Source organism: Euprymna scolopes, chromosome 46 (genome assembly GCF_053919585.1).
Source record: "Euprymna scolopes isolate OS-2025 chromosome 46, ASM5391958v1, whole genome shotgun sequence".
Taxonomy (NCBI): Eukaryota; Metazoa; Mollusca; class Cephalopoda; order Sepiida; family Sepiolidae; genus Euprymna; species Euprymna scolopes.
The window spans coordinates 12,281,861-12,353,949 of record NC_136527.1 but is presented as its reverse complement, the minus strand read 5'-3'; the positions used below and the strand labels follow the sequence as shown (position 1 = coordinate 12,353,949).

At 36.3% G+C, this 72,089-nt stretch overlaps 1 long non-coding RNA gene and 1 other non-coding gene across 2 annotated transcripts; one reads left to right on the top strand and one right to left on the bottom strand.

Moving 5' to 3' along the window:
- Nucleotides 1-35,086: 35,086 nt before the first annotated feature.
- Nucleotides 35,087-52,088, bottom strand: LOC145270613 (uncharacterized). The gene is made up of 2 exons (XR_013865469.1): nt 51,955-52,088; nt 35,087-35,744 (listed from the first exon to the last, which is right to left on the bottom strand). It is a non-coding gene; the product is annotated as an uncharacterized LOC145270613 (long non-coding RNA).
- A 169-nt stretch (nt 52,089-52,257) lies between these two features.
- Nucleotides 52,258-52,330, top strand: Trnav-aac (transfer RNA valine (anticodon AAC)). The gene has a single exon. It is a non-coding gene; the product is annotated as a tRNA-Val (tRNA).
- The last annotated feature ends 19,759 nt before the right edge of the window (nt 52,331-72,089 follow it).

Below are 72,089 nucleotides of genomic sequence, written 5' to 3'. Positions count from 1 at the left end.
TATTAGTTGATGTGTCCATTGTGAAACCGGAAGTCGTGAGTGTTTAAATTAAGGGTAGACAATCCAAAGGGGACGATGACGTGCGAAAATGTTGACCCCTCCTTATAATAAAAACGGCCCAGTTGATGGTGAAGGAATTAATGTTTTGTAACCCTAACCCTAACCCATTTCATCAAGATCCATTGTGTGTGTCGAAAGTTTTTAGCAGATACACACACACACACACACACACACACACACACACACACACACACACACACACAAGCACACATAAACACACACACAAGCACACATAAACACATACAAACACACCCACACAAACACACACTCACACACACACAAACACAAACATACACACACATAAACACAGCACACACACAAACACACACTCACACACACAAACACACACACAAACATACACACACAAACACACACACAAACACACAAACATACACACACATACACATACACACAAACACACACACAAACACACACAAACACACATAAACACACACACACAAACACACACTCAAACACACAAATACACACACACAAACACACACACAGATTTTGCCTTCTATATTACAGACTAGCCTGGGTGACCGGTGTTGCCCGGGTGTTTGGAGTTGTGCGTTGAGCAAAAAAAAAAAAAATGGTAGCAGCCAGGCAGGTTCGAACACGTATTACGAAGGAGTAAAAAAATGTGAAAAAAAATGACACAAACCGGAAGTGGTGTAGGTTTAAATTGAGGCTAGACAATCGAAAAGAATGGATGACTTTTGAAAATATCAGTGAAAAAAAGCGACCCCTATTGAGGGTAAAGAAATTTATCTCGACTTGCCGCTAATCCGGAACTCTGAAACGTTGAAATTAAGTAAAGTCATTCCAAGCGATATGATGACTTGCAAAAATTGCGATGCAAAAAATGGCGACCCTCCTTGAAGAAAAGTGCCCAGTTGAGGATGAAGGCATTAATGTTTTTAGCCAATTTTTCGATATTTGTCGTCCAAAGGGTCGAGCTTCAAAACCATACTAATCTTGTGAAAATCCGCCGCCTGTGTTGAAAGTTGTAGTCAGACATACAAACATACATACATTTACGTGTTGGTCATCTGATATCAAGTTGCAAGGCTCTTTTGAGAGACGGCTACTACACAGCAAGACATGATGGACCATTATTGCCCGGTTGTTAAAGAAAACGTTGGCCGGGTGTTTGGAGGTGTAAAAGAGAAAAAAAGTTTTAATAGAAATGTAGGCTCGAACCCGAAGCCTTGACGCGAAGGGAGAGAAATTGATAAGTGTGTTAAGTTAAGGTTTATAAAGTGAAATATACAGGTGCGAGGAAGTGGCGTCATGTTTGACCTAGTTTTGCGGCGCTGCAAGCCAGTTATTGTTTCCCCCGCCCCATCATTTGCTTTTTGAAGACGCGGCGAGCTGGTAAAAGTCGGGAAAATTAAATACACATGCGGCCCCCGTTCTTAAGTCGTAGATATTATGATTTAGACGTGATATAAAAAGTTTTAAGAAGGAGTAAGCCGACCGAGAAGTCCGACGATAAAAGCCTTTTGCAGACATGCACAAAAAGCGAACATACATACATACATACACACACATTTTGTCTTTTATATATATAGACTAGCGAGGAAACTCCGGTGGTGTGGGGTTTCAAAAAAAAATATTTTGGTAGGTAAGTATGAGATCCAACCCAAACCGTTGAGGCAAAGTTGTAAATTAAAGTGTGAAAAAAAAAAACGTGCGACGTTAACCATTGCCCCACCGCAAGATGCTAAGGGAAACACGTTTGAATTTATTTAATTACTTGGATTTGGCAGGTGCACGTTTTAATGAGTTAATGAGGTCAAGTTTGACTGCGGGATTTTTATTTTTCCCAAGATGTTATAGGAAAAAGACTAACCCACATGAGGCGAGCGACAAATGTTGAATATTTATCTTCCCAAAATCGAGCAAATTAAATAGACAGGCGAGCTTCGTTGTTAACTCTGAGATATTACGATTTATATGTGATATAAAAAGTTTTAAAAAGTTGTGAAGCGAGCGATCGCTTCTCTGAAAAAAGCTTTTTGTAGACATACAGAAAAAGCGAACACACATACATACATTTTCGCTTTTATATAGATGACTTGAATTTAAGTTTAAAATTCAAAAGTCAATTGTGCTTCAAACGTGCCCCTATCATATCAAACTATCTGATGTTGATTTTATATGTTGGGCCTTTTAGCTTGTGTGGTAAAAAAACTTCTCGAATTCACTTGTGATGTTAGGCTGTGTAAGGTGTTAACTTAGGTCTAAATTGCCTGTTTCTTCTTTCATTGGATTATTTCGATTATTGACATTCCAAGACAAAACCTATATAAGAACACTGCCAGGCACATAAAGTACCTTCATGTGAAATTTCATAGAAATCGACTCATCTGTTTTCGAGTCGATAGGGAACGAACTCAGAGAGAGAGAGAGAGAGAGAGAGAGAGAGAGAGAGAGAGAGAGAGAGAGAGAGAGATCACACGACTCTTCAAATTGTAGGGCCCTGTCAGTGGGGCATTAGAATACGCCGACTGCCCCCCTGCAAAGGGTAAAAGTTACTCAATAGGGGTCCTGGATATGACCTTAAACTATATCCAGTGGTGAGGCCCCAGCTTGTGGGCTTTGGGGAGTGTGGAGCCACCCTTTAATTACCATTGCTCCCAGGTCCACTCTGACCCGGAGTGGTAGTACCTGTTAGGGTCCCAACTATGGGTTAAATAGAAACCGACGTGAAAACAACAAATATACTCTATTAAAAAGATTTTTCTTCAAAATCTTTGGATTTGGCATTAAATAACCTGAAAAGGGTTGATATGCCGTAAAACAAAAACAACCAACCAACCAAATTGTAGAGCCATGGTTTCCCATTGCTTTCCGTGTTAATTCAGGGGTGCATCTTCCCTTATAGGTTAAACACACCTCGAGATACCAGCCTGGAAATTTCTACCGCGGTACATACAGCGCCTAGCCTTCTCAAATGGTCACCCATTTGGTATTGACCAGGTTCATCGTTGCTTAAACTGAAACTTTTACTTAATCTGAAGCTCTCAGAAATGCCATAAAACTGACTCCACCCTTCCCTCGAAAGCGCACGCATGCACACACACACACACACACACACACGCACACACATGCACACAACGGCACACACATACACGCATACACACGCACGCACACACACATGCACGCACATACATGTACTAGTACTGTGGTGTAGTCCCTTTAGTTTTAATGGTACATGCTCTGACGAACTACAAGCCCTTGTACCCCCCCTCCGACGTAAATACCTCCGACAAACCCGACAAGAAGCAAAATCCCACCCCTTCACAGTTGAGATCCACAGATGTAAGAAAGCCTTCTACTCTAATAGTTTCTTCCCAAGAACTGCTAGACTTTGGAATTCCCTTCCCGGTTCCTGCTTCCCCAACTGTACTGACATAAAGAAATTCAAATGTAATGTGAACATACATCTTGCTGCTAAACTCCCTACATAGTATCTCTGCAATTCATGTCCAAGATAGTAGCCCCCTACTTCAAAGTGGCACTGTGCTTTGTTTGAAGTGAAAATGCAATAAAAATGACATTAATTATAACTGTTGCAAGTCAGCTGAGGAACCGAAAGAAAAAAAAAGCTATGACGTCATTTTTGACGTCACTAGTGAATAATAAACAGAAGACAGTGAAATGAATGGCTCTCGTCTTGGAGAGACCTCATGTTTTGACGATCTTAAATGGAACACTTACATTAAATCCGTTGCCAAGGCCGCTGGAAAAATGGTGGGATCCTTCTATCGATCCAGTAGATATCTCACTGCTGATGCAATTCTCTATCTATATAAGAGCCAGATACGTCCAAGGATGGAGTACTGTTGCCACATCTGGGCAGGAGCTGCTAGAAAAGACTTGTCCTGCCTTGATAGTTCAAAATAGATTTTGTAGCCTTGTAGGGGATGTCCTTTTTTCTTCCCTGCAACCTCTTTCTCACAGAAGAGTGTTGCGACTTTGTCTCTGCTTTATCGTTATTTTCATGGAAAGTGCTCGGATGAGATCCATTCTATGATCCCCCCCCTCGCCAAACTTTCACAAGAAACACCCGTCTAGCAGAAAACCACTATCACTAATTTCCCCCACTCTTTATCTGTGCCTAAACCTAAACGTACATTCCACGAGCAAAGCTTATTTCTTAGAACTGCACGCCTGTGGAATTGTCTTCCGTTTTCCTGCTTTCCGGCTGACTACAATATGGTTGTCTACAAGTCTAACGTAAACAAGTTTTTGATGAGCCGTTCCATACAAGTTAACAAATTTACCGAATTTCCATTACTAACGATTACTATATTGTCCAATTTCTACTGTACACTCTTTAACCCTTATCCTCGAGTAGCCTTATGGCCTTGATAAGTGGTGATGCCTATGTAAAAAACAAAAAACAAAAACAAAACAAATCCATCCGTTTAAACAACATCTGCCAGTTTGTGTCGCACATTAGGGCAACGTCGGGTCCACCTGCTAGTTTCGCATATTGACTTTTATTTTAATTTTATTTAATTTTTCTTTTTTAACCCGGTTTCACTGTAAACAATTTCCCGTCGAGTGGATGTCATCGAGTATAGTATCTAAATTAACCGAATGTTGTCCGAAATTGGATATTTTCCCCCACAGTTCGGTCACAACATAATTGCTTTTTCCAACATACGTCCTTGTCACAATAGGAGAGATGTTGTCTCACCGTCGGCCAGTCTGTCACGATATCGTTTTAAAAACGGGCAGACAGAATAGAATCATTTTTTGTATTATTTGGACTATGATTCTCATCTTGGTTGTTTTTTTATTTTTTATTTATTTTTTTTACAACGTTTCGGCCGATGTAACCTCCAGCCATCTTCAGGTGCTAGATGTTATTGGTAAATAGTGAAAAAATGTTTTGTTTATTTGCTTTCCCAGTAGAATCATTTTAATTAGGAGATGACTTTGAGTGAGTCCACATCATCAACGTTCTGATCCCCATCTGGCATCAATTGGGATGGATGGCTCTCGTCTGGGAGAGGCCCCGTGTTTTGACAAGCTTCTGGGTTTGACCTTTACTCCTGATCTGAAATGGAACACGTACATCAAGTCTGTTGCCAGGGTCGCTAGAAAGATGGTGGGATCCTTCTACCACTCCAGAAGATATCTCACTACTGATGCAATTCTCTATCTATATAAAAGCCAAGTACATCCAAGGATGGAATACTGTTGCCATATCTGGGCAGGAGCTGCTAAAAACAGCCTATCCTGCCTTGACAGACTACAAAATAGACTTCGTGGCTTAGTGGGGGATGCCCTTTTCTCTACCTTGCAACCTCTCTCCCACAGAAGAGACGTTGCGAGCCTGTCCTTGTTTTATCGTTATTTCCATGGCAGGTGCTCGTCTGAACTCCAATCTCTGGTTCCCCCTCGCCAATCTTTCACGAAAAACACCCGTCTAGCCGAATCCACTGTGAAAAATTTCCCCCACTCTTTATCTGTGCCTAAATCAAAACGTGAATTCGATGAACAAAGCTTCTTTCTTAGAACTGCACGCCTGTGGAACTCTGTTCCGTTTGCCTGCTTCCCACCTGACTACAACCTGGATGTCTTCAAGTCCAACGTTAACAAATTCCTAATGAACCGCCTCCTTAAGTGAACACTTCATCAAATCTCCACACTAACGTAATGTACTTGCAATAACTCTTATCCCTGAGTGGCTTCTGGGCCTTGATAAGTGGTGACCAATGTGTAAAAAAAACAAAAAAAACAACATATATTTTTATTTTGTACAGAAGTATTATCAGCTTATTTGTTTGTCACGTGGAAGTACAAAATATCATTTTTTTTTTTAAATTCAAAATATATGGTGCGATTTTGATGCAAAGCCAAAAGGCAGCTGAAATAGCAAGAAATTCAATTAATGTAGTATGTGGCCAGTCCAGCTATGATTGTGACACGCTTCTTTTTGCCCCTCGTTGCCGTAGACAGCTTCAAACCCTGCGGCTCGGTTTTCTTTTTGGCTTTTATCACACCTTTGCCACCATCTAAACCTTACAATAGAACTTGACGGCTAAACCTTAACTAGTACATACTTTTAGATAAGGTATCATGCTAATCAGTCGTTGAAAAGGTTTCTTGTAATTATTAAATGAAATAAGCTTAGTCTTGGCGGCATTGAACGCTATCACTTATCACCACTTATCAAGGCCCAGAAGCCACTCGAGCTACGGCCCCATTCCACCACAGATTAGAGGTCTTCCTCTAGAGTTTTAGTCATTTCCTTAGATAGGTATTCATTAATTTTTCCTTCGTGTCTGTTATAGAGCGAAGTGTCATCAGCAAATATACCCATTTTTTTTTTTTTTTTTTTTTACATGGGAGTCACCACTTATCAAGTCCCAGAAGCCACTCGAGGATAAGGGTTAAAGAGTGTACAGGAGTCAGGGGGACAACATCGTAGTAATCGTTAGTGGTGGAAATTTGGTAAATAGGATCACATAAGGGGAACGGCTCATCAAGAACTTGTTTACGTTGGACTTGAAGACGACCATATTGTAGTCAGCTGGAAAGCAGGCAAACGGAAGAGAGTTCCACAGGTGTGCAGTTCTAAGAAAGAAGCTTTGTTCATGGAATCTTCGTTTAGGTTTAGGCACAGATAAAGAGTAGGGGGAATTATTGATAGTGGTTTCAGCAAGACAGGTGTTTCTCGTGAAAGTTTGGTGAGGGGGGACCATAGATTGGAACTCAGACGAGCACTTGCGATGAGCAATTTACCAATTTTATTAAGGAGGTCGTTTTTTAATATCAGGAAGAATAAAGGTTCAAGGATTGACCCCTGTGTCACACCGGCATTTCGTTTTGATGTACGATGATGCTTGTTGCTGAAGAAGGCCATGCCGCTATCGCATATGGAGCGGCGCCAAGTGTCTCTGTCCGCTGCCAAAGTCTCCAAAAGATTAAAAGACATTGCAGAATGAGCTTGATGCAGTCTGTGTAGCGTTTCTTCGGGCAGCTGGTATTTCTTCGGCCGTGAGTGAGCTGATCAAAGAAAACTCTTCGAGGTAGTCTGTTCAAGGGCAACTTGATGACGTGACCCAACAATCTAGAGAGGCAACTCCAGCTCTACTGCGAATCTTTGAATGGGACACCTTGTGCCCTCTAATAGAGGCCGAGGATTTGCTGTAGTTATCTGATGTGAAATGACTCTATGTGATGGCGATATGGAACCCATATCTCAGAATATCTTGAGCACGTAGTACAATGGGGAAAGGAGTGGCTGGTTACTTTTAATGCATCTAAAACCAAGCTTCTCTCTTTACATCATCAACATTCTGATCCACATCTGGCATCAATTGAAATGAATGGCTCTCGTCTTCAGGAGGCCTCAAGTTTTAACAAACTTCTGGGCTTGACCATTACTCCTGATCTTAAATGGAACACGTACATCAAATCTGTTGCCAAGGCCGCTGGAAAAATGGTGGGATCCTTCTATCGATCCAGTAGATATCTCACTGCTGATGCAATTCTCTATCTATATAAGATCCAGGTACGTCCAAGGATGGAATACTGTTGCCACATCTGGGCAGGAGCTGCTAGAAAGGACTTGTCCTGCCTTGATAGAGTTCAAAATAGACTTCGTAGCCTCGTAGGAGATGTCCTTTTCTCTTTCCTGCAACCTCTATCTCACAGAAGAGATGTTGCAAGTTTGTCTCTGCTTTATCGTTATTTTCATGGAAAGTGTTTAACTGAGCTCCAATCTATGGTTCCCCCTTGCCAAACTTTCACAAGAAACACTCGTCTAGCTGAAAACACTATCAATAATTTCCCCCACTCTTTATCTGTGCCTAAACCTAAACGTACATTCCATGAACAAAGCTTCTTTCTTAGAACTGCACGCTTGTGGAATTGTCTTCCGTTTTCCTGCTTTCCGGCTAACTACAATATGGTTGTCTTCAAGTCTAAAATAAATAGGTTTTTGATGAGCCGTTCGATATAAGTTATCAAATTTAGCGAATTTTCATTACTAATGATTACTATATTGGCCAATTTCTACTGTACACTCTTTAACCCCTATCCTTGAGTGGCCTCTTGGCCTTGATAATGTGGTGATGCCTGTGTAAAAAAAAACATACAGGAGGGTGGGTATGACAACTGCATTGTACACAGTGACCCTTGTATGGGTCTTGAGATTGTGATTGGCGAATACTCAGTCATTCGCAGTGTCGTCAGAGACAATTTTATCAAGGAGGTTATTTATGAATATCAGGAATAATAAAGATCCGAGGATTGACTCTTGTGTGACACCTGCATTTATATCATGCTGTTTTGATGTACGACCATCGAGAACAATCTGGATTTTCTCTTATATAAGAAGGATTAGATGCATCCAGCAATACCATCTAATTTCGCTGAGAGCACCATCGTGCCAAACCTTACCAAAGGCCATAGATATGTCTAAAAATTGAGGACGTTTCTTGTAATTTTTACGTAATGTATCAAAAGCCCTGTTGTCATAACTTGGATGGGTTGAGAGCATGAGTTGTACAGCGGCGCATCTCCAATCACGTTCGTTTAACATTGTGTCACTTCCAGACGTGATAGAAGTCTCCTATTGCTCTTGGGATTTGTACACAACTGGCCAATTAGTAGATGCAAAAAAAAAAAAAAAAAAAAAAAGCAAAGAAAAGAAAAAGAAAAGAATACTGGTTTTCCTCAAACGGAAACGGAAGTGCACACAAAAAAAAAAAGAAAAAAGAAAACCAGTTTTCATATAACGGAAATGGAATCATGTCGTCTTTTCTAGGGGGACAATTTTATCGTTCCACCCTGTACATATGTATGCTTGCCTGTGAGCGAATATGAATATGTATGCGTGTTTGGAACTTCATGTATTCCTGCTGAAGTGCAACATCAGGTATCTCACTAGCTTTGGGTTTGATAGCTTTTCAAATGAAATATATATTGCTTGTGAATGTTAAGTTTGGAGTTTGAGGGAAGTATTTTTAGGGGATGTATCATTAGCCAATGCAATCAGTGGTTGAGGTTTCTGGTAATTATCTTTAATATAAATCTCACCTGTGTGTTTCAATGTATGTATGTATGTATCTCAGCTTGTTGGGGGAAAGCGTGCCCAGGGTGGCCAAAAGATGAGGTATAAGGACAACATCAAAGTAAATTTAAAGTGGTTTCACATGGACCTTGAGACATGGGAGGACGTGGCTGGGAGCAGGTTGGCATGGAGGAGCGCTATCCACGAAGGTGCTGCGCTTTATAGCAGGGACCTAAATCAAGCTGCTGAGGATAAACGCAAGCACAGAAAGGACAGATTATCAACCAGACACACCCAACCCCACCCACCATCACTACCTTTATCTGCCCAAATTGCACAAGAAAAATTGGGTCTAGGATTGGGCTCTATGCTCACCTAAGGACTCACAGAAGCCACAACGGAGGACAGTCTTACTCGGACACAAGTGACTGCCGATGATGATGATGTATGTATGTATGTATGTTTTGCAAAAACTTTCGACAGAGATGACGGATTTTTATGAGATCAGTATCATTTTGAAGCTCGATAAGCTAACCAGGCGAGCGAAACTCGAGCCTTGGACTTCCGGTTGGAAACTCCAGTTGGAACTCCGGTTGGAAACTTGAGTCTTAGACTTCTGTTTTGTTGGCTTCCTTGACTCTTGTGGTCTGCGATGTTGGTTCAGCTGGGGAAACACTTTCTGAACATTCTATTACTGATTGCTCGCTAGGTTAGCTTGTCGGAGTGAGATATCGGCATGGGTTAAAGCTCGTTTGATACCTCGTCCCTTGTTTGATATAAGGTAGGTTCATTTCCACTGTTGGATCTGTGTACGTTAATAGACATTCTTGTGTGTGTGGCATGTTTGCTCAGTTGGTAGAGTGCTCGCCTAGCATACAAGAGGCTCAGGTTTCAAATTCTGAGTCCAGATGTATCTAACTGATGAGCCTAAATGAGGGCGAAACTCGAGTCTTGGACTTCCGGTTTATTAGCTTTCTTGGTTCTTGTGGTCTGTGACGTTGGTTCGGCTGTGGAAATAATTATATATTCTCTCACATTTTCTAAAGATTATATATATATATATATATATATATATATATATATATATATATATATATATATATATATATATATATATATATATATAACTACTTCATTTACTCACATAAATTAAATATACGAAAGTATAGATTTATGCGTAAACTTTAAGTATTTACTTCAAAAGTGCTCAATACGTAGGTAGAGCTAGTTAGTAATTTATAAAATATATATGGCGATTAAGCTACACTGAATATTCTGCATTTCATCCACTATAGGATTCGTCAGGCTTATGCACGAATTCTGTGGTTGCTTCTTGTTTTTATATATGTTGAGGATTTTTAGTTAGCCAATCAGCTTTCTAGTATCCACCGCGCCCCTTCCTATCAGCCAATGGGCATGCATTTTATTGAACAAAGGATCTGTTTTAGAACTAGGTTAGTGGTTTAAGGTAGACGTTTTCCTTTTTTTTTATATATATATATATAAATATACCTATGTGTACACACATACATGCACATATATACATATATATATACATATATGTGTGATCGCAAATATTGTTGCTTGATAAATTACACTTTTTGTTAGACATTTATTTTGGACTGGGCAAAGTGTGTGGTGTCTATATGCTTGTGAGGGTATATAGAATGAATAATCCCACAAATGCCCTAGAATTTGCCGAGGCATACACTGATATATCCTCAGAAGAAATCAACATCATTAAAAAATGTAGAAAATCAGTTCTAATAAATAACAATAACCAATGGATAAAAACTAAAATGAAAAATTTGTTCGATTTGGCGATGGGTGCCAGAGACTCTGCAGAGGCATCAGATCTTGTGGGATTATTCATTCTATATACCCTCACAAGCATATTCGATACTACGGATATCGGCCTATATAGAGATGACAGACTAGCTATAATAAAAAACTCCAACAAAGTCAAGGGAGAAAACTTTAAGAAAATCATACACAAAGAAATGAAAAAATTAGGCCTAAAAGCGGACGTATCAGCTAACATAAAAATAACAAACTTCCTGGACGTCACGTTAAACTTAGATAAAAACACATATGAACCATACTTAAAAGATAACGCTACTCCAATTTACGTAAACCCTAAGTCCAACCACCCACCATCAATTATAAAACACATTCCTAACTCGATCGTAAGTAGACTCAGTAATAACTCAAGCGATGAAAATGCATTTAACAGGTCAACCAATATCTACGAAACAGCCCTAAAAAATAGTGGATACAAAAATATCGATATCAAATATAAGCAACAAAACACCAACAACTATAATAAAATTAAAAATAGAAGAAAAAGAACTATAATTTGGTATACGGCCCCATACAATCAAATGTTAAAAACAAAACTTGGCAAGCAATTTCTAGATCTTATTCAAAAACACTTTCCCACAACCAACCCCTTACACAAAATCTTCAATAAAAATACCTTGAAGTTATCTTACAGTTGTTGCGAAATTAAAGCACATAATAACAAAATACTAAATGAAAACAATGTAAACAACAACAAAATAAACAATAAAAAAAGAAAACACTATGACAAAAATAAAACCAACACTAGCAGAAATAATAATAATAATAATAATAATAATAATAATAATAATAATAATAATAATAATAATAATAATAACAAACCAACCCCGGACAAGAACAACCATACCATAAATAAAAATACTAATAACGAACAAGATAAATGCAATTGTAGACACCGCACACTTTGCCCAGTCCAAAATAAATGTCTAACAAAAAGCGTAGTTTATCAAGCAACAATATTTGCGAAAGAAAACCCGAATAACAAGAAATATTACATAGGCATGACTTCCTTAGATTTCAAAACCCGATACTATGACCACAAAAGTACATTCAAAAATAAAAAAAACACCGTATAAAACAACACTAGCGAATAAATACTGGGAACTCAAAGAAAGCGGACATTCGCTGGTAGTCGAATGGAAAATTATGAGACAAGCTACCACGTGCAGACATTTAGACGACCCATGTAAATTATGCCTCCATGAAAAATTTGCTATCCTGTACTTTAAAGAACCCCAAAATCTATTAAACTGTAGACGAGAAATAGCAAACAACTGTGTTCACAAAATAAAACTTACTCTAGGATAGCGATACAAAATAGCTTTAAAACTAACAATAACAATAGAAAACAAACAAATAAATAAATTAAATAAACATGAATATACATAAACGATCACACATATATGTATATATATATGTATATATGTGCATGTATGTGTGTACAAATAGGTATATTTATATATATAAAAAAAAAAGGAAAACGTCTACCTTAAACCACTAACCTAGTTCTAAAACAGATCCTTTGTTCAATAAAATGCATGCCCATTGGCTGATAGGAAGGAGCGCGGTGGATACTAGAAAGGTGATTGGCTAACTAAAAATCCTCAACATATATAAAAACAAGAAGCAACCACAGAATTCGCGCATAAGCCTGACGAATCCTAGTGGATGAAACGCAGAATATTCAGTGTAGCTTAATCGCCATATATATTTTATAAATTACTATATATATATATATATATATATATATATATATATATATATATATATATATATATATATATATATATATATATAAAATAAAATTATTTTAACTTTCTTGAAGTTTTACATTTGGATTTTACCATCACTGGATTTTTTATTTTCCACCAGACTATCCATTCATGTGTAATCACCTTTTTCTTCACTATATTCCCTCTGCTTCACTTTTTTTGTTTTCAAGTAAGATCTTTGACTTACTTGTTGTGTCATCAAATACTTCTGCATGCAAAATCCGATCCCGCATTTTGCTAATTCCTACCCTCTGATGAGAAGGAAAGTATTTCTTCGAAACTCCGCAGATTAAGGACTATCCATTTATCTAGTGTTTCCTTTTCAGATTAAATATGTTTTTAACTCATTTCAAAGTTTTTTTTAACATATTTTATTAACAGTTTGCTCATATATATATATATATATATATATATATATATATATATATATATATATATATATATAAAATAAAAATTACAATAAGTTTACCAAGGTAATCAAAATGGTAAACTTAAAATATATTATGGATATTAAATATATATATTTTTAAACCTTAATTTACTTGATTCCTCCAGCCTTGGCAGACGTGTATTAAATATTCTCTCCAGTGCTTTTTCTTTTAATGATTTGGAATTCATTCCATTTGCGATTTTTTCCAAGGAACTCTGCCTTTTGGATCATTTTGGACCATTTGGAATTTACCCATTGGATTGGAAATTTTAAATTCGACCGTTTTGGATTTTACCATTCTTGGATTTTTTACCCTTCACCGGACTATCCATTCATGTGAAATCTTTTTATCGTTTTTTCTTTTGCCTCCTATTCTCCTTACCTCACCCTTTTTTTTAACCAAGTAAGATCTGTGACTTACTTGTGGTGTCATTAAATACTTTTACATGCAAAATCCGATCCCGCATTTTGCTAATTCCTGCCCTTTGATGAGATGGAGAGTATTTCTTCGAAACTCTGCGGATTAAGGACTATCCATTTATCTTATCCTTCCTGTTTTATAATTAAATATGTTTTTAACTCTTTTCCAATATATATATGGCGATATTTGCAACTAGAAGTAAAAATAGGTTTAAAGCTCCTAAAATTCATACTAGAATTCATACTGGTTAGAATATTTGGAAAAATCAATTGTAAAAAATGGTATTCTCCTGAAGGTTGAAGGTTCAATCCTCAGTGTGGACGACCGAAAAATACAATTGCGAATTACTTAGGACTTCTATCCAGTCATGGCTGATGGAACGAGAGCATGCTACCCCGTGAAGTAAAATTCCGTCTAAATATCTGAGTTCGACAGAAACATTTCTGACTTCGACAAGATATACCTGAAGAAGGTCGGAGGTTACATCGACCGATACTTTGTGAAAATCACGCTCAAGATGAGAACAGTAGTCCGAAAAACCAAATAATCCGAAAAGCCAATTCACATCTCAAAAAATAAGAAACGTCAATTAGAGAGTTGTTAAATTTCTTTTCGCTCTTGTTCCCTGTTTTTTTTTTTTTTACTGATTGTATTTCGGCTTTTATGTAAATCAAATAAGAATGGTTTCTTTATTAGATTTGAACTCTTTTGTTTCCGTTCGATTTTAATTTCTGTTTTTACAACGTAAATGATTCTCTCTGCTTTTAGGGTTAAGGAATAGGGAAAGACGATACGTGTTCAGCTGCGTCTCTTTTGAAAACAATTTATTTACGGCATTATAAAATTTGAAACGCATTTCTTTATCGTGCACCTGCGCATTTACAATTAAAACCGATTGCTTCTAAACGGGAAGCGACCGTCGACAGTTGTTTAGAACCAATTTCTCCGTCCGGTAATAAACTTGTCAATTAGCTACAACTAGCAGGGAGACCCGACGTTGTCAAAGAATGAAGTAGGATTAACACACACTGTTAAATGCGTAACAGGCGAAGCTGAGAAAACATCAGATGTATTTCACACACGCAAATTCAGGATCTAGGCAAAGCCAGATGTAAAATCTGACTGAAAAACGATTAATCAATTAAACAAAGGAAACAATCGGATAGAATTGTTATGTTATGCTGGGGCAACATCGGATAACCTTGCTGATATTATTCTTAAAAAGTAAAATGATAGATAATGAATATTATTATTGTTTTGTTAATTGTTATGTAGAAAAAAGGTATGCAGAAATAATGTTATTGAAACAAGGGAACGTTTAGTAAAATATTTAGAAACAATCAAGGAACGAGGTGCGGCCTTGGGAGTTGAGTGCTAAAATACTACACAATAAATTTGTTCAGAAAACGTAACTGAAGGTCACGTGCTAGGTCTTTGTATGACCGAGTGACGTAAGCACAAAGAAATAGTTACATATATACAATCAGAGTTAGGAGTTAGCAGGAAACAGACTTAGCGAGAGGGTTAGCCGGATGAAGAGAGTTGAAGTGTTTAAGATAGGGCCTTTAATGGCTCTGTATGGGGCATAATCGTATTGACACACCGGTTCTTGTCAGATCACTGAAGTTAAGCAACGTTGAACCTGGTCAGCATTAAATGGGTGACCATTTGGGACTTCAAGGTGCTGTATGTGCTCTCCGCTTATCTCAGCATTGTTTCAAGTTGTCCTGGACTTCTCCTTGCCATTGGACTCAAACAGTGCCGATTCAAAAGAAGTGTGGTTGGGGATTGCACAGCTGCCCCTACTTTGTCTGAATACCCTTTATGTAAAATGTTTAGACTCAAAATTGGCTGAATAGTTTGCTAGAGACCGCAAAGGCAAAATATTTTGAACTTTGACACCAATTATGACTCCTTAACATTTATTGCTTTGGGCTCAAATCCAATTAAAAAGTTTTATCCATGTCCAAGTAACCTACATCTAAAATTTCAAGTGTTTAGACCCAAAATTGGCGGAGGAGTTTGGTAGAGTTCTCAAAGGTCAAATCGTTGAACTTTGACCCCTTGACAGCCAAATTTCTGGCCGAAAACTGATTAAAAAGATTTTCCCAAATCTCAATAACCCTTATGCCATATCCTCTTATGTCGAATCTCGAGTCTGTAGACTGAAAACTGACGGATTTATTTGGTAGGGAAATGCACACACACACACACACACACACACACACACACACACACACACACAGACAATTATACTTTTATAGATATACTAGCCTGGGAACCCGGCGTTGCCCGGATGTTTGGAGGTGCATGTTGAGCAAAAAAAAAGTGGTGGCTGGAAGAAAGCTCGAACCCATACTGTGAAGGAGGAAAAGAACGGGGGAAAAATGTGACGTCTTTGCTGTTACGACCACCGCCAAACCGGAAGTGACGTAGGTTTAAATTAAGGCTAGACAATAGAAAAGAGGGGATGACTTTCGAAAATATCGGCGAAAAAAGCGACCCCCCTGTTGAAAAGTGCCCAGTTTAAGGTGAACATATTAATGTTTTCAGCCAATTTTTCGATATTTGTCGTCCGAAGGGTCGCGCTTCAAAACGATACTGATCTTGTGAAAATCTGTCGCCTCTGTCGAAAGTTTTAAGCAGGCATGCAAACATACATGCGTACATTTATATATTGGTAGCTCAAATTTCTACCCAAACGATTAAAACGCTTGCCCTTTCTCTGAATACCCTTTATGTAAAATTTCAAATGTTTAGATCAGAAATTGTCTGAGTAATTTGGTAGAGACCACAGCAGTCAGTTTTTTTTAACTTTGACCCCTATTATGACCCCTTAAAACTTATTGTTTTGGGCTCAAACCAAGTTAGTAAGTTAGATACATGTCCAAGGAACCTACATCTAAAATTTCAAGTGTTTATACCCAAAATTGTCGCAGGAGTTTGGTAGAGTTTTCAAAGGTCAAATCGTTGAACTTTGACCTCTTAACAGCCAAATTTCTGGCGGAAAACCGATTACACGCATTTTTCCAAATCTCAGTACCCTGTATATGAAATTTTGAGTCTGTAGAATGAAAATTGACAGAGATATTGTGTAGGGAAATGTACACAGACACACAGACAGACACTTTCACTTTTATAGATATATAGAGAGATATTTATATATCATTTTTAATTATTACTTATTACGACAAGATATACCTGACGAAAAAAATACCTGGGGGAAAAAAATATTACACATCACATACGTACTCTCTTGTCCAAAAAATCAAAAAAATCCAGTCTAAAAAAACAGATTTTCTCTCTCTCTCTCTCTCTCTCTCTCTCTCTCTCTATATATATATATATATATATATATATATATATATATATATATATATATATATTATAAGGTAAAATTAAAAGCCAAGAACAATGCGAGATTTTTTTTTTATATAGAGTAAAATTAAATGCAAACAAAAGAAATAAAGTTCTTTTTTTTTGTTGTTTGTTTTTTCTTTTTCACACAAATTTTAACTCTAAACAACAGTAATTTTTTTTTCTGTTGTATTCAATGGTGATATAAATCTCAATATATTTCAGACTTATTAGACCATTTTCAAGAGAAGACAGCGGAAGAGTGTTCAAAATTGGAAAAGTAGCCGCAGAGTTTGCCACGTGATACCGCGAAATATAGAACAAAAAATGACGTTAGGAGAACGTTAAAATAAATCAGTTGATGTTTGAAATACTTGTTGCGTTTGTGAATCAAGGGAGATGACTATTCAAGCAAGTTTTTTTTTTGTTTTTTTTTAATTATTGTTTTTCTTATGTTTTAAACTTATATTATAAAAGCGGAGCTCAATTTCAGTCTATTGTTTAGTGTGGGAGTATTTTTTGAAATAATTAAAGATTCGAGGATACGAAGTTGACCTACGTTTCTTGAAGAAGCAAGAATGTTGATGTGAAAATCTGGTTCTGAATTAATGCAAGTGCGAATATGTTTATAGAACGACGAAGCAGTAGTGTTTAAGTGCTCTTTAATGCGGTGATGAAGCAATCTGGTAGTGCTTCCGATGTAAGATGCACTGCATTTAGCGCATTGTAGGTCGTAAACAACGTGGTTCTTAAAGCATAAACCTGTGTGTGATATTGGGCAATTAGAGAGTGAACAAGGGGAAGGTGTATGCGATGGATGTTTTCGGTTGAGCTGTTGTCTTAAAGTAGATCCAGTGTGGATGAGTTGAATGTTGAGCCCCTCGCTGCAGATGGCTTTTCGGATTGAAGATGAGATTTTGTCACTGAGGAAGGGTAGTTTTAGAAAACAGTTGTTAGAGAAGGGTCGGGTGTTGCGTTTTTTCTTTTTAAGTGAGGATAGGATCGTATTAGGATAGCCGTTTAGTGAGAGGGTCTGTAGGAAATTGTTAGTGTGTGTATGTTTGTCGGAGATGTTAGTGCATTTGTCTTGTATGCGTGAGATTTCGGCATGTGCGTAGTTTAGTTTGTCCTTGAGAGGTAGCGCAGATTTGAAATGTACGAAGAGGCGTTTGCTGGCGGGTTTTCTGTAGAATTCAGTGCATATGGCACCATTTTTTTTATTTGTATTTTAAAATCAAGTAGAGAAAGAGATTCCGAAGAGTCTGGGTGTTCTATAGTAAATTTTAAGTTTGGGTCTGCGTTATTGAATTTGTGGAAAATGTTAATAGCTTCTTCGCGGGAGTATGTGATAATTAAAATGTCATCGATATATCTAGTAAAAAGGAGATAAGAATAGCAGGTACTAAGGGTGTGTCTTTCGAGTTTGTCCATATAAGCAATGGCAAGAATACCGGATAGACTGGAGCCCATGGGTAGTCCAGATACTTGTTTGAACGTGTTTTGTAGGAAAGTAAAGTAAGTGTTGTCTACTATAATACGGAGGAGTTGTAAGAGATCTCCTGGAGTAATTCCGAAGCATTGTGTGTTTTTAGATGCTATAATGTCTGCCATGAGATTAATGGCTGGATGTGCAGGAATGGAGGTGTATAAAGAAACGACGTCTAGGCTAAATGGGTATCTGTATAGTTTGAGTAGATGGTGTGGTAGATCGTTGAGTCTGTTAATTACTTGGTTGGAACTACTAACATGGGCTGGGAAGGTAGAGAGTAGAGGTTTAAGTAGGCGGGATATTAACCAAGAGATTTTATAAAGGGGACCGTTAACGCTTGAAACAATGGGTCTGATCTGTGTGTGTGTGCTATTTTTGTGGGTTTTAATAAGGTGATAAAAGGTAGGTAATTTGCTGTATTTAGTAATAAAATTTAGTCTGTGTTGTTTTGGGAGATTTCTTTTAAAACAAATTTGAGACCATGTCTTGTTAATGTTGTTCTCAATACGAGCAGCAGTGATATTATGTGCTGGGGTGTAAAGGTCGGTATTGGAAAGATGCTCTATAGCAAGGTTGTTATAAGATATATATATATAACTACTTTTGGAACTTAAATAGATTCTTTATTTTTGTTGACTTATTAACATTTCTATTATTATTATTATTATTATTATTATTATTATTATTATTATTATTATTATTATGTTTATCGTTTTTTATTTTTTATTATTATTATTATTTATTATTATTATTTTTATTATTATCATTTATTATTTTTATTATTATTGCTATTATTATTATTTTTATTATTTATTATTATTATTATTATTATTATCATTATTCAATATTATTATTTTATTATTATTATTTTTATTATTTATTATTATCATTTTATTATTATTTATTATTATTTTTATTATTATCATTTATTATTTTTATTATTATTGTTATTATTGTTATTATTATTATTTTTATTTATTATTATTATCATTATTTATTATTATTATTTTTATTATTATTATTTTTATTATTTTTTATTTATTATTATTTTTATTATTATTGTTCTTCTTATTATTATTTGTATTATTGTTTATTATTATTATTATTATTATTATTATCTTTTATTATCATTATTATTATAATTATTATTTTTATTATTTTTTATTTTTTCCTCTTCTTCTTCTTCTTCTTCTTATTATTATTATTATTTATTATTATTATTATTATTATTATTATTATTATTATTATTATTATTTTATTATTGTTGTTAATATTATTATTGTTATTATTTTTTATTATTTATTGTTAGTGTTATTATTATTATTTTATTATTTATTATTATTATTATTTTTATCATTATCAGTATTTATTATCATTATTTTTATTATTATTATTTTATTTTTATTTATTTATTTATTTATCATTATTATTATTATTTATGATTATTTTTATTATTATCATTTATTATTGTTTTTATTATTGTTATTATTATTATTATTTTTTATTATTATTTATTATTATTATTATTATTATTATTATTTTTATTATTTTTTATTCATTATTATTATTTATTATTACTATTTTTATTATTATCATTTATTATTTTTATTATTATTGTTATTATTATCATTATTATTTTATTATTTATTATTATTATTTTTATTATTATCATTATTAATATTTTTATTATTATCTTTATTACTATCATTATTTTTATTATTATTATTTCTATTATTATTATTATTCTAATTATTATTATTATTATTATTAATATATATTATTTATTATTGTTATTATTTATTATTATTATTATCATTATAGAAGTGGAAGTACCAAATCTGATGGATATATCCGAAAAGTGAAGGAAGAGTGGGAATCCAGAGGAGGAGGAGGAGGAGGAGGAGGAGGAGCAGGAGGAGCAGGAGGAGCTAGAAGTGTCGCGAGTTTGGTATCCCAGTTAAAACAAATTAAAAATAACAACCTACTTTCAGTGATTGCAAGAGAAGAGATTGAATAGATGGTTACGAATGTAATGAATAACGAAAGTAAAATTGATGAAACTAGCTCTGATTAAAGAACTGAGAGAGTGGAAGTGCAGAAGGGAAATGTAAACGATGATGGGAGGCGGGCAACTGAGGAGGTATGGAATTCTATGGTTATGGGAAGTGATGAGAAAGAGTTTGAAGTATCTAAGGCAGATGAGATCATTGACTCTGAGACAATGGAGCCAGTGAAAGGAGCAGATGTATGCAGAAGTGGTGATGAAGTTCGAACTTTGACTTCTGCAGATATTCCAAACATGAAGAGTAGTGATAGGTGGAAAGTGAAAAGCGAGGTAAAAATAGTTCAAGGAGTAATTCACAACATCATATTACGATTACGGAACTTAACAGGCTTCTGTCTGCAGCGTCATACGTTATTGCGAATCGTCTTGGCTTATTACAGAAGAAAAAGGGAAAAATGAAGGATAGAAGGCCACACTGGCAGAGGCGGCTTAAAGAAAGTATTAAACGGTGACAAAAAGACGTTGGTAGAATCGAAGAAATAAGAAAAGGAGTTAAACTAGGACAGAAAGCCAAGGAAGGGCTTGAAAGGAGATATAGATTGCTTGAAAAGGGAACGATTACCATTCTAGCAATGTTGAAAGAGAAGATCCACACTGGTGGTATGAAAATTAGGAACTTTCTTGGAAAAAGTGATGCGTTTCAACAGAACAACCTTCCCCGGAGCAATCAGTCTCAGCTGTATAAAGAATTAAATGGTAGTAAACAGGTGGGGAATAACAACACTCCAAATGCAGATGATGCCAGGAAGTTCTGGAGTGGGATTTGGTCTGTCGAAGGGCGATATAATAAAAAGGCTAGCTGGGTGAGAGAGGTCAGAGAAAGGCTATCAGGAATGCAGCAGATGAAGAACGTCGAGATAACCATTGATGACGTGAAGGCTGGCATACGAAGGATGACAAACTGGAAAGCACCTGGTCCAGATGGAGTGATGGGCTTCTGGTTTAAACAGTTCTAATGCCTTTATCCACCTATAGCTGCTGCTGTCGTAGAGTTGGGAGATGTCCCTGATTGGCTTGTTAAAGGAAGAACAACACTGATTAGGAAAGATCCTGCAAAGGAACAGATGCCAATAATTTTAGACCAACTGTTAACTGGAATCTTTGCAGAAAAAATTTATGAACATCTTAAGAGTAATGGTGTTTTCCCTGATGAATAGAAAGGGTGTCGGAAAGGCTCGATATGTACGAAGGCTCAACTACTGATTGGTAAAGCATTAATGCAGGATGTAAAGAAGAGGAATTTGAGCGTAGCATGGATCGATTACAGAAACGCTTATGACATGGTTCCTCATTCATGGATACATGAAACACTATTGCTGATGAAGGTTGCTGAGAATGTGGTAGAGCTTTTGGAGACAAGTATGGCTTATATAAACTATTCCAAATTTTTTATTAAAACATTAGTTTCAAATTCATAGTAGAGTAGTATGATAGTCGAAAATTGCCTATGAATGGCGAATGAGAGCTGAATTAGAGCTTTTATTTATGTGAGCGATCCTGGGTACAAACAGCAGTCTTACTGGTTAAAGCTGTTTGATTAAAACTGATTGATTGAAACTGTTTGATTAAAACTGATTGATTGAAACTGATTGATTAAAACTGATTGATTAAAACTGATTGATTGAAACTGATTGATTGAAACTGTTTGATTAAAACTGATTGATTAAAACTGTTTGATTAAAACTGATTGATTGAAACTGATTGATTGAAACTGTTTGATTAAAACTGATTGATTAAAACTGATTGATTGAAACTGTTTGATTGAAACTGATTGATTAAAACTAATTGATTGAAACTGATTGATTGAAACTGATTGATTAAAACTGATTGATTGAAACTGATTGATTGAAACTGATTGATTAAAACTGATTGATTAAAACTGATTGATTGAAATTGATTGATTGAAACTGATTGATTGAAACTGATTGATTAAAACTGATTGATTAAAACTGATTGATTGAAACTGATTGATTAAAACTGTTTGATTAAAACTGTTTGATTAAAACTGATTGATTGAAACTGATGCAAAATACAGAGAGAAAACATAATTTCAGAAACATTAATAATAATATTGTTTTGTGAAGAGAATTGTTATATGATGTCGGGTAGTAATGTTTTGTCTTTGATTTGACCTTAGTTTTGTGGTAAAACGGATAATGGAAAATTTTTTTGGGAATCACCTTATTAATATGCACAGGTGATTTGGCCAATTAGTCAATCCGGGCAAATCAGTATATGACATAATGAAGAGGGGTTGGTTGGATGAGAAATCCAGACTTGCCAAAGATTACTTGCTACCTACCTACAAAAGGAGTCGTAGAAGCGATTTTAGTCAGTCGAGAGCAGAAAAATCGATTGGAGTTGAAAGTTGGATCTGTCCATCTGTTGTATAGCCAGGTTTGAATACTTCCTTTATCGGAAAGCTCTATCACCAGCACCAAAATGACCTATGTTATATAATGGGGTACCAACATGATCTGTGTTGTACATCGAATTCATCTGAATGTCTATGGTGGTTCTGCACTATATGAACCCTAGTGTATCGTGTCGCAGTCAAGGTGGGTGCTTTTAACAGGGTATAGGGTATAATTAACTCTTTTCTTTAACGATTTTAACCATGATCGTTAATAGTGTCTCTTTTAGTTTGTGTGTGTGTGTGTGTGTGTGCATGCGTGTGCGTGCGTGTTGACATATAACACAAATACATAAACGACGACATACCTGGTTCTGCTGCTGCCTTTTACCGGGAGGTCCTCCAATCATTTTCAGGGAGTTAATTCTCTTGACAAAGAAGATGATGGGTTGTTTTTTTTATAGTTGTTTATTCACTCCCAGGCATGACTTCTAGCAGTTGGGTGGCTAGTTCTTACACATCCCACGTCTGAGACGCTTCCCTCTTTTGAGAGGAGAACCCTTTCAGATCATCATCTTCTGCTGACGTCCTCGATCTCAACTCCACGTCCAATGTGGGCGAATGAGAGCTGATTTAGAGCTTTTATTTATGTGAGCATACACTGAACTCATCCGAATGTGTGTAACTCTTTTTTTTTAACCCTTTTTTTTAACCCTTTTTTTTTTTAACTCTGCCATGATCGTGTGTGTGAATGTCTCATCGCTCCCAGGTATTACTTCTCTCATTTGGGGGGAGTTGATTCTCTCATCTTGGGGGAGTTGATTCTCTTGGCATACAATTAACTCAAGATGATGGTTTGATTTTTTTATAGTTGTTTATTCGCTCCCAGGCATTATGTCTAGCAGAGGAGCAATCGACGATCTTTTAGTTAGGTCGCTAGTTCTTACACGTTCACATCTGAAACGCTCCCCTTCTTTGAGAGGAGACCCTTTTCTTCTGCTGACGTCCTCAATCCAACTCATCTATTTTTCCAGCTAACCTGATCACGTGACATCCACATACTTCTCGTTCCGATCAGATGCTTTTCCAGTGCAATTGATCGGTCGCTGAGCTTGAACTGCACGCTTGTGGAATTGTCTTCCTTTTCTCTGCTTTCCAGCTGACTACAATTCGGTTGTCTTCAAGTCTAATATAAACAAGTTTTTGATGAGCCGTTCCATATAAGTTAAAAAATTTGCCGAATTTCCATTACTAACAATTACTTTATTGTCCAATTGTCTACTGTACACTCTTTAACCCTTATCCTCGAGTGGCCTCTTGACCTTGATAAGTGGTGATTACTATATTGTCTACTGTACACTCTTTAACCCTTATCCTCGAGTGGCCTCTTGGCCTTGATAAGTGGTGATTACTATATTGTCTACTGTACACTCTTTAACCCTTATCCTCGAGTAGCCTCTTGGCCTTGATAAGTGGTGATTACTATATTATCTACTGTACACTCTTTAACCCTTATCCTCGAGTGGCCTCTTGGCCTTGATAAGGGGTGATTACTATATTGTCTACTGTACACTCTTTAACCCTTATCCTCGAGTGGCCTCTTGACCTTGATAAGTGGTGATTACTATATTGTCCACTGTACACTCTTTAACCCTAATCCTCGAGTGGCCTTTTGACCTTGATAAGTGGTGATTACTATATTGTCTACTGTACACTCTTTAACCCTTATCCTCGAGTGGCCTTTTGACCTTGATAAGTGGTGATTACTATATTGTCTACTGTACACCCTTTAACCCTTATCCTCGAGTGGCCTCTTGGCCTTGATAAGTGGTGATTACTATATTGTCCACTGTACACTCTTTAACCCTTATCCTCGAGTGGCCTCTTGACCTTGATAAGTGGTGATTACTATATTGTCTACTGTACACTCTTTAACCCTTATCCTCGAGTGGCCTCTTGGCCTTGATAAGTGGTGATTACTATATTGTCTACTGTACACTCTTTAACCCTTATCCTCGAGTGGCCTCTTGGCCTTGATAAGTGGTGATTACTATATTGTCTACTGTACACTCTTTAACCCTTATCCTCGAGTGGCCTCTTGGCCTTGATAAGTGGTGATTACTACATTGTACACTCTTTAACCCTTATCCTCGAGTGGCCTCTTGGCCTTGATAAGTGGTGATTACTATATTGTCCACTGTACACTCTTTAACCCTTATCCTCGAGTGGCCTCTTGACCTTGATAAGTGGTGATTACTATATTGTCTACTGTACACTCTTTAACCCTTATCCTCGAGTGGCCTCTTGGCCTTGATAAGTGGTGATTACTATATTGTCTACTGTACACTCTTTAACCCTTATCCTCGAGTGGCCTCTTGGCCTTGATAAGTGGTGATTACTATATTGTCTACTGTACACTCTTTAACCCTTATCCTCGAGTGGCCTCTTGGCCTTGATAAGTGGTGATTACTATATTGTCTACTGTACACCCTTTAACCCTTATCCTCGAGTGGCCTCTTGGCCTTGATAAGTGGTGATTACTATATTGTCCACTGTACACTCTTTAACCCTTATCCTCGAGTGGCCTCTTGACCTTGATAAGTGGTGATTACTATATTGTCTACTGTACACTCTTTAACCCTTATCCTCGAGTGGCCTCTTGGCCTTGATAAGTGGTGATTACTATATTGTCTACTGTACACTCTTTAACCCTTATCCTCGAGTGGCCTCTTGACCTTGATAAGTGGTGATTACTATATTGTACACTCTTTAACCCTTAATGTGGAATTATCTTCCTTTTGCCTGCTTTCCAGCTGACTATAATATGGTAGTCTTCAAGTCCAATGTAAACAAGTTCTTGATTGGCCGTTCCCCTTAAGTCATCCAATTTACCAAATTACCACGGCTAACAATTATTATGACATTGTCCCATTAACCACTGTATGCCAGTCAGATAGATAGATAGATAGATTGATAGATAAAATAGCCTATCCTGCCTTGACAGAGTACAAAATAGACTTTGTGGCTTCGTGGGGGATGCCCTTTTCTCTACCCTGCAACCTCTCTCCCACAGAAGAGACGTTGCGAGCCTGTCCTTGTTTTATCATTATTTCCATGGCAGGTGCTCGTCTGAACTCCAATCTCTGGTCCCCCTCGCCAATCTTTCACGAAAAACACCCGTCTAGCTGAATCCACTGTCAAAAACTTTCCCCACTCTTTATCTGTGCCTAAATCAAAACGTAGATTCCATGAACAAAGCTTCTTTCTTAGAACTGCATGCCTGTGGAACTCTGTTCCGTCTGCCTGCTTCCCACCTGACTACAACCTGGATGTCTAGCGTTGTGCATCCGGTCCACAGTGTATGTCTTCTCTAGAGTCTTTGCGTTGAGTAATTTTGACTCTTTGAGCTTTCTTCTTTGATAATTAGTTGCTGTTGAATCGACTGAAACCACACTATAAGACCGCTGTGGGTGTTCAAATTGGAACCACCTAGAACTACACTTATTTACTGGTAAACACTATGATCTCCATTGAGTTATATTGATATTTCTGACCGGGGAGGCCGGGTGTTCGTCATGTTATAACTTTTTTTTTTTTTTTTTTTTAATTACATTTTCACCCCAAACAAGGCACATTGCCACTTTGGTGTAGGGGGCTACTATCAGGGGCAACAACTACTGGGGTACTATGTAGGGATTTGGGCAGCAAGATGTCAGTTAACGTTACACTTGAACTTCTGCACGTCAGTACTGTTGGGGAAACAGGGACCTGGAATGGAATTCCAGAGTCTAGCGGTTCTGGGGAAGAAACTATTGGAGTAAAAAGATCTTTTACATCTAGGGATCTCTACAGTGTGGGGGTGGGATTTAGCAGCCTGTCAGGTTTGTCGAGGGTGCTCATGTCGTGGGGGCACAAGTGATTGCAGTTCGTCAGAGCATTCACATCTATTCAATGTAACCGCCTTCAGCCTCAATCACCGCTTCGATACAGGTCCGGAACTGGGAGCATGCCTTTTCCACAAATGCCAACGGGAGTTTGGCGAATACTCTGCAGCGATCAGGCTAGCTTTGGTGTTGTGGAAGACCATGTTGGTGATGTTCTCAACGTATGACCGAACAAAGTAATCCAGTGTATTCAGGTCGGGGGAGCTAATAGCACTCCTTTTGAAGCCAAGCCATGGTCTCTTTGGACTTGTGGGCTGGCGCTGAATCTTGCTGCAACACCCAGGGTCTAGGAGTGACCACTTGATTGCACCAGGGGATCACCACACTTTCAGCACATCCAGGTACACTTTGGTGTTGACTTTCAAGCTGACTTCGAAGATGTGAGGTGGCATGATGTGGCCCTCACTTGAAACCACACCAAAGACCATAGTGGGTTGTCTGATGCATTGAGCTGTACCCTTAAGTGTTGAACTGTCCAGATTTGCATTTTGAGGGTGCTGGCAATGGTCCTGTTGTCATAACTTGGATCAGTAGAGAGCATGAGTTGTACAGTGGCGCATCTCCGATCTCGCTCATTGAATATTGTGTCACTTTCAGATATGATAAAAGGCTTCCATCGGTCTTGAGTTTTGTACACAACTGGCCAACTAGTAGATGGTCTGCAACAAAGATAGAAAACCGATTTTCATCAAAAGGAAATGGAATCATGTCGTCTTTTCTAGAATGACAATTTTATCGTTCCTCCCTGTAGACATGACTTAATTTTTTTCCTTCCAATAACCGTGTCAAGGAGATCTATTAAGGGTTTCAATTATTATGCTATTTTGAATATCTAATACGAGTTTTCTTGTAGGGTGTAACTCCGTGAGCTGTATTTGTGTAGCATAGAGATTAATCTTTGTTCAAGAAAAAACTTGGTACGATCATATGATCCCCCCCTCCTGGATAAACGGTTGCTGAATTCCTAGATGTATTGCATTCACCATGAAGAACTCCATCTATCCTCTGTATGATAACTAGGTCTGTGACAACAGCATATTCTTTTCATTCTTTTTACTCTCAATACAGTGTTTTTATTGTTGAATGTACTTTTGTGGTCATAACATCGAGTTTTGAGATCTAAGGAAGTCATACCTACGTAATATTTCTTGTTATTCGGGCTTTCTTTCGTGTGCTCCATCCCAACTATTATCAATGGACCTACGTAATATTTCTTGTTATTTGGGTTTTCTTTCGCAAATATTGTTGCTTGATAAACTACGCTTTTGGTTAGACATTTATTTTGAACTGGGCAAAGTGTGCGGTATCTACAGTTGCATTTATCTTGTTCGTTATTAGTATTTTTATTTTTATTTCTAGTATGGTTGCTGTTGTCCGAGGTCGGTTTTTTCATCATCATCATCATCATCATCATCATCATCATCATCATCATCATCATCATCATCATCATCATCATCATCATCACCACCACCACCACCACCACCACCACCATCATCATCATCATCATCATCATCATCATCATCATCATCATCATCATCATCATCATCATCATTATTATTCCTGCTAGTGTTAGTTTTAGATAAAAACACATATAAAAAGCAGACTATCAGCTAACATAAAAATAACAAACTTCCTGGACGTCACGTTAAATTTAGCAATAACTCAAGCGATGAAAATGCATTTAACAGGTCAATCAATATCTATGAAACAGCCCTAAAAAATAGTGGATACAAAAATATCGATATCAAATATAAGCAACAAAACACCAATAACTATAATAAAATATATCCGACACAGTTAATCAACCGTGAACCACATCAGTCTATATCATGACTTTCTTTTCTTTTTAATTAGCGAGGGGTACCCGGCGTTGCCCGGGTGTTTGGAGGTGTGTGTGGAAACTTCGGGGGAGGGGGGGTAAAATTAAAAAAAAATGTTTTGGTAGGTAAGTATGACGATCGAACCCGAACCCTTGAGGCAAAGTTGTAAATTAAAGTGTGAAAAAAAAAAAAGAGTGCGACGGTTTTAACCATTGGGCCACCGCGAGATGGTAACAGAAACACGTTTGAATTTATTTAATTACTTGGATTTGGCAGGTGCACGTTTTAATGACTTAATGAGGTCAAGTTTTGACTGCGGGGAAGCATTTCATTTAGTGCGAGAATGCTTTTTTTTTTATTTTCCCAAGACGTTGGGGGTAGGGGGAAACAGTTCCCCTTGTCCAAATTGAATAGCAATTGTTTGATATATGGAAAATATTTTCACATTCATCAAAGCTGATTACTTTCGGACATTTCCGCCAATAGACAGAAAATACCGCCAGAATTAGTGTCGCTTTTATTATAGGAAAAAGACTAATCCACATGCGGCGAGCGACAAATGTTGAATATTTATCTTCCTGAAATCGAGCAAATTAAATAGACAGGCGAGCTCCGTTGTTAACTCTGAGATATTACGATTTATATGTGATATAAAAAGTTTTAAAAAGTTGTTAGGCGATCTACCGCTTCTTTTTTTTTTTACATAGGCATCACCACTTATCAAGGCCAAGAGGCCACTCAAGGATAAGGGTTAAAGAGTGTACAGTAGAAATTGGACAACATAGTAATCATTAGTAATGAAAATTTGGTAAATTTGATAACTTATATAGAACGGCTCATCAAGAACTTATTTACGTTAGACTTGAACACAACCATATTGTAGTCAGCCAGAAAGCAGGAAAACGGAAGACAATTCCACAGGCGTGCAGTTCTAAGAAAGAAGCTTTATTCATGAAATCTACGTTTAGGTTTAGGCACAGATAAAGAGTGGGGGGAATTATTGATAGTGTGTACAGCTAGACGAGTGTTTCTTGTGAAAGTTTGGCAAGGGGGGACCATAGATTGAAGCTCAGTCGAACACTTTCCATGAAAATAACGATACATCAGAGACAAGCTCGCAACATCTCTTCTGTGAGATAGAGGTTGCAAGGAAGAGAAAAGGACATCTCCTACGAGGCTACGAAGTCTATTTTGAACTCTATCAAGGCAGGCCAAGTCCTTTCTAGCAGCTCCTGCCCAGATGTGGCAACAGTATTCCATCCTTGGACGTACCTGGCTCTTATATAGATAGAGAATAGCATCAGCAGTGAGATATTTACCGGATCGATAGAAAGATCCCACCATTTTTCCAGCGGCTTTGGCAACAGATTTGATGTACGTGTTCCATTTAAGATCAGGAGTAATGGTCAAGCCCAGAAGCTTGTCAAAACTTGAGGCCTCCTGAAGACGAGAACCATTCATTTCAATTGATGCCAGATGTGGATCAGAATGTTGATGATGTAAAGAGAGAAGCTTGGTTTTAGATGCATTAAAAGTAACCAGCCACTCCTTTCCCCATTGTACTACGTGCTCAAGATCAGAGGAGAGAGAATTGGAGAGAACTTGGTCGTTTACTGTCTTAGATGTGCTACCATAAATGGTAGTGTCGTCAGCATAAATGTCTACAAATGATGTAAGGATGTGATTTGGAAGTTCATTAATGTAGATCAGGAAAAGAGTTGGGCCCAGGATGGACCCCTGAGGGACACCGGCATTAATACTGTGAGCTTCTGATTTTTGCCCCTCAACTACTACTCTTATGAACCTATCAGAAAGAAATGATTTAATAATTGAGAAGACATTTCCAGCTATACCATAGCTGGAGATCTTGTGAAGTAAACCTTTATGCCATACCCTATCATATTATCTCTGAAAAAGCGAACACACATACAAACATACATTTTTATATTTTTATATATATAGATGTATTTTGGCGAACCTTTATAGCTTATTTTATTTTTCTCTAATGTAAAGCAAACTAAAGACCATATATCAACAGTCTATCTTGAAGGAAGACTAAACCGATATTAACATTACGTGTATCATCGGGGGTCCACATGGACCCGGTTGAGAACCACATCAGTCTATATAAAAACATATAAGATATTAAAGGATACACACTCGAGAGTCAAAACAATGAAAACAATGTCACAACCCTAATAACTCACCAGAGAGAGGCTAACAGGTGCTACACCTTGCTCAACTTGGAACTGTACAAGGCAAGGTTGTTCATTTCTCTGAGGTGTTATACATACTCACTTACCTGAATGCATACATAAAATTTGCTTGAATGAAAAAATGCTGCCTAAATCCACATTACAGGTTGTTCCAAAAGTCTTGAGCACATTTTGAAATTGAATATCTCGAGAACTATTAAGGATGTAAAAACGAATCTGGTATATTCAGAAAACTTGTAATCTCAAGTTTTTCATGGAATATTCAAAGATGTTCAATTTGATCACAATTGGTCACATGACACATATCCAGCCAATAGTCCAATTCTTGCCAAATACATTCTAACATTGTGTTGTCAATGGCTGCAACAGCTACTGTTATTTCGGCCTTCAGATATCCCAGAAATTTAACTTGCCACAATTCGAATTTTGATTTGGATCCATCGAAATAAAGACGCACGCTGGGCCCATAACCTCTAGAAGTGTAAGCCATTTTGAGTTTCAGAACAGTTTCAGATGGTTTGCTATTACACACAAGTCCTGGGAGGTGACTTGTTTGTAGTAGACAGTTCCACAGAACAAAATATTCTTACCGTGTCGAAACCCGGGAAAAGAACATGTGAAATTGCTCCAGAAAAGGTTTAATATTTATGAAGCAATTCTGGTTTCTGATTGGTTGGTAGCAGAACGTGAATTTATTTGATTCGTCAGTTCTTAGCAGCATCGTTTATAAATAGAATCGTCCGACTGTGTGGGATCATACCCCATTATCACTCCAAAATATTGCAACAGCTCATCCATGACTTTTGGAATGAGTGGCAAATATACCAGAAATCCCAACAAAAATAAAGAAAATCATAGGGTGTGAGATCTGGAGATCCGGGAGACCAGAGCATGAGATCACGATCATCTTGCCCAGATCGTCCAATCCAAAAAAATTTTTTTTATTTTGACCCCATAACATTAATTTTGGGCTCAAATCAAATTAAAAAGTTTGATTCATGCCCAAGTAACCTACATCTAAAATTTCAAGTGTTTAGACCCAAAATTGGCAGAGGAGTTTGGTAGAGTTTTCAAAGGTCAAATTGATTAAAAAGATTTTTCACAAATCTCAATACCCATTTATGTTTTTTTTTTTTTTTTTTTTTTAAATTTTTTTATTACATTTTCACCCCAAACAAGGCACATTGTCACTTTGTTGTAGGGGGCTACTATCGGGGGCATCAACTACTGGGGTACTATGTAGGGATTTGGGCAGCAAGGTGTTGGTTCACGTTGCACTTGAACTTCTGCATGTTGGTACAGTTGGGGAAGCAGTGACCTGGAATGGAATTTCAAAGTCTAGCGGTTCTGGGGAAGAAACTACTGGAGTAGAAAGATCTTTTACATCTAGGGACCTCTACAGTGTGGGGGTGGGATTTTGCAGCTGGTCGGGTCTGTCGAGGGTGTCAAATTTTAAGTCTGTAAATTGACAGAGTAGTTTGATAGGGAAATGTATACGCACAGACAGACAATTTCACTTTTAAAGATATAAAGATAGATAGATGCATGATATTTAATCATCATCATCATCATATCATATGAATCCCAATATTAAATTGTTTTCATTGGTTTCCCTAAAATTTTTCTTGTCAGATTTATTTCTAAAATGATATAAGGTTGCCAACATCCATTCTAGCTGAAACCACTGTCATTAATTTTCCCCACTCTTTATCTGTGCCAAAACCAAAACGTAGATTCCATGAACAAAGCTTCTTTCTTAGAAGTGCACGCCTGTGGAACTCTCTTCCGTTTGCCTGTTTCCCACCTGACTACAACTTGGATGTCTTCAAGTCCAACATAAACAAATTCCTGATGAACCGCCCCCTTAAGTAAGACACTTTATCAGATCTCCATTACTAGCGATTACTACGATATTATCCGATTAATTACTGTACATGCAATAACCCTTATCCCCGAGTGGCTTCTGGGCCTTGATAAGTGGTGACTACCATGTAAAATAAAAAGTGAAAGTGATTTTTGTGGAATGAACTGGAGTCGAACTTGGGCCATTCAAGTTGTCAGTTCGTCTCTTTAACCACTGAACCACAACTCAACATTGCGTTGTCAATGGTTGCAACAGCTTCTGTTATTTCGGCCTTCAGCTCATCCGGGAGACCAGGGCATGAGATCGCGATCATCTTGCCCAGATCGTTCAATCCAACAAATTTTTTAAAACTTTGACCCCCCCCCCTTAACATTTGTTGTTTTGGGCTCAAATCAAATTAAAGTTTGATCCGATGTCCAAGTAACCTACAACTAAAATTTCAAGTGTTTAGACACAAAATTGGCAGAGGAGTTTAGTAGAGTTTTACATGCAATGACCCTTATCCCAGAGTGGCTTCTGGGCCTTGACAAGTGGTGATTACCATGAAAAAAAAAAAGCGATTTTTGTGGAATGAACTGGAGTCGAACTTGGGCCATTCAAGTTGTCAGTTCGTCTCTCTAACCACGGAACCACAACCCAACATTGCGTTGTCAATGGTTGCAACAGCTTCTGTTATTTCGGCCTTCAGCTCATCCATGTCTCTTGGAATGAGTGGCAAATATACACCCCCCATCCCCCCCAAAAAAGAAAATTATAGGGTGTGAGATCTGGAGATCTGGGAGGCCAGGGCATGAGATTGTGATCATCTTGTCAGATCGTCCAATTCCACTCTGTGTGGTGGAAAAGAAGTTCTCACACTTTTCTCGACTTGAAATGTGTCCAAGAATTTTGAAACACCCTGCACATATATATATATATATATACTATGTGATATACAAATATCTGTATGTGATGTTGCCAAGCTAATCAAAAACCTTGATTCCAGTAAAGCAACTGGCCCTGACGGTATTCCAATTATAGTACTCAAAAAACTTCAACCAGAACTAGCACCCATACTTACAAAACTGTTTAAACGTTGTCTTAAGGGGAATTGCTTCCCATCACCCTGGAAAATCTCATCCGTATGCCCTGTATTTAAGAATTCAGGTGATCGTTCATCCCCCTCTCAGTACAGGCCAATAAGTCTCCTGTGCGTTATGAGTAAGTTGCTGGAATCTGTGTTAAATACAGAAGTAATCAACCATCTCAGCAAAAATAACCTTCTTAGTGAGACACAATATGGTTTCCGTTCTGCTAGATCTACAGCAGATGTGCTTACAGTTATATCTCATAGGATTAGCGAATCTCTCGACGATGGCAACCTTTCTAGGGCAATTGCTCTTGACATATCAAAGGCCTTTGATAGGGTATGGCATAAAGGTTTACTTCACAAGATCTCCAGCTATGGTATAGCTGGAAATGTCTTCTCAATTATTAAATCATTTCTTTCTGATAGGTTCATAAGAGTAGTAGTTGAGCGGCAGAAATCAGAAGCTCTTAGTATTAATGCCGGTGTCCCTCAGGGGTCCATCCTGGGCCCAACTCTTTTCCTGATCTACATTAATGAACTTCCAAATCACATCCTTACATCATTTGTAGACATTTTTGCTGACGACACTACCATCTATGGTAGCACATCTAAGACAGTAAACGACCAAGTTCTCTCTGATTCTCTCTCCTCAGATCTTGATCACGTTGTACAATGGGGAAAGGAGTGGCTGGTTACTTTTAATGTATCTAAAACCAAGCTTCTATCTTTACATCATCAACATTCTGATCCCCATCTGGCATCAATTAAAATGAATCGCTCTCGTCTTGGGGAGGCCTCAAGTTTTGACAGGCTTCTGGGCTTGACCTTTACTCCTGATCTTAAATGGAATACGTACATCAAAACTTAAAAAAAAAAAAAATGAGCAGAAATGAGGAAAATCGTCTGCCTTAAACCACTAACCTAGTTCTAAAACAGATCCTTTGTTTGATAAAATGCATGCCCATTGGCTGATAGGAAGGGGCGCGGTGGATACTAGAAAGCTGATTGGCCAACTAAAATCCTCAACATATATAAAAACGAGAAACAACCACAGAATTCGCGCATAAGCCTGACGAATCCTATAGTGGATGAAACGCCGAATATTCAGTGTAGCTTAATCGCCATATATATTTTATAAATTACTAACTAGCTCTACCTACGTATTGAGCACTTTTGAAGTAAATACTTAAAGTTTACGCATAAATCTATACTTTGGTATATTAATTTTATGTGAGTAAATGAAGTAGTTATATATATATATATATATAATAGAAAAATTTATTCAAATTTTCAAAAAAAAACAAAAAAACATTAAAAACCTGTAAGGAAGGTATACAAAATTTTAATTATCTGACAAGGAGTACAAAAACAAGAAAGATCTTATTCCATGGAGTTTCGAAAAATGTAATTCTTCTCATGATGGTTAAATGAAATCTAATCAGCCATGTATTTAATGGCTATTTAATAACATTAATTAACCTTAAAATTATTTTAACCATAAAATATAAAAAAACTAACACAAAAGAATAACATGTCGCCTATATCATGTTTGTTTTCTTTAAACTTTTCTTGCATCCCTTGAAATATCATCTAGCAAGGGGGTGATAAATGATGATGACACTGTTGGTTGCAAGATGTTCTTAGGGATTCGGCTCTGATCTTCATTCTGACCGTGTCCCTACTCTTCTGTCTCTCCACCTGCTCCAGAATGATGAAACCAGCTCTCTTCCATCAGTGGAAAGGTCATTAGACCGAGACGATATTCAGATCATGTCAAATATACTTTAATCAGGTCCAGACTTGTGCAGATGGTGGCGGCGTAAAGCGGCAATGTGATGTTGGTTGTAAATTCAAGACCAAGTCTACCAAAAGCGATAGGAATGGTGGCCTGGTGCCTGGAAAGTCTAGTTAGTTGGTAGTTGCAGGCCACACATTTGTAAAGTGATTGCAAGCCATCGGTTGAGAAAAATGATGAAGAGTCAAACTGAAAAATATGATAAAAAATAAAGAATGTATTCAGTCATGTATTTAATAAGTTTTGGTGTCAATAATAGCTGATATAAGTTTATATATATATCTATATATATAAAAGCGAAAATGTATGTATGTATGTACGCTTCTCCTCGATATCCACAAAAGGCTTCTTTCAGAGAAACGCTCGCTTCGCAAATTCTTAAAACTTTTTATATAATCCATAAATTGTAATATCTCACACTTAACCACGGAGCTTGCCTGTCTATTTAATTTTATTGACTTTTAAACGTTAATTATTTCACATTTCCTGCATCGACACGCGTTACATTCGGTTTTCGGTATAAAAAAAAGCGAAACTCGACTCTAATCACAGGCCCGTTTGGTCAATGTTGACTTCGTCATATCAGACGAGGGAGCGGGTTTTTAAAAACAAACAAACCTATTTATTGACCTCATTAAAAACTGTCCCGCACAGAATTCTAACTGCTGAATACCTATTGCCGTCACGTCAATCAAAAACGCGCACCTGTTTTATTTTTTCACAGTTTACTATTTTCCAACTGCGTGTCGTAAAAGCTTTGTTTTTTTTTTCACACACACACCTACAAACACCCGGGCAACACCGGGTACCCCTCGCTAGTATATATATAAAAGCGAAAATGTATGTATGTATGTATGTTTGGATGTCTGCTAAAAACTTTCGACAGACGCGACGAAAATTCACAAACTCAGTATCACATCGAAGCTCCGTCCTTTGCTCGAAAAATATTGAAAAATTGTCCAAAAACGTTAACTTTTTCACCCCGAACTCGACAATTTTCGACGGGGGTTCAATAAAAACGGTCCTCTCGTGACAATGACCGATTCTACGCATGCGTCAGATGACGTTGTGACCTGATTTACTTTAAATAGTTGAAAAACCGAACAAATTTCATGAACGTCGCCTTAGCTCAGTTGGTTAAGGCCTTAGTTCATTATCTAAACATTTTGGGTTCGAATCGTGATGTGAGATGGTTTTTTTTTTTACTTTTTAAATTTTAATATCGAAACAGGATTTATTTAAGCCATTTTTCACGTGTTCGTTTTTCTGCTTTCATCGTTCGTTTGCCTTACGTTAGTTTTCTTTGTGTTTTTTTCCCCGCTTAAGTTTTAACGTTGTTTTCTTTTTTTACTTCGCTTATAACAAACAAACCTACGTCGTCGTCGTAACACTTGACGACTTCCGGCCGCGCACCTGTCAATTTGGTTCTTAAATAAATTCAAACATCTTTCACTAACTCATTCTGGCTGGTCGATTTTATTTTCAAACTTTGCCTCAGGGCTTCGGGTTCGACCCCCCCCCCCCGGATTCTTTTTTATTTAACACCACACACGTAATATTAACCCATAAGATCATCGCATAAGAAAACCAAAAAAACTAATAGGAAATTAATTAAAATAAATGTTTAAAAGAATATGCAAATTAGCAGATGAATTCAATTCCATGATCAATATATAAGAAAAATTGTATTTTCTTTTTAAATAAAGAGAAAAGAGGCTTGCCTTTTTTCTGTTGTTCCTGGCCTTCGGGCTGGGAAATTGTCACTATCCAGCTCCCCTACTCCCCGGGGAGCTGGTCCCTATTTCCCTTTCACTCCTCACATTAAAAATCGGCCTTGTGCCTAATTTGCTCGGTGGGGGAGCAAATAAATACTAACCCCACATATAAGACCTTGGTCAATATAGGGGCAACCCTTCATACCAATTGTTACTATCCAGCTCCCCTACTCCCCGGGGAGTTGGTCCCCATTTCCCCTTCACTCCTCACATTAAAAATCAGCCTTGTGCCTAATTTGCTCGGTGGGGGAGCAAATAAATACCTTGTCTTTTTTCTGTTGTTCTTAGCCTTTGGGCCGGGATCAAAGTGTAGTATCTGTTCTGCAGATGCTGCAAGCTATGACTAGCAAAGACCAGCTATGACTAGCAAAGACCAGATGTGGGGGCAACCCCACATGCCTGACCTTTAACCAGCTCCCATTTCCCACCTCTCGGGAGCTGGTCCCCTTTTTCCCTTCCCCCTCCCTTCACTCTTCACATTAAAAATCGGCCTTGTGCCTAATTTGCTCGGTGGGGGAGCAAATAAATACCATCTGTTCCGGCAGATACTGCACTTAAGATAATTTGTACCAGTCAATGGAGGGGAAACCCTCTATACTGGGACAATTATTATTTTTTGGTAACCAGAGTGCCCCCTTTTTGCCTACTTTTAGGGGAGCTAGTTTTTACCCCACATTAAAAACGGCCTTGTGCCTAATTTGCTTTGGTGGGGAAGCAAATAAATACAATAAATAAATAGAAAAGAGGGTTTTTAATATGAATATACACAAAAGAAAAACGATATATATATATATATATATATATATATATATATATATATATATATATATATATATATATATATATATAGTAAGTTATAAAATATCTATGGCGATTAAGCTACACTGAATATTCCGTGTTTCATCCACTCTAGGATTCTTCAGGCTTATGCACAAAAGCCTGAAGAGTCCTAGAGTGGATGAAACGCGGAATATTCAGTGTAGCTTAATAGCCATAGATATTTTATAACTTACTAACTAGCTCTACCTACGTATTGAGCACTTTTGAAGTAAATACTTAAAGTGTATGCATAAATTTATACTTTCGTATATTAATTTTATGTGAGTAAATGAAGTAGTTATATATATATATATATATTTAATTAAATTTTTTCCCTCTTAAATTTAACTAATAATTTCAAAATGAATTTACAGACGTTAAGTTAATGAGTATATATATTAAAAACATATATAGTTTATCTTAATATTTTATCTTATGTATGTACTTATAGTAATCAGATTCTAAATAAAAATAAAATGTATATGTTGCAAGAAGTGATTATTAATTGATTGATAAGTGGTTTCAAATGTATGAGATAAATGGTTTAATTGTTTGAATGAATGTAAAAATCAATAGTATAGTTATAATAAGATATATTATTATTATTAAGATAAACTAACAAACACCCGGGCAATGCTGGGCACCCCCGCTAGTCTATACATACAAAAGACAAAAGCGACGCACGCATTTTTCTATGTCTAGATCATAATATCTACGATTTGTAAAGGGACGTCGCGTCCAGATTTATTTAAATCAACTTTTATAAAATTTGCGCTATTCCGTTTGTAGCGTCTCCCCCGGAACTAAAATTTGACAGAGACTTTTGAATTGTTACCGTTTCCGGAGAGCTCTAAAAAAGAGGACAAAAAAAAACGTGGCGCCAAATTCGAGTGCCCTCTCTTCCTCTTTTGCTCCCTGACCCTTGAGGAGTTAACACGCGCTACTGCTGTGTCTGTCACATGTGCGCGACACGCGCTATGCCAGTTCTCATAATGAAACCCCAAAAAAACATTCTTCTTACCTTTCCACGCCACTTTTCACTCGAACGGCTATCCCCCAAAAAAATATTTAATTTATCTTTTCTTTTCGACTTTACGCCAAAAAAGAGAACATTTACCCAGTCAGTCAAGATTTCTTTCTTTTCTACGGACACAAAAGAAACCACATGAGTGTGATACACAAAAGGGTAAATAAAATTACACTTCTTTTGATGAAGAATTATTTTTAAGGAGTTGCCCGGCGAGCAGCTCACTTCACGTTCTTTTTCTAAGAAGAGTTCAGTAAGAAAAAAGAAGGTTTAACAGTCAAGGGGAGGTAATTTAAATTATCTTACAACGGATAAACACCTCCAACCTCCCTATGTTAAGAACGGCTTTCAGAATAGAATAAAAACCTCCCTCCCCGCCCTCATGGTAAGAACGGCTTTCGTAATAGAAATGGTTTAATTGTTTGCAACAAGTGATTATGTAAAAATCAATGTTATAGTTATAATAAGATATATTTATTGTAAATCTATTAAGTAAAACTATATATTTTTATATATATATACTCATTAAATTAACGTCTATAAATTCAGTTTGGAATTAGTAGTTGAAGTATAAGGAAAACCTGAGCTGGATATGGTCTTGAATTTTATAGCGAGATCAATATTTATAAATTTTATTAACTATAATTAAAATTAAAATTAGTTTTAACTTAAATATACATTTATTTAATTATAATTAAAATATCAAAGTAAGAAACTCTGAGACATATGTATTAGAGAATTAGGATATATACAATGATAAACAATAATTATACTTAAATAAGTAACAAATTAAGAAAACATTGCAAGTCTATAAATCGTCCACAAGTAATCTTTTTTACAATAAAAATCTGAAAAAAATCTCCAATACTAATGATTACTACAATACTATCTCATTGATTACTGTATACGCAATAACCCTTATCCTTGAGTGGCCTCCGGGCCTTGATAAGTGGTGATCTCCCATGTAAAAAGAAAAAATGGTCCACAAGTAATCTTTTTTACAATAAAAATCTGAAAAAAATCTTTATAATGTACGTACTTGTCACTGCATGAAAATGTCATATTCCAAAAATCACGTTAATCGATCAAGTAGTTTTTTTTTATTTGGCAATGTTGGGAATATAAGTCGGCAAGGGGCAGACAAAAGAAGAAAAAGAAAGTTCTTTGGGTGCAAGTCTATAAATCGTCCACAAGTAATCTTTTTTACTATAAAAATCTGAAAAAAATCTTTATAATGTACGTACTTGTCACTGCACGAAAATTTCATATTCCAAAAATCGTGTAAATCGATCAAGTTGTTTTTTTTATTTATTTAAGAAAATCAAATATTATGAGACATTTTATCGAAGATTTGCTACAGGCCATCTTGTTTGAGAGATAACGGCACTAACAACCCCTGGCGGAAATAAGGTGGAAGTATGTGTCAACAACGGCAGACCATAGACTATTTTTATTTTTTTTCTTAATAAATTAACTTATTTAATAAATAAATAAATTGACTTCTTTTAATAAAGAGAATGTGGAAAACACTAGTTTTTTTTATTTGTACATCTGAAAACAGACTTTAATTTAAAAAATGTTTCATTATTTTGATTTATTTATTTATTTTTTTGTATTATAAAAAAGTGTTTTCGACATTTAAAAAACAAAACTTAAACTAGTCGATGGTTCAATGCTCGCTTAATAAAGTCTATTTAAAAAAAAAACGTTTTAGACATTCTCGTTATGTTAATTTATGGTGCACGTCTATAAACGGTCCACAAGTAATGTGTTATATAGTTTCATTATTATTATTCTGGTTGTTGTTATTATTCGTTGTTATTGTTCTTTGTTAAAAGTGTGTCTTAGAGTCTTAGAGAGTCTTATTAAGAAAGATGTTGTTGCGTTCTGTGTTCATGTTATGAAGTGATTCATATATATAAAATGTTCATACTTAGAAGTGTAGAAACTCTTTCAGTGTTGAGACATTGTGTATGTAAAGACATTTTAAAACACATGATATACAAGACATATAATGACAATTTTCACTTTACCTTTTGGTAGAATTACAACACAAAGACGACGTTTATAAAAACACATGATGGGTTTATTTCTTCTCCGACCGGCCGTAGTTTTCTTAGTCAAGAATTCAAAGTTTTACATACTATGTTTCAAAGGTGACCGTCTCGCTTCCAGACGTTCGACTCCCATGTCCAGACTGTCGTCTGTCCCTCAGACTCTCTCTCAGACTCTCCCTCAGTTTCTCTCCGGTTAACTCTAAAGTTTCTAACTATATCGAGAACTTCCCATTTTCCATGACGTCATACACATGTTAAAACATGTGTCTTCTTTCACGTGTTCTGGAAATGCGTGTCCAAAACTTTTTCCTTTGTTTACAAAAGGAATTTTAACCTATATTCCCAGTAATCTATATTTCCAATATGTTAAAAACATGTTTATTAAATTATCTTATAGTTGCATTCCTCAATTGAATTTCATAACAGAATTGACAACGCACATTCTTTTCTTAAAACTATTTTATCTCTAAGCTAAACAATGGTTTGTTTTTTACATTCCATTTGCTAATTCTCTCTCGTAATCTATTTCTAAACCTAAATTACGAGGTTCGAATTTCATCTGTTCTATTTCATTTTCATTTTAACTAAATCTCTCTATTTTTATACTTACATGAAAAGGGGACAACCCTTATCATGTAACACATGAAAATGTAATATTCCAAAAATCACGTAAATCGATCAAGTAGTTTTTTTTTTATTTAAGAAAATCAAATATTATGAGACATGTTATTGAAGAAAAACTTCCCACCATCTTGCTTTTGAATGATATACTGCTAGCCACACTTTTTTTTTATTTTTTTTTTTTTTATTACATTTTCACCCCAAACAAGGCAAATTGCCACTTTGGTGTAGGGGGCTACTATCAGGGGCAACAACTACTGGGGTACTATGTAGGGATTTGGGCAGCAAGGTGTCGGTTCTTGACAAGGTTCAAAAGAGAGTCGCAAACCTGATAGGCCCTGAACTGGCATCTAAGCTTCAGCCTCTATCCCATCGACGAAATGTTGCATCCCTCTGCCTTTTCTACAAGTATTTTAGTGGTGAATGCTCTGACGAACTGCAATCACTTGTGCCCCCACGACGTGAGCACCCTCGACAAACCCGACAGGCTGCTAAATCCCACCCCCACACTGTAGAGATCCCTAGATGTAAAAGATCTTTTTACTCCAATAGTTTCTTCCCCAGAACCGCAAGACTCTGGAATTCCATTCCAGGTCCCTGCTTCCCCAACAGTACTGACGTGTAGAAGTTCAAGTGTAACGTGAACCGACACCTATTGGCAATGTTGGGAATATAAGACCAGAAAGGGGTAGACAATCGATTTTCCACACTATAGAAAAAAAAAAAAAACTTGGAAAATTAAGACATTTATAAGTTTTTGAGGATGTTGAAAACGAAAATAACGTTTAAAATTCCAGCAAACGAGTAGTTTCCAAGATATGAAGAAATGTTAGTTTAAAGAAAGTGGGGGATCACTTTTCTATAATAATTTAACGTATAATGATCACCCACTTTATGGCCACCACTAGTGTAAAAAAACTTGAATTTAAGCCGCTGAAATACACATTTGCCGAATTTTTGTTGGCGGAGAGTCAACATGTGGGTGCTCAATTTACGTAAAATTCTTCATATCTTGGAAACTACATAGTTTTGAAGAAAACTTTTTATTCTTCAAACTTTCTCTTTCCATCCTTAATAAACATATTTGGAAAAGTGTTCGTTCTTTCTCGCATTTTTGTTCATCCTCTTTATTTTACCCCTGTCACATGTGCGAAAAATATTTTGTTTGTTTCCCGTAAATTCCGCTTTTTTATTCCCCTCCCCCTTAGGTAATATATATATATATATATATATATATATATATATATATATATATGTATATATATATATATGTGTGTATGTATGTATGCATGTGTGTATACATATATATCTCGATGTTTTTGACAAGATCGAACAGCCAGTAGCCATAAATGATCGTGCAATGACATTGAGAATGCCCCTTGCTGCTGGTCGTTATATGAATGTTCTTTCTGTCTATGCGCCGACTCTTACTTCGCCTGAAGACGATATTACGTCCTTTTATCATATGCTTAGATCTGTTATCACCGGTTTGCCAAGCGCTGAGAGTTTGGTGGTTCTTGGTGACTTCAATGCACGGGTTGGATCAGACAATGAGACTTGGTCTCCATTGGGTCCATATGGCATTGGTAGAGTCAATTCAAATGGTATGCTGCTTCTCCATCTCTGCAGTGAACTAAATCTTGTTATCACCAACACTTTTTCCCACCAGAAACACAAGGAGACCTGGTTCCATCCCCAATCTAAACATGGCCATTTGCTTGATTACATACTGTGTAGACGTGGAGATTTTGGAAATTTTTGCAAAGTTAGAGTAATGCGTAGTGCTGACTGTGGTACTAATCATTTAATGGTCAGAGCTAAACTGAGAATTACAGTTCGCAAAAAAAGCCGTTTCAATGGTGTAAAAGTGCCTAAACGTATTGATATTTCCAAATTGAAGGATCCAGTCGTACGAAGTTCCTTGAAATCTGCTTTCAACCAGGTGGATTTCTCAGATTGTGACTGGGAGACAGTAATAGATACAATATACCAAAAAGGTGGTGAAGTTCTTGGATTCAAGGTTCCCAGACATAGAGATTGGTTTGCTGATAATTTCAATCAAATTAAGCCTCAAATTGATAGAAAGCGGAAAGCTTATTTGAAACTTCTCAACTCTTCACCTCTGAACGAGCCAGCGCTCACTGCCCACTTTTCTTCTGTTAGGAGTGAGGTTCAGTGTTGTGTGCGCCAAATAAAAAACAAATGGTGGTCTAACCTCTCCAGGGAGATACAGACTGCCTACGATCATAGAGATGTCAAGACATTCTACACTTTGCTTCATCAGGCTTATGGTCTGAAATCCTCTTCAACTACACCATTCCTGGCGAAGGACGGGAAAACCTTGTTGAAAACCTCAGATGAAATTAAGCATCGATGGCATGCACACTTTCATGATCTTTTTCATAACCCATCCAATGTTGATGTTGCTGCAATAGAAAGTATCCCTCAATGTTCCTTCTGTCCGGAACTTGATGTTGAACCGACTCTTGTGGAAACAGTTGACTGCATAAAACAGATAAACTCGAACAAAGCCCCTGGGCTGGATGGCATCCCTGTTGAGCTGCTGATACATGGTGGTGTCAATGTACATTGTGTGGTCCACTCTTTGATACTGTCAGTATGGCAGGGTGACCCGGTTGCCCAAGATTGGGTAGATGCCATCTTGGTTATGTTGTACAAAGGAAAGGGTACAAGATCTGATTGTGGAAATTATCGAGGTATCTCGCTACTGAGTGCAGTTGGAAAGGTATTTGCACGGCTCTTGCTAAACCGATTGGAAAAGTATGTATGTCCTAATATCCTTCCGGAATCCCAGTCTGGTTGTAGAGGTGGGCAAGGAACTGTGGATATGGTGTTTTCTGCTAGACAGCTCTTGGAAAAATGTATTGAACAGCGTATGCCTCTTTGCCAGGTGTTTGTGGACTTAACCAACGCGTTTGACACAGTCAACTGTGAGGCTCTTTGGAAAGTGCTGGAAAAATTTGGCTGTACACCTGCTTTTACAGACAAGTTCAAGCAACTTCATCATAGTATGAAAGGTCGCGTCAACTTCAATGGTCAGCTTTCGGAAGAATTCCCCATTGAGAATGGTGTGAAGCAGGGTGATATAGCTGCACCAACATTGTTTTCACTCTATTTGACTGCTGTGCTCTGGTATGGTTTCCACGATTGTGATATGGGTGTTTATATTAGATTCCGAACGACTGGAAAGGTGTTCAACCTCAGAAGATTCCAAGCCAAAACACTTGTTAGTGATGGACTTGTTAGGGAACTGTTGTATGCTGATCTGACCTGGTAACACACTCCCCAGTAGATATGCAACTAGTGATGGATCTCTTTACAAATGCTTGTACCTGCTTCGGACTGACAGTTAGCATTAAGAAAACTAAAGTCATGTACACTCACGCTCCCAATGATCTGTATGTGGAACCTGATATTTTCGTCTGTGGAAAGCGCCTTGAAGTCGTAAAAAATTTTGTCTACCTTCGGAGTGCCTTATCAAATGATGGCACTCTTAATGCGGAAATAAGACAGAGAATCAGCAAGGCATCTAATGCTTTTGGAAGGTTACAAGATAGAGTCTGGTCTGACGGTGATCTGACTGACAACTAAAATTTCAGTATATCAAGCATGTGTAGTACCATCCCTACTCTACGCATCTGAAACTTGGACCTTGTACCGGACACATATAAAATTGCTCGAGAGGTTCCATTAGCATTGCCTTAGACACATTCTTGGTTTAAAGTGGTATAGCTTTGTCCCTGATACATATGTCTTAAAAAAGGCCAAAACAACCAGTATTGCTACCATTGTTATTAAGAACCAGTTGCGTTGGGCGGGTCATCTCATCCGGTTTGAAGACTATCGTCTCCCAAAACAATTGTTCTATGGTGAGCTCTTTCTTGGAAAAAGACCCCAGCACAAGCCCAAAAAACGTTTTCGTGATAGCATCAAGGAGAGTCTGGTGAGCTTTCATATTTCTGTTGACAGTTGGGAGTCTCTAGCATATGATCGCAAGCAGTGGAGGACACTGATATACAGGGGTGCAGAACACTATGAAGCAGCCAAAATAGACCGAGCGAAGCTTAAGAGAGCATGTAGGAAATGCCAAAACTTGCCGCCCAACCATGGAGATCTCTGAATCTGTAAGATGTGTGATCGGGCTCTGTTGTCGAAGGCAGGTTTTGTTAATCACATGAAAGCCCACGATAATACAGGTTCCGCTGCTGTTAGTCTCATACAAATCAGTGAGCGTTTTCAGTGTCATGTCTGCTTGAGGGTGTGCAAGTCGCTGGCAGGGCTAAAAAGTCATATTCGGGCACGTGGACTTTTAGTGACTGAGGGAGTGGCTCTCGTCTGACAAGACGTTGCAATCATCATCATACATATATATATATACATATATATATATACATAGATACATATACATATATATACACATACACACACAGATATACACACACACATATATATACACACACATATATGATCCCCCACTTTCTTTAAACTAACATTTCTTCATATATTGGAAACTACTCGTTTGCTGGAATTTTAAACATTATTTTCGTTTTCAACATCTTCAAGAACTTATAAATGTCTTAATTTTCCAAGTTTTTTTTCTATAGTGTGGAAAGTCGATTGTCTGCCCCTTGCTGATCTTATATTCCCAACATTGCCAATAGGTGTCGCTAGCAGCCTATCTTTCAAAAACAAGATGGTGGGAAGTTTTTCTTCGTTAAAATGTCTCATAATATTTGATTTTCTTAAATAAAAAAACTACTTGATCGATTTACGTGATTTTTGGAATATGACCTTTTCATGCAGCGACAAGTACGTACATTATAAAGATTTTTTTTAGATTTTTATAGTAAAAAAGATAACTTGGGGACCATTTATAGACTTGCACCAATATTTCTTAATAATGGATTGTCGTAAGCATAATTGAGTAAAGTTTGTGAAATGTAAAATTAAAAATATTACTTTCATTTTTTTTTTACATGGGGTTAACCACTTATCAAGGCCTGAAGGCCACTCAGGGATAAGGGTTATTGTGTGTACAGTAGTCAATGAGATAGTATTGTAGTAATCATTAGTATTGGGTGTTTAGATAGAGTGTCTTACTTAAGGGGGCGGTTTGTCAGGAGTTTGTTTATGTTGGACTTGAATACGTCCAAGTTGTAGTCAGGTGGGAAACAGGCAAGTGGCAGAGAGTTCCACTGGCGTGCAGTTCTAAGAAAGAAGCTTTGCTCATGGAATCTACGTTTAGATTTAGGCACAGATAAAGAGTGGGGAAAATTATTGACAGTAGTTTCAGCCAGACAGGTATTTCTCGTGAAAGATTGGTGAGGAGGGACGAGGGATTGGAGCTCAGACAAGCACATGCCATGGAAATAACGATAAAACAAAGATAGGCTCACAACGTCTCTTCTGTGGGAGAGAGGTTGCAGGGAAGAGAAAAGGGCATCCCCCACTAAACCACAAAGTCTATTTTGTACTTTGTCAAGGCAGGATAGGCTGTTTTTAACAGCTCCTGCCCAGATGTGGCAGCAGTACTCCATCCTTGGACGTACTTGGCTTTTATATAGATAGAGAATTGCATCAGTAGTGAGACATCTTCTGGAGCGGTAGAAGGATCCCACCATTTTCACAGCGACCTTGACCACAGACTTGATGTATGTGTTCCATTTAAGATCAGGAGTAAAGGTCAAACAGGCTTATGGTTTTCCCAATTGCTTGCGATTGTTACAATTGAGTTGTCATGCCATTTTGCAACATAAACTTTTCCATCAGAACAATAATCAAAAGCTCCCCTTTCCTTTTTCTTGAGAATTTTGCTGCAGATGAGCTTTTTCGTTGCATTAGATGTTCTTGTTTCTCTTACTGTTCCAGTTGCTCTAACACTTTTATCACCTAGTTCAGACAGTAGGTTGTAGCTTGTAAAAAAGTTATCAAAGTACAATTCGTGGCAAGTAATATCCGTATTCGACATTATAACATCTACCATGCCGTTGATTACCCTAGTACCAAGGGGCAAGTTTTCAGGGTTATCCTCCTTTCCCTGGTAGACTTTCATATGATAAGGAAAGCTATCATTGCCGCAAATACACCAGATGTTATATCCGAAACGTATTGGCTTCCCTCTGATGAACATTTTAGCACTGTGACGTCCATAATATGGAACCATTGACTCATCTATACTGAGCAGTTTGTGAAAATCACCAAATTGCACAAGACTTTCATTCATCATATCATATAATGGTGCAATTTTACTCATTTTATTACCTGCAGTAAGCTTCAGATTATCAGCAAAGTGTGAGTACTTTTTTATTTCAAGATACCTGTTTCTACTCATAGTTTTAGCAACAATTTCTACACGAAAATCAGGCTGGGTTGACCAATACAGCTTCTCTTGTGGTACAAGATGATATCCTGATAACAAGATGATCCCTAAAAATTGTTCCGTTTCATGTTCTAATATTATGAATTTTTCAACGTTTTTATCCCTATCCAGGTTAGTTTGAAAAACTATATGTTGCAACATTTCGGTAGAAAATATTAGCTTCCAAATTTCATAAGGTGTCCTTCAAGTTTTTCAAACTTCTGATCTATAACGGCATTTCCAACTTGCATTGGCTTGCTAAATATAGCACTCTTCTTCCAAACAATGTTACTATTCCGTTTCCTTTTTTTTTTGAAGTGGCAGGATTTCGTGATCAGACTCGCTTTCCGTATTTTCTTCTATTTCAATTTCTCCAGCCGGCTCATACTAAACTTCCGGGTCTTCGGGAATTTCCTCGATATCACTTTCTTGATCTGCTGCATCTCCTGCAGTAGGAGGTAGCACAACAATGGCTGCAGGATCTGATGATTGCTCAATTACCTCACGAGCTTCAGCAAGTGTAGAAACTCTTGTTGTCTTTCTTCCATAAAATTTATTAGGATCCATCTATGAAAAAAAAGGATGAATATTGTCAGAAATATAAAATTTATATCTATAATTTTTAAAATATTTAGTGCATACCTTATAAAACGTACAGTATTAGGTAATACAATACAAGATATATGTTGCTACCTTTGGAGCAGTACCCTCCCAATGTTTTATAAATGGAACATTTTTTTTATTTTTCTCATATCAAATTTTTTGTAAGGTGTATTATATTTTTAACAGCAAACATACAAACCTTGATTGCTGCTGAAGGATATCCTCTTGATCAAAAACTTATCTCAGGTTGCTTTATCGTTATTTCAGGCCTTCCAATTCTCATCCAGAAAAACAGTGATTATAGCTCTATTTTAAATTCCATTTATTTTAACTATAAGAATAATTTATAAAAGTTTTCATAAATCTGGAGTAAAATGAAGCTACTTTAATAGAAATAACTTATAAAAATTGAATTTAAAGCAAAATTACAATTTCTATAGTATGTTGAAAACTATGTCCCATTTAAGGAACATTGGTACAAAAAAGGTTAATCACCCAACTTGAAAAATGGTATTATTTTACTTTAAGGCGCGTCTCACATTCGTATATAACAAAATATTTTTTTTGTAGATTTTGGTGTGCTAAAAAAGAATTTGCAAACCGTTTCCGTCGCAAAAAAAAAAAATAGTTTCCATGATATAAAGAAATTACTTTTTCGAAAAGTAGGTGATCACTTTTCCATGTCAATTTAACTTAAAATGAGCACCCGCTTTCTGGCCACCTGAGAATGGGGGCATTTTTTTTTTTAGTGTTTACTGGCTAAAAAGATTTTTGTTTGGTTTCTTTTGCATGGTATTAACCCCGTAACTTGGGACTCTTTCTCATTTCACAGCAGCCTGGACTTCTGTTTACACTACGCGCGAGCATAAACGAACGCTCTTAAATGTGCACTCGCGTACCAAACTGCCTTGTCACAGTGTAGTATTGGCAAAAAATTAAAATTCGACAAAAAACAAGTAGTTTTCCAAATATTAAACGATGCAGTTCTATATGTTATCACGAAGGCTAGGCTGTGAAATGGAAAAGAGTCCCAAGTTCAGGGGTTAATACCATCGCGCGCTACCCATGATAACATAGAATTACATGGCTTCATATTTGGAAAACTACTTGTTTTTCGTCTAATTTAAAATTTTCGCCAATACTACACTGTGACAAGGCAGTTTGGTACGCGAGTGCACATTTAACGGCCTTTTTTATGTTCGTGCGTAGCGTAAATGAAGGTTGGGCTGTGAAATGGAAAATAATCCCAGACTTAAGGGGTTAATACCATACAAACGGTAAATTTGCGACGGACGGAAACAGTTACTATATTCTTTTAAAGCACACCGAAAACTACAAAAAACTAGGGGGGGGGGTTGTGAGACGAGCCTTAAAGTAAAATAATACCGATTTTTATTTATTTTTAATTTTCTCGTGTCTTTATTGAAAGATGAAAACACAAAAAGAAATCGAAAAAACCTTTTAGTCAATAAAAAAAAAAAATGGCCAGAAAGTACGTGCTCATTTTAAGTTAAATTTACATGGAAAAGTGATCACCCACTTTTCGAAAATGTAATTTCCTCATATCATGAAAACTATTTTTTTTTGCGACGGAAACGGTTTGCAGATTCGTTTTTAGCACACTGAAATCTACCAAAAAAATATTTTGTTATATACGAACGTCTTAACATAAAATTTTACCGAAAAAAATGCTAGCGGTGACATGTCTCGTTGAACGCTAGGTGGCCAAAAAGTGGGGGCTCATTTTACGTTAAATTTTTATAGGAAAGTGATCCCCCACTCTAAAATGTTAAATTTTATTTTTTCACGCCATTTGTTTTGGTCAATTTTTACAACCTACCCCAGCGTATTATAAACACCCCAACCTCCCCATGTTAAAAACAGATTCCAAGATTGGGGATGGGGAGGGGTTATACCGAGAACCGTTCTTAACATGAGATGGTTGGGGAGTTTATAATACGCTGGGGCAGTGGGGCACGTCGTAAAAATTGACTTTTTTTTTTTTCAAATATATCAATAAATACTTTATGGTTTTCGAACCGAATAAACGTTTTACATTAAATAAAAACACTAAAATATTATCCAGTTAGGTAGCAAAATTAACTTATCGGGTTTGTATTACTGTACACATAGATTCGAAAAAGTTGTAAAAAAAAAAGGTAAAACTATACAAACACCGTGACAGCGAATTACCCCTACCCCTAACCCTACCCCTAACCTTAACCCTAACCCTAACCCCAACCCTAACCCTAACCCTAAACCTAACCCTAACGCTGTCACGGTGTTTGTATAATAATACCAAAAAAAATGTAAAAATGGAGCCCGACTCTCTCTTTAACACGGTAAGTTTGGGTAAACGTGTTATAAATAATAAACTAGACAAAATACTGTTAGAAATTCGCTCAATATATGTTACCGTGACATAAGTTGACATATATTCGGTTGGTTTTTAATAGTAGTTTATCTAGTTTATTATTTATAACACCTTTTCCCAAACTTACTGTGTTAAAGAGAGAGTCGGGCGCCATTTTGAATTGTCCAATACATCATTACATCGGTAAACACTGTATGTTTTTCGTGCTGAACAAACATGTTACATTGAGTAAAAACACAAAAATATATCCAGTTAGGTAGAAAAGTAACTTGCCTTTGATAACATTTATTTGTTATATATTTGTTTTTTTGACAAATTTTTCGAATCTATGTGTACAGTAATACAAACCCCATTTGGCAACATTTATTTGGGTATTTTTTTAGATTAGGTCCACCTCCACAATTATTTTTTAAATGACGATTTTTAAAGGTTTTCGACTATGCTGAATACGGAAATCGCATTGGAAATTTGCAGAAATAAGTAGTTATCGAGATATAAAAAGTTGTATTATGCATTGTATTCTTTGGCGGCCATCTTTTTTTACGCGCGTCCGCGCGCCATAAACAAATCTACGTGCGCACATGCAACCAATAAAATGAACTCATTCAAAAATCTACCGAAGAACAGCAGCAGCAGCACGTGTTCATCGTCTTTCATTTTTTTTTTCTCTATTCAAGCCTTTTTTTTTTTTTTTTTTTTTTTTAATAAATTAATGAAATATTTTGAAAATAATATTTTACTTACAATTTTGACATCAGGTTAAGACATATTTGCAAAAAATCGAGAAGTTTTAGGTTCATTTTTCAAATCAAAAAGACAGGTGCCCGGATGTCGATGCTGCTGCTGATGATGGCGGCGAAAATACTAGAAAGTAAACTAAAATAAAATAAATTTCATTCAGTTGTCCACAAAAATAAAACCGTATCAAAAATATTACAATCAAATATGCAAAAAAAAAATAGATAATAACTAAATAAACATCAAAACCAATTATTATTTGTAAATAAATGAATAAATACGCTTTATTGAATGAGTATCTTTAGCAAAGGTTCCATGGTGTAGTGGTTATCACGTCTGCTTAACACGCAGAAGGTCGCGAGTTCGAAACTCGCTGGAACCTACAGGTTTTTTTACGTCGTTTTCCTTCTTAAATATATTGAACAGGTCGACACTACGTTATTGTGCCGGTTCGCCGATATGATCTGTACGTACGTTCCGATATATTCTTTTAGTGCTTTTTAAGACTCGATAGATGTTTTTATTTTGGTATTTTTTACGACCTACTCCAGCGACGCTGGAGTCCAACGTAGTATAAACACCCTCACTCACCCTATGTTAAGAACGGCTTTCGGAATAAACACCCAACCAACCCATGTTAAGAACGGCTTTCGAAGTGAGGGGGGGTATTCCAAAAGTCGTTCTTAACATAGGGATGTTGGGGTGTTTTGGGGCACGTCGTAAAAATTTATCTTTTTTTTTTTTTTTTAAACTATATCTATTTAAGAAAAATTAATATTACGTAATTGTCATGTCGAAAATAGTAATCTATCCAAAAATTACGAAAAATCACCGAGTAGAAAGTTATTTATAGTTAAATGTAATTTTGGTATATGTTTCGTTTAGGTCCACCTCCACAATTTTCTTTAAAATGACGACATTTATAGGTTTTCGACTATGCTGAATACGAAAATCGCATTGAAATGTTGCAGAGATAAGTAGTTATCAAGATAGAAAAAAATGCATTATGCACGGTAATTTTGGCGGCCATTTTGTTTTTTTTTCCTTCGTGTAAAATTCTGATTGCTTAGGGCGCGCGCGCATGCGCGTAAAAAAATGGCCGCCAAAATTACCGTGCATAATGCATTTTTTTTCTATCTTGATAACTACTTATCTCTGCAACATTTCAATGCGATTTTCGTATTCAGCATAGTCGAAAACCTATAAATGTCGTCATTTTAAAGAAAATTGTGGAGGTGGACCTAAACGAAACATTTACCGTAATTTTTACGCAAAACTGGACAAAATTACATTTTTCTTGGACGTTGTAAAGTAGACGATAGGAGGTTAAACGCAGGGGAGATAACTCTGATAGGAATATTTTAGATGACTTGACAGCAATATTTGTTCCTATTTACGTGCCTCTCCACGAGGGCAGAGTTAGGCATAAAGGTCGGTTTTTAATGTGGGGGAAATCCAGCTCCCCAAAAAGGGGCACTCTGCCACTCTGGATAGGAACAAAAATTAAAATTGTCTCAGCCATGAAGGATTTCTCCTCCACTGACCGAGGACAGAAAAGGTGAAGAGTAGCATTAAAACAGATACTACACTTTGATCTTGTTTATATAGTTTATTTCCGTAATGAAAAAATTTTACAATTAAATAACGAGAAATTCAAAAAATAAAAGCAAAAAATTAACATTTGTAAACAAAGTTAGGCACAAGGCCATACAAGAAGTGGGATGGGGGAGGGGGAGGGTTACAGGGTCTTTCTTACTACAGTGAATATGGAGTCTTTGGCGACTTTACTCTTGACTGGCAACATTTACCACAATACCTCATTCACTCTGTGGACTCTAAACTAACGAAAACCCCAGCGTTTTTACAAAAAAGAATATATTTATGATTTCTGTGTATGTGTATGTGTGTGTGTAAACATTTTTTTTTTAACTACACGGTGAGCTGCAATATTTGTTGTTTATATCGATAGACTTATAAGACCTATGATTAAAAAAAAAATTCTTTTTTTTTTTATTACATTTTCACCCCAAACAAGGCAAATTGCCACTTTGGTGTAGGGGGTGTTGCGGACCAGGATATAAAATACCCTAACTCGCTACAAGAAAAAAAAATGAAACGAATTGAATGAAGAAAACAAAGAACTCAAATGCTGGAATAAAATAAACATGTCGTTTATTTTATGTTGAGAAATGAAAGTATTGGGTGTACACGTGTTCATTCAGCCGTTGACGACTACGCGCGTGGAAGGAAAGGGGGAATGCAATAGAGAAACGCAAAGTGGCAAGCCGGCCTATATAAAGAGAGGGTTAAGCTCAGTAGAGAGTCGCGCACATGTCTGTTTTGATGGACCAAAGCAAAGGGGGGATAGAGTGAAAAAGTCAATCCAGTTCATGGAGAGGGTTAGTTGGTTGGTTGTTTTTGTTTTACGGCATATCAACCCTTTTCCGAGTTATTTAATGCTGAATCCAAAGATTTTGAAAAAAAATTTTTTTTTAAGAGAATATATTTGTTGTTTTCACGTTGGTTTCTATTTAACCCATAGTTGGGACCCTAACAGGTACTACCACTCCGGGTCAGAGTGGACCTGGGAGCAATGGTAATTAAAGGGTGGCTCCACACTCCCCAAAGCCCACAAGCTGGGGCCTCACCACTGGATATAGTTTAAGGTCATATCCAGGACCCCCATTGAGGAACTTCTACCCTCTGCAGAGAGGCAGTCGGCGTATTCTAATACCCCACCGACAGGGCCCATGGAGAGAGAAAGCGTATAAAGTGTACTTGCGCTTACCCCACATTAGAGTAGCAGGGAAAGTGACGCTGGTCCAGACGAAAAAAGGAAGTTAACAGGTTTTGTTGACTTTTATACTGGAGTTAGTGTTCTGGGTGCGCATGTCTGGTTTTCACTTTAAAAGAAGTGACGTCACAGCTCGGGTGTGTGTGTGCGCATGAATGTGAGTGTGTGTATGAGGCTGTGTATATGTGTGCGTGTGTGTGTGTGTGCATACGTGCGTACGTACGTGTGGGTGTGAATATGTGAAGAAAAGCATGTTCGAACAGGGGCTACTATCAGGGGCAAAAACTAATGGGTTACTATGTAGGGATTTGGGCAGCAAGATGTCGGTTCACGTTACACTTGAACTTCTGCACGTCAGTACTGTTGGGGAAGTAGGGACCTGGAATGGAATTCCAAAGTCTGGCGGTTCTGAGGAAGAAACTATTGGAGTAGAAAGATCTTTTACATCTAGGGATCTCTACAATGTGGAGGTGGGATTTAGCAGCCTGTCGGGTTTGTCGAGGGTGCTCACGTCGTGGGGGCACAAGTGATTGCAGTTTGTCAGAGCATTCACCACTAAAATACTTGTAGAACAGGCAGAGGGATGCAATATTTCGTCGATGGGACAGAAGCTGAAGGTTAGATATCAGTTCAGGGCCTATCAGGTTTGCGACTCTCTTTTGAACCTTGTCAAGGAGCGAGAGACTAGTAGCAGATGCACCAGCCCAAATGTGACAACAATACTCAATACATGGGCGAATGGTGGCCTTATAGAGGTACAGGATACTTTCGGGTGTTAGTAGTTTTCTAGAACGGTAGAGAGAGCCCACCTTTCTTGCAGCGGTCCTGGCAATACCTTCAATGTAATTGTTCCAACTCATGTTTCCTGTGAACGTTAGGCCAAGGAGTTTGAAAGATGTACTCTCAGATAAAGAGTCGTTTGCCATTGCTATAGGTGGTAGAGAGGGTTTCTTGTAATTATTGAATGAAACTACTTTAGTCTTGGCAGCATTGAATGTGACCAACCATTTTTGTCCCCATTCCACTACAGATTGGAGGTCTTCCTCTAGTGTTTCTGCCATTTCTTTAGAAATGTGTTCATTCGTCTTCCTGTCGTGCCTGTTATAGGGTGGTGTCATCAGCATATATACCCATCTCAGAGGCAATTTTGTCAGGGAGGTCATTTATGAATATCAGGAACAATAGAGGTCCAAGGATAGACCACTGAGGCACTCCCGCATTTATGTCATATTGTTTAGATGTACGACCGTCGAGGACAACCTGGATTTTTCTCTTATCTAAGAAGGATTTGATGGTGTAACTACTTATAGGACATGGGGTGTGAGTCGGTGTTCATCAATTCATAATCAGAATCCGTCATCATATCATAAAATAGTAGAGGATCACTGGGACCGTTAAAGGTAAATTTGAGATCTCCGATTTACAGAAGGGTTTCACCGAGTCACATCTCCATGCATATTAATTAAAAAGGAGTGAATAAATTCATAAAAATAACAATAGTCATCAGCTTCCAGATTTACGTGTGTGGTTCGGTAGGAGAAATGGTGGGATCCTTCTATCGATCCAGTAGATATCTCACTGCTGATGCAATTCTCTATCTATATAAGAGCCATGTACGTCCAAGGATGGAGTACTGTTGCCACATCTGGGCAGGAGCTGCTAGAAAGGACTTGTCCTGCCTTGATAGAGTTCAAAATAGACTTCGTAGCCTCGTAGGAGATGTCCTTTTCTCTTCCTTGCAACCTCTTTCTCACAGAAGAGATGTTGCGAGTTTGTCTCTGTTTTATCATTATTTTCATGGCAGGTGCTCGACTGAGCTCCAATCTATTGTCCCCCCTCGCCAAACTTTCACAAGAAACACCTGTCTAGCAGAAACCACTATCACTAATTTCCCCTACTCTTTATCTGTGCCTAAACCTAAACGTAGATTCCATGAACAAAGCTTCTTTCTTAGAACTGCACGCCTGTGGAATTGTCTTCCGTTTTCCTGCTTTCCAGCTGACTACAATATGGTTGTATTCAAGTCTAACGTAAACAAATTTACCGAATTCCCATTACTAATGATTATTATATTGTCCAACTGACTACTGTACACTCTTTAACCCTTATCATCGAGTTGCCTCTTGGCCTTGATAAGTGGTGATGGCTATGTAAGAAAACAAAACAAAAAAAAACAACCAATCTGCAATCAGGATCTATCGAAATTAGAGATCAAGGTTGCGATATATAAGTAAAAAGTGGTGGAGTTAAAGATAAATTTAACGAGATCTCCAAATTACAGTCACATCTACATCCATCTCACCTGTCTGTTTAATTTAATTTTTTTTTTTAAATTTTCTTCCTTTGAAGATTGTAATGCTGGGTATGGGGCAGCCAAACCAGCTGCCAACACCCCCCTGCTTTTTATTGAAACCAACCGAGAGCTCGTTTTAGTATCCTTGTTGTTCCCTTAAGTGCAATTGTCTGGATCCCTTTTGCATTTGGTTCACCAGCAATAGTAGTTAGGTAGGACTTCAACTTCTTCATAAGCGTAATGACGTCATGAGTTCTCAATATAGTTAGAGCTTTAGAGTAAGTCAGTCAGTCAGTGTCAGGGGAGTCAGAGAGAGAAGTCAGAAGTCGGACAGGGTCGGGCAGACAGAACTGACATTCCACCTTGGAAGCAAAGGTGAGAAAAAGGAAATCATGTAGAGACTTTGAATTCCTTGATGTGAAGCCATTGACCGGTCAAATGGAATAAACGAACATCATCATATTTTTGTAACTGTCGTCTTCGTGTTATGTCATTAAACAACAAAGGTATTGTGAATTTGTATTATAAGAACTTTGTGTATAAACTCATCTAAGAATGTCTCTATCTTCTTAAGAATGTGCTTCCCTCTCAGCTATTAAAAATTGGTCCTTCATTATGATAAAAGACTGAAAATCCTCATCTCAAAAATACATGTGTTTAAAGAAAGATAATGTTCAATTTAATTTTTTTTTTTTCTTCCTTTTAAGATTGTAACGCTAGATATGGGGCAGCCAAACCAGCTGCCAACACCCCCCTGCTTTTTATTGAAACCAACTGAGTGCTCTTTTTAGTATCCTCGTTGTTCCCTTAAGTGCAATTGTCTGGATCCCTTTTGCATTTGGTTCACCAGCAATAGTAGTTAGGTAGGACTTCAAGTTCTTCATAAGCGTAATGACGTCATGAGTTCTCAATATAGTTAGAGCTTTAGAGTAAGTCAGTTAGTCAGTAAGTCAGGGGAGTCAGAGAGAGAAGTCAGAAAAAGGAAATATATATAGAGACTTTGAATTCCTTGATGCGAAGCCATTGACCGGTCGAATGGAATAAACGAACATCATCATATTTTTGTAACTGTCCTCTTCATGTTATGTCATTAAACAACAAAGGTATTGTGAATCAAACTCATCTAAGAATGTCTCTATCTTCTTAAGAATGTGCTTCCCCCTCAGCTATTAAAAATAATGAATGAAAATCCTCATCTCAAAAATATATGTGTTAAAAGAAAGATAATGTTCAATTTAATTTTTTTTTTTTTTTTAGGTAGGACTTCAAGTTCTTCTTCATAAGCCCTGTGGCACCTATGATAACTGGTATGATTGATATCTCCCTAAGATTCCAATTTCTTTTCATATCATACATGAGACCTTGGTATTTGGTCTGTTTCTCTCCTTTTCAGCTCTTTATCTGTGCCTAAATCCAAACGTAGATTCCATGAGCAAAGCTTCTTTCTTAGAACTGCACGCCTGTGGAACTCTGCCTGCTTCCCACCTGACTACAACTTGGACATCTTCAAGTCCAACATAAACAAACTCCTGACAAACCGTCCCCTTAAGTAAGACACTCTATCAAAACCCACAATACTAATGATTACTACAATACTATCTCATTGATTACTGTACCCGCAATAACCCTTGTCCCTGAGTGGCCTTCGGGCCTTGATAAATGGTGACCTCCATGTAAAAAAAACAAGAAGCTCTGTTCAGACCTCCATCATTAGGGAACACTCACTTCAACCAAGGTTGCAACTCTCTCTGACCTATTCCATATAACTATGTCAGGTTTCACAGCAGCATTTTCAAGGTAGGTGGCTGTAGGGATTACATGGTCGTAATGTATGGTATACAAGTCATTTCTAATTGTTCTTTCAGGTTGATGTTCCCAGGATTTGCTGCTACATTGGATGTTTAATTTTTTTACAGATGGTCCATCATGTTTTGCTGTGTAGTAGCCGTCCCTCAAAAGAACCTTGCAACTTGATATCAGATGACCAACACGGAAATGTAAGTATGTTTGTATGTCTGACTACAACTTTCGAAAGAGGCCACGGATTTTCACAAGATCAGTATCGTTTTGAAGCTCGACCCTTCGGACGACAAATATCGAAAAATTGGCTAAAAGCATTACTTCCTTCATCCTCAACTGGGCACTTTTCTACAAGGAGGGTCGCTATTTTTTTTTGCATCGCAATTTTTGCAAGTCATCATATCGCTTGGAATAACCTTCCAGAATTCCAGATATCATGGATTAGCGGAAAGTCGAGGTTAATTCCTTCACCCTCAACTTCGCTTTTTTCACTGATATTTTCAAAAGTCATCCATTCTTTTCGATTGTCTAGCCTCAATTTAAACCTTCTCCACTTCCGGTTTGCGTCATGTTTTCTTTTTCACATTTTTTTACTCCTTCGCGGTTCATGTTCGAACCTGCCTGGCTGCTATCATTTTTTTTTTTTACTCAACACACAACTCCAAACACCAGGGCAACGTCGGTCACCCAGGCTAGTCTATAAAATAAAAGGCAAAATGTGTGTGTGTGTGTGTTTGTGTGTGTGTGTGTGTTTGTGTGTGTGTGTGTGTTTGTGTGTGTGTGTTTGTGTTTGTATGTGTGTTTATATGTGTGTGTGTATGTGTGTGTGTGTTTGTGTGTGTTTTTGTTTGCGTGTGTATTTGTGTGTGTGCGTTTGTGTTTGTGTGTGCGTTTGTGTGTGTGCTTGTGTGTTTGTATTTGTGTTTGTGTGTGTGCGTTTGTGTTTGTGTGTTTGTGTGTGTGTGTTTGTGTTTGTTTGTGTATTTGTGTGTGTGTGTGTGCGTTTGTGTTTGTGTGTGTTTTTGTTTGTGTGTTTGCTTGTGTGTTTGTGTGTGTGTGTTGTGTGTGTGTATGTGTGTTTGTGTGTGTGTTTGTGTGTGTTTGTGTTTGTGTTTGTGTGTGTGTGTTTGTGTGTGTGTGTTTGTGTGTGTTTGTGTTTGTTGGTGTGCGTTTGTGTGTGTGTTTATTTGTGTTTGTGTGTGTATGTTTGTAAGTGTGTATGTTTGTGTGTGTTTTGTGTGTGTGTGTTTATTTGTGTGTGTGTGTGCGTGTGTGTGTGTGTTTGTGCATATGTTTGTGTGAAAAAGATGTTTATTATCTTCAAAGACCTCACTTGTCCTCTTACCGTTTTTACGACTCCCACCCAGGTTGCATTCTAACTTGATAAACGAAATAGGAAAATGTATTTGGTGGAAATATCACTTTCGACGGTAATTCTTTGCCTGAAGACGTAATCCCCCAACGTGGGTGATTACAGAAACATGTATGCACATATGTAGCCATTAATGTTTGTATAAATAAAATTAATAGGAGCCTTGACTGCCGTACAAACGGTCGGGTTTCAATCCTGGCTTGAGGTAGTTGCCTGTCTAGCCGCACTGATGAGCTGTGAAACAGCGAAACAGTACTGTATGTGGATGACTATATATATATATATAAATATATATAAATATATATAAATATATATATATTTCCTTGGATTTTACTTGTGAAAATTGAAATTCAATTACCTTTCTTGAAGTTATATATTTGGATTTTACCGTCACTGGATTATTTATCTTCCACCAGACTATCCATTCATGTGTAATCACCTTTTTCTTTACCATATTCCCTCTGCTTCACTTTTTTGTTATCAAGTAAGATCTTTGACTAACTTGTTGTTTCATCAAATACTTTTGCATGCAAAATCCGATCCCGCATTTTGCTAATTCCTACTCTCTGATGAGAAGGAAAGTATTTCTTCGAAACTCTGCGGATTAAGGACAATCCACTTATCTAGTGTTTCCTTTTCAGATTAAATATGTTTTTAACTATTTTTCAAAGTGCTTTTTTACATGTTTTATTAACTTTTTGCTCGTATATATATATATATATATATATATATATATATATATATATATATATATATATATATATTTAAATAAATGTTTAGAGGTACAAAATTTGTATATAGTTTTAAATAAAATACTAGGCGGAAGTTTCTCGAGAGCTCTTTCGGCTATCATCTCGTCAGGAGTAAATCGATAGCAATCTAAATATATTGTAACGAAAATAAAGAGTTCTATTGGGGAACTTATTTAATGTGCCAACGTACGGGGACAGTAATTAAATTTATTTACGTTTAAAAACGATTAAAAATATTGGCACAACGAGGGAGAAAAAAAAAAAAAAAGCGGGAGAAAAAATTCAAAGTTCCCCAAAGAGAAACAATGCGTTTGACGTTTCAGGGAAATATTCATCAATAATGGTTATCCTGTTGACGTTATTGATGATTGTATTTTCAAAAAGGTTGCGGATTTTAAATCCCCTAAAAAGTTTGGACCCTTGAAATGCCCGGTTTATTTGAAATTACCGTGGATTGGGGAGGGAAGTAATAGAATTTCAAAACAGATTCGAAGAAGTATTTACGAATGCTTCAATTCGGTGACTTTGTGTGTGGTATATACTACGAGACCTGCTTTTCCGTCTTTCCGCAAGGATAGTTTGCCTTACATCCAAAATAGTAATATTGTATATAAGTTTAGATGCCAGTGCGATGCTGGTTATGTTGGGCGAACATCCTTGCACCTTTTGACTCGTATAAACCAGCATGTTCCATCGAAGATCAGACAAGGGAGGATGGGGTTTGGTGGTCTCCCTCCTTCTGCAGCCTTGGACTCTGCTATTGGCCAGCATTTGGTTGACAACCCGTGCTGTGCCGATAGATATAAAATAGATTGGTTCGAGGTGCTACATACATCGGACTCCAAAAAGCCATTTAAAGATTTTGGAGGCCGTTTCTATCGCGGTGCGTCAACCTTCTTTGTGCCGACAAAAAGAAACATCAAACGCATTGTTTCTCTTTGGGGAACTTTGAATTTTTTCTCCCGCTTTTTTTTTCTCCCGCTTTTTTTTTCTCCCTCGTTGTGCCAATATTTTTAATCGTTTTTAAACGTAAATAAATTTAATTAATGTCCCCGTACGTTGGCACATTAAATAAGTTCCCCAATAGAACAAATTCAAACATTATGTCGTAACTAATTGTAACTAACAATAAAATACACTTTTTGTTGCACCGAACTGCACAAGTACCAAAAAGTTTTTTTTTTTGTTGCCCTAATTTATTATTAGGTGAAAGAATGGTTCGTATGTTTTGTTGACAATTCGTTCATTCATTCACGTTTGTAAAATCAAAACAAATAGACATATGCCTCAAACTTCCGGTCACGTGTCAGAGGGAGCCTTAATTACTTTCAGTGCCATCCGCCATGTTTTTAGCGATTTGGGGAAAGTGGCAGGATTCTCAACCTCCGCCTGTGTCGCTTTCAGACATGTTAGAAGGTCCCTATCGCTCTTGGGATTTGTACACAACTGGCCAACTAATCGATGGTCCTAAACAAACAGAAAAAGAAAACCGATTTTCATAAAGTGGAAATGGAATAATGACTTTTCTAAGGCGATAATTTTATCGTTCCACCTTGTATATATCAGCATGTGCTGTAATCAACAGGGGAAACAACTCTTTGAAATCTGTTTCGAGTGATCTCCCTTTGACGTTAGAGCGATGCTATTGACAGTATGTTATTTTTTTATTTTTTAGTGTTGCACGCGACGTATCGAGGCAACTGTGTCCCCGTTTATTTTATTTATTTCCTTTCCAGAAGGTGAAAGACAATGTCAGGTCGACGTGATTTTGAAGTGCTTTGACATAACTCGCCATTGATCCAAGGGGAATAACTCCATTTTACTAAGAGATTCGTTCATTTTTTTTTAAGAGGTGAGACTGAAGCAAAATATAATTGTAGAAGGCGGTACAATGCTTCAGCTTGTGTCTTTCCGTTACCTCTGCATTGTACCGCCTTCTACAATTCTCTTCTTTTTTTAATTGCAAAGTGATCACTTTATTTTATTTTATTTATTTATTTATTTGTTTAAATATGGGTAATTTCACGTGCCTACTGTTAAAATTCAAGGGAGAAATGGCCGGAGTTTAAAATAAATAACAAAAAACTTGTCCAGTGAATGGCATAGATTACAGTTATGGTATCTGGTGTGGAACGGGCTTGCCTAAATCCATATCGTTGGTCGGTCAGAAGTTTAGCATCTTTTTTTTTTTTTTACAAGGTGGTCAAAGCCCGGAAGCCACTCGAGATAAGTTGATGGACTAGAGCTTGGTTAATTATGGACTCAAATATTTTAGCGAAAAGTGGGAGGAGACTAACAGGGTGATAATTTGATGGGTCAGTTCTTTCGCCAAATTTCTTGCATACTGATACCACAGAAGCAGTTTTCCAGCAGTCCGGAAAGCAAGATTCATTAAGGAATTTGTTGTAAAGTTTGGAGAGAACTGGAGCTACTTCAGCGGAGCATTTTTTTAATAGCACAGCCGGGATGAGATCAGGTCCACATGCTTTTGAAGTGTCAAGGGTTTTTATGATAGCATGCACCTGAAACGGGGTGATTTTCAGATCGTCTAGTGTGGCGTTTATCCGCAAACGGAAAATCAGGGAGGGGGTGGTTAGCAAGGTCCAGTGTGGAGTTGGAGGTAACAAACCGACTGGCAAGCATGTTAGCCTTCTCGGTTGCTGAGCAAATAACCTCATGATTGTTGCTTAGTGGGGGAATTGTTAGGGGGATTAAATTAGCGATATAAAGGACTGTTTGAATAAATTCATAATGATTTAAATTTGTAAATATATATAAAAAAAATATTTTTAGTTGCGTGCACTAATGTTATCGAACTGGTGGGTGTATTGTAACTATTCTATACTTTCACCTAACAATTTAATAAACAAAAAACATTGTAAAACTTGAATTAAAATTGAAAATAATATTTAAAAAAATAGCACGGTAACAGAAGTGCATAAACACCACTTTATTTGACATATTTCTTTTCCAAAGGACCGCTTGAATAAATTGATTTAAATTGAAAGCGTTGTGTAATTATTTCTAAAAACTAAATCTTAAAAAATAATGATGCCTGTGATTATTACACCTAGTGTCTGACTCTGTCTAAAAAGACATAAAACTGCACCGTGAAGAATCCCAAACTCAAAGTACTTCTTTTAAACTCCTCGGCCTAACGTTTACAGGGAATATGAACTGGAATAGATACATTGAGAGCATTGCCAAGGCTGCTGCAAGGAAGGTTGGCTCCCTCTGCCGTGCTAGAAAACTACTTACGCCTAACAGTATCCTATACCTCTATAAGGCCACCATTCGCCCATGTATGGAGTACTGTTGTCACATCTGGGCTGGTGCATCTGCTGCTTGTCTCTCGCTCCTGGACAGGGTTCAAAAGCAGTGGCGGCTCGTGCATGGAACTGTGGGACTGCAGCACCCCCAAGTTATTTCTACACAATATTAATGATAAAAGTAAAAATAATACGTTTGTTTATTATTATTATTATTATTATTATTATTATTATTTTATTTTTTCTATGTGTACATTATAAAATCATTAACTTTAATGTCGGTATCTCCAAATGCATATAATAACAAAAATAAAACTTGCTTGGAGCTGTTAAATTCACAGTTACACTTTCTTAATGAAATTCTCTTGTACGCATGCGCGGATTAGACGCTTTAGGCAGTCGATGAAAGCTGCTTGAAGAACTGTCGCTTGGCGCAGTTCCGTGTCGTGAAATTCGTTGTTTGCTTAGAGTGTGCACCTGTATAAATATGATAACATTGTTATTGAAAAAAAAAAAAAAAAAAAAAAAGGAGGTTTACTTATATTTTTTAAAATTATTATTAAAATCTGCACATAACGTGTTCTTGTACATAAAATATTGTGCTATTTTTTTTTAAAATACGCACACTTTTAGCGTTGCGATTTAAGTCGGTAGCAGACGGAAATATATAATATGCAGAAACTGCTTATTTTCATTTATTAAAAGTATTCGGGAATTTAGCAGTGAAGCTAACACGCGGCCAAGAGTAAAAACCAAATATACAATAAATAAATTTTACCATAAAAATAAAGTTACTTTTCCATCTACCTGCCTTTTTGTTTGTTTCTTTAAAGTAGTTTTAAATGCTATTTATTTTGCAACAACTAAACTTTACAAAAACAACTGTTTACATTTTTTCCTAGAAGCAAAAAAGCGAAGAAACAGTTTATGTTGAAAATATATTTTAGCTAGAAATCTTTTTAGTGTGTATGTTTTAGATATAAAAAAATTAGCATTTATTTGCCTCTGACAAGGACAATGTTAGAAGTTTTACCCTTTGAAAAATGGATTTTTTACACAAGATTTTTTAATTAAAATGTGTTTGTAAGTAAAAAAGAAAAACACAGTTTTTTTAAATAATTATGCATTTTTAAACTTTACATTGAATTTGTTAGTAGATGGGTCAGATAATACGCATTTAAAAAAAGGAATTAGAAATCCTTCTGGACTGAGACAATTTTAATTTTTTGTCTTTTGGGGAAGAAAGCTACATTAAAATTCGATGTCTTATAATGCTTATATATGACATCCTATTTTCTTATAATAACTATCCACTTTATGTCGATCTTTACCGGCATGGGAAGGTCAGTAAATAGCCAAGTTTGTTCTTTTTATATAAAAAGCAAGTTGTTAAAAGATTTGTAAATAAAATTTTGTATCTTTAAATATTTTTGTTTGTTTGCTCACTATATAGAAATGTAAACTTTTTTATTTTGCATTTTATTTACAAAAACGTTTTGTTATAAATACATCTTTAAAAATAAATTTTGTAAATAAAACTGTTATTAAATAAAACGCTATTTTCAAATAGTAAACTCCTAAATTAACACTCGTAGGGAGGCAGATAAATTTCAAAGTTTTTCTTTTTTGTTTTTATAAAGAATAAGTTATATTTAAAAATGTTTTTCGTTTGTTTGCAAAAAAAAAAAAAAACCCCGCAAACTTTTATTTAATCTGAAAAGGAATAAATATATATATTATTTTTATTCTGTAAAGTGTACATAATTTAAAAAAATCTTTTTAATAAAAAAGTTTTTGTGTATTCCCATTTCTGATTGATTATTTGTCTTTGTTATATATTTGAATATTTATTTGAATGTTTGTTTATTATTTGATTAAATATTTATTTATATATTCGAATTTCTTTACACGATATTAAAAAAATACGTAAAATTTTTGAAGCAGCACCCCCACTAATCTCAGGCACGAGCCGCCACTGTTCAAAAGAGAGTCACCAACCTGATAGGTCCTGAACTGTCATCTAGGCTTCAGCCTCTGTCCCATCGACGAGATGTTGCATCCCTCTGCCTGTTCTACAAATACTTTAATGGTGCCACTTTGAAGCAGGGGGCTACTATCAGGGACATAATTTGTGGGGGCATTATGAAGGGAGATGAGTAGAAAGATGTTTGTTAACATTATACTTGAACTTCCGCATATCAGTACAGTTGGAAAAGCAGAATCCCGGAAGGGAGTTCCAAAGACTTGCAGTTCTGGGGAAGAAACTATTGGAGTAAAATGCTTTCTTACACCTAGGGATCTCTACTGTAAAGGGGTGGGACTTAGTTTCTTGTCGGGTTTGTCGGGGGTAGTTACGTCGAGGAGGTACAAGTGCATGTAGTTCGTCAGAGCATTCACCATTAAATTACTTGTAGAACAGGCAGAGGGATGCTATATTTCGTCGATGGGACAGAGGCTGAAGCCCAGATGACAGTTCAGGACCTATCAGGTTGGCGACTCTCTTTTGAACCCTGTCCAGGAGTGAGAGACAAGCAGCAGATGCACCAGCCCAAATGTGACAACAATACTCCATACATGGGCGAATGGTGGCCTTATAGAGGTACAAGATACTTTGAGGCGTAAGTAGTTTTCTAGTACGATAGAAAGAGCCCACCTTCTTTGCAGCAGCCTTGGCAATGCTCTCAATGTATCTATTCCAGTTCATGTTCCCTGTAAGAGTTAGGCCGAGGAGTTTAAAGGAAGTACTTTCAGATAATGTGTTCTTGGCCATTGCTATTAGTGGTAGAGAACGTTTCTTGTAGTTATTAAAGGAAACAAGCTTAGTCTAGGCAGCATTGAATGTGACCATCCATTTTTGCCCCCATTCCACTGCAGACTGGAGGTTTTCATCAAGTGTTTCTGCCATTTCATTAGATATATGTTCATTTGTTTTCCCCTCGTGTCTGTTATAGAGAGTAGTGTCATCAGCAAATATACCCATCTCAGAGGCAATTTCATCAGGGAGGTCATTTATTTCAGATTTCCAGTCAATACTCTTACAATTACACAAATGTTATTTTTTTCATTTGGATTATAATTCTGGATTGTTCGTCTCATAAAAATGCACATTTCTCCACTTTATTCAATAATTAATCTTAATAATATTATGATCATGGGAATTCACGAACATACAGGACTGAATATGAATTACACATCTCCCATATATAAAAATAAACTACTTCTTTATAATTTTTTTTATTTAATAGTGTACGGTAATACAAACCGAAATAAACTACTTCTGGTTAAATAAAATTTATTACTTTGAGTTTTAAAATTTGTTACCGAGTTGTTATTTATTGATGTTTTCAGTTCAGGGTGAGGACATGGCTTTGGATTTGTAGTGACTAGCTGAATCAAATCGTACGTCACGTAATCATAGGAATGTATTTTTCATTTCAGGAACAATTTGGTTTTGTCACCGCAATTCTATCAGCGTGTAGAATCGTGGTTGTGACGCAACCCTTTTACACACAAATCCATGGGTACTATATTTTTTATCTATTCGCGCATATAGACAGTGAACAGGCCAGAACATTCTAGAAAATCAATATAAAAAGGCCTAATGCGCCAGAAACAAATCAGTTTCTGCAAGTTACTTCACCGCTGCCTGTGATTATCACGCGTGTCTGACTTCATTTAAAAGACGTAAAACTGCACTGTGAAGAATACCAAACTTACGCTGCTACGGATAAATTACACAAAAATTTTTTTTTTCACTTGGATTATAATTCTGGATTGTTCGTCTTATAAAAATGCACATTTTCCTGCTTTTCTCATGGACTTTAATTTTAATTTTAATAATTTCAAACATGGATAAAAGATGATGAGAAATTGGAATCAGGGGGAAGACTGGGACTATACAACAGATTGTAATGCTGAAAATAGCTGAAATCTTAAAGAAAACACTTGAATGCAGAAACTGATGCACATTTGCTGCGACACCTTGTACAATACGACGACGACCACTTACTGTTTGGGAAATTACAAACATACAGAATTGAATATAAATTACACATCTCCCATGTATAAAAATAAACTTCTGGTGAAATAAAATTTATTATTTTGAGTTTTAGAATTTGTTTTCGAGTTGTTGATATTTACCGATGCTTTTTGTTTTTCTTGTTAGGAAAAAGAGTTTCGACCTCTGCCCCCGTCATTGTCAGGAATGCAAACTAAATCAAACTGCTTGTCACGGCTGGAATCTATTAATTTCAAGAACAATTTGTAATGCACCACCTTTTTCACACAAATCCATGGGACTATATTTTTTTCTATCTATGTAGACAGTGAATGGGTTAGAACATTCGAGAATCCCTGTCAAACCAGTCCAGGAAGAAGAAGAAAAAAAGAAGCAAACTACTGAGAATGATGTTGATCCAAGAATGGGGATTAATTGATACTGTTTTTAGATCAGTAAAACTTGTAAAATTTTAGCTTTTTTAAATATTGATTACTCTTGTTCTGAACGATTAAATCCAACAAACCAAGGTGAACGCCCATTATTTTATTAATATTATTATTATTATTATTATTATTATTATTATTATTATTATTATTATTAATATTATAATTATTATTATTATTATTATTATTATTTCATTATTATAATTATTATTATTTTATTAATATTATTATTATTATTATTGTTATTATTATTATTATTATTTTTATTATTATTATTATTATTATTTTTTTATTATTTTATTAATATTATAATTATAATTATTATTTTTATTATTTTATTAATATTATAATTATTATTATTATTATTATTATTATTATTTTATTAATATTATAATTATTATTATTATTATTGTTATTATTATTATTTTTTTATTATTATTATTTTATTATTATTGTCATTATTTTATTATTATTATTATTTTATTATTATTGTTATTATTATTATTATTGTTATTATTATTTTTGTTATTATTATTATTATTGTTATTATTATTATTATTTTTATTATTTTTATTATTATCATTATTTATTATTATTATTATTAGTATAATAATAATAATAATAAGAAGAAGAAGATGAAGAAGAAGAAGTATTTAAGAACTTATAAGAATATAATTAATTTAATTGTATTAAAGCCAAATTTATTTAAAGAAAATTATGGTTGGATGGCAAACGTAGGTTAAATCTTTGATAATAAAATTAGTATCATGGTTAAAATATGCATTACAAACTTATATTTTGAATAGGTTAATTGGATTTATTTAATGAATAAATAAATCATAAATGATTTTTCTCCCCTATTTTTCATCTTCCTCTTCCTCCCTTCTTTCTCTTTCAAAACATTATCTCTCTTTACGTGTGAACGTTCTTCTTTCTATTTTTCATCTCTCTCTCTCTCTCTCTCTCTCTCTCTCTCTCTCTCTCTTTTCTGTTGACATATCCCCCACGAGAGAATGACTAAAAAAAAGAAGAAAAACGCTCACTATATTCGCCTTTTACTTCTCCTCTATTTCAGCCCCCCCTTCCCCCCGCTACCTGTTGTCATAACTTGGATCGGTAGAGAGCATGAGTTTTGCAGTGGCGCATCTCCGATCTCGTTCGTTGAACATTGTGTAACTTTCGGACATGATAGAAGGCTCCTATCGTTCTTGGGATTTGTAAACAACTTGCCAAGTAGTAGATGGTTTGTAACAAAAAAAAAAAAATCAAAAAGAGAACCAGGTTTTCATCATCAAACGGAAATGGAATCATGTCGTCTTTTCTAGGGTGACAATTTTATCGTTCCACCCTGTAGATAAGAATGGCGATGTAAATTAGAGTGAAGTGTCACCAGAGGCAGTTTTGTCGAGGAGCTCATTAATAAATATCAGGAACAATAGAGGCCCAAGAATAGACCCCTGAGCAGTGGCGGCTCGTGCTTGACATTAGTGGGGGTGCTGCTTCAAAAATTTTACGTATTTTTTTAATATCGTGTAAAGGAATAAATAAATATTTAATCAAATAATAAACAAACATTCAAATACATATTCAAATATATAACAAAGACAAATAATCAATCAGAAATGGATAATACGCAAAAACTTTTTTATTAAAAAGATTTTTTAAAATTATGTACACTTTACAGAATAAAAATAATATATATATATATTTATTCCTTTTCAGATTAAATAAAAGTTTACGTTTTTTTTTTTGCAAACAAACGAAAAACATTTTAAAAAATAGCTTATTTTTTTATAAAACCAAAAAAGAAAAACTTTGAAATTTACCTGCCTTCCTACGAGGGTTAATTTAGGAGTTTACTATTTGAAAATAGCGTTTTATTTAATAATAGTTTTATTTACAAAATTTATTTTTAAAGATGTATTTATAACAAAACGTATTTGTAAATAAAATGCAAAATAAAAAAGTTTACATTTTTATATAGTGAGCAAACAAACAAAAATATTTAAAGATACAAAATTTTATTTACAAATCTTTTAACAACTTGCTTTTTATATAAAAAGAACAAATTTGGCTATTTACTGACCTTCTCATGCCGGTAAAGATCGACATAAAGTGGAGATTTATTATAAGAAAATAGGATGTCATATATAAGCATTATAAGACATCGAATTTTAATGTAGCTTTCTTCTCCAAAAAACAAAAAATTAAAATTGTCTCAGTCCAGAAGGATTTTTAATTACTTTTTTTTAATGCGTATTATCTGACCCATCTACTAACAAATTCAATGTAAAGTTTAAAAGTGCATAATTATAAAAAACTGTGTTTTTTTTTACTTACAAACACATTTTAATTAAAAAATCTTATGTAAAAAATCCATTTTTCAAAGTGTAAAGTTTCTAACATTGTCCTTGCTAATTTTTTTATATCTAAAACATACACGTTAAAAAGATTTCTAACTAAAATATATTTTCAACATAAACTGTTTCTTCGCTTTTTTGCTTCTAGGAAAAAATGTAAACAGTTGTTTTTGTAAAGTTTAGTTGTTGCAAAATAAATAACATTTAAAACTACTTTAAAGAAACAAACAAAAAGGCAGGTAGATGGAAAAGTAACTTTATTTTATGGTAAGATTTATTTATTGTATATTTGGTTTTTACCCTTGGCCGCGTGTTAGCCTCACTGCTAAATTCCCGAATACTTTTAATAAATAAAAATAAACAGTTTCTGCATATTATATATTTCCGTCTGCTACCGACTTAAATCGCAACGCTAAAAGTGTGAGTATTTAAAAAAAAAATAGCACAATATTTTATGTACAAGAACACGTTATGTGCAGATTTTAATAATAATTTAAAAAAATATAAGTAAACCTCCTTTTTTTTTCAATAACAATGTTATCATATCTATACAGGCGCACACTCTAAGCAAACAACGAATTTCACAACACGGAGCTGCGCCAAGCGACAGTTCTTCAAGCGGCTTTCATCGGCTGCCTAAAGCGTCTAATCCGCACATGCGTACAAGAGAATTTCATTAAGAAAGTGTAACTGTGAATTGCACAGCTCCAAGCAAGTTTTATTTTTGTTCTTATATGAATTTGGAGATACCGACATTAAAGTTAATGATTTTATAATGTACACATAGAAAAAAAAATAAACAAACGTATTATTTTTACTTTTATCATTAATATTGTGTAGAAATAACTTGGGGGTGCTGCAGTCCCACAGCTCCATGCACGAGCCGCCACTGCCCCTGAGGCACTCCCGCATTTATATTACACTGTTTAGATGTTCGACCGTCGAGGACAACCTGGATTTTTCTCTTGTCTAAGAAGGATTTAATTATGTTAAGTATTCTACCAGTGATACCGTATGATTTAATTTTCCTGAGGAGACCCTTGTGCCATACCCTGTCA